The sequence below is a fragment of the Physella acuta genome, unplaced genomic scaffold (genome assembly GCF_028476545.2).
Source record: "Physella acuta isolate Inbredline_101_S28 unplaced genomic scaffold, ASM2847654v3 ptg002370l, whole genome shotgun sequence".
Lineage (NCBI taxonomy): Eukaryota > Metazoa > Mollusca > Gastropoda > Physidae > Physella > Physella acuta.
This window is the reverse complement of record NW_026733861.1, coordinates 1-72,089: the sequence shown is the minus strand read 5'-3', so window position 1 is coordinate 72,089 and position 72,089 is coordinate 1. Positions and strand designations below refer to the sequence as shown.

Here is a 72,089-nt window from a genome sequence, read left to right as displayed (position 1 = left end):
TACCCCTCACCACACCCTTACTCTTACAATAAGATGTTATGCATAGATTAACGAACAGTCTATGAACTGTAAACTGACCAGTTTCTGCACATTTTGTTCAAGACACTAGTCAGTAGTTGTTCATTTACCTGAACTACAGGGGCTGAACTACAGTCCCGCCAGACCCCGCAATGCGCGGGGGGGGGGGGGGGCAGGCCGTTTAGGGGCCCACGGCTGACCAAAATTAATATTTGTTTTTAATTTTGAATTTAATTTTTGCCTTAATATTTGGTTTGTAAAAGAAAAACACTGTAGGCAACTTCTTTGACTCTTTGCCCCCCCCCCTCCCTTTGATAGCTAAAAAGAGGACACGTAACTGTTTGACCGATCCTCCAAAGTGTACTGTGGCGGATGGGGCAGGGGATGGGGGCCAAAAAGGGGGTTAAAAAATTGTCGACAAATTTTTTACATATTTAAAACAGTTATTTACGAGCCGACCCGCTGCGTATCATACGCCGCTATTTAGTTTTTTTTTTTCTACTTTTCAGTAATTTATAATTTGTGAATTCGACAGTACCAATGCTGCCACTGAAAATATTTGCTTAAAAACACTAACCCCCCCCCCCCCCCCCACGTGAAACAGCCTCCTCTTAGTTACCTTCCTCTAAGTTTAAAATCGTTTCAAACTAAATTATCTGCCCCTAATAGCCGTCACCAAAACCCGTCTCTATGATGGTAAAATGTAAACAGAGTGAACACCGCTCACCAGATCATGTGGGGGTGGGGTGGGGGTGGTAGTGATAGAGATAGAGAGGAAGAGAGGGGACTGCAAAGGCGCGCTTGCAGCTTGTTTTCTAACTGATCCCAGAAGAGAATTATATAATATATAGTATATATATATATATATAATATATATATATATATATATATATATATAGATAGATAGTTGTATTTTTTAACCATCCTACAATCAAACACACGCTGTCGCCGGCAAAATTCTTTTTAAAAAAACAACAAAGGCCATAGCACGAAAAGCCGCTACATATGAAGTGGGCTTTCATGATGCGCGGTTTTTATTTGCGGCATTGGTAGGGGACCCGAAATCCATTGTACATTTTTCAATGTTAATATGTGTTTGTGATAGTGGTTGAATTTGTATCCTGTACTATCTTGTATCGTACAAGTAATTTAAAAAAAAATAATATAATACTAGAAACTTCAGTTTTATATACGTTTACTTGTTTTTGATTTTACAAGAAATATAGTAAACTTTTAAGGCCTATACTTCAAATTATCTCCCCTGAGTAAGTTTTACAATGGGCGATGCTGACGTACATAGATCAAGGCGTTTTGTTGTCCCTTTCAAGTTTTTTTCCAGAGCCGACCCCTATCCCATCCCTCTTTCTCAACCTCACAAGTAGCGAGGACATAAATGTATCGTTTATGAACTACTTCCTAACCGTACGATTCACCACTTCAGCACATTTTGTCAGACACTAGACAGCACTAGATCTAGTCAACACATATTAATTTACTTTCATAGTATTAGGCACATCTAATTCACAAAACAGGGCAGGTAAGATTATTTTTTATATAATTAATTATTTAGAAATTAATTAGAACGTTTAGAATTAATTGAACATTATTAATAGTCATTGAGGTGGGGGTGTGTGAGGGTCTGGCTTTTTGTTAATCCCCCCCCCTCCCCTAAATCAGAAGGTTATCCAACGCGTGACCTGGCCACATACACTTGTACATGTGAAAAACATTTTTCTCTCTATTATTATTATGCATTACTGCATTATTCACCCAATCGCCATGAAAACTTGGGAAGCTGTTGAGTACAACCCCGCAAAGGTTTCTGTCATAGGCCTAACATTTGTATATATTTGAGTGGGGACTCCTAACGGAAATATGTGATTTAGCCAGTGGCGTAGGCAGGGGGGGGGGGGGGGTAGGGGGGGTCATAACCCCCTATAGACCCTTCGGTATATATATATATATATATATATATATATATATATATATATATATATAAAGTATGAAGGGGGTGCAAATCGAAAGTTTGAAGGGGGGGGGGTGCAAATCAAAAGTTTGAAGGGGGGGGGGTGCAAATCAAAAGTCTGAGGGGGGGGGGGGGGTGCAAATCGAAAGTTTGTCCCCGGGTAAAAATTGAAACCCCCCTTGAGACGATCCTGGCTACGCCACTGGATTTAGCGCCCCGTGATCCTGCATAAGCGGATGAGGTTACTGCTTGAATACAACCGGCGTCAGTGTCATCCTGAGCGCATCACATATGAGCAAGTTGGCCCCCACAGACAGTCGTTTAAAAGTTCCCACAACACTAGGAATAAGTCTCGCTACAACACTCGATGACTAAATCTAATTAGGTGTCGCACCAATGTTTCTTCCAGGGTAGACTGTTTTCGGGGGAGGGGAGGGGGGAGCTCTGACGGAAGAAACAATGTGTCACACCCATCACCCGTGCAGTAATGTAACCGGTAGCTCCAAGAGCCCCGTGACTCCCCTGACACCTGGGCCGTCGCCGAGGGATTTACAGCATGCCTTGGCGTGTCTAGTTGGTAGTGTGGACAAACCCGCGCCCTAAGATCCAAGAAATGAACTGCCGACATTGTTAGGCCTAACATTTAATTCAACTTCTGGAAAACAGGGCACACGGTTAGTAACGTTTTGATGAAAGCCTCAGTTTGGTGTGTTGGACTAGATTTAGAAAGGGGCCAGCTCGTGTGTTGGAAAACCTCTGATTTATTCGTGTACCAGATGGAATTTTTTTTTTTTAATTTGAGAGCGAACCTTGTTTATATATATATATATATATATATATATATATATATATATATATATATATATATATATATATATATATATATATATATATATATATATATATATATATATATATATATATATATATATATATATATATATATATATATATATATATATATATATATATATATATATATATATATATATATATATATATATATATATATATATATATATATATATATATATATATATATATATATATATATATATACATATATATATATAATATATATCTATATATCTATATCTATATATATATATATAGGGGCCCAAAAAAAATTCTGCGGGGGGGGGGGGGGGGGGGGCTTTTTTTTCTAGTTCCGCCACTGATACACATGACATGTTGTTGTGATTAGATTTAATTGAATTTTTTTTTTTAAAAACCCGATCAGGCCAGAATTGAGTATCCTATGTTTGTATTGTGTGTTTATATATATATATATATATATATATATATATATATATATATATATATATATATATATGGGGGGGCCCAAAACATTTTTTTGCGGGGTGGCCCATTTTTTCTAGTTCCGCCACTGCTTTAAAGCTTAATTTTTTAGCACTTTTTATGTATCATATACACATTTTCTTTAAATTGTTTCATTTAATATCGAACAAGAAGCTCAAGTTGAAGGTTTGGGAATATTTATAAACCATACAAAACATTATTGTCATAATTTCTCCAAATGGCATCACCCGATTTCCCCCCAAAAGGGTATTTAACCAAGCTAGATTGATTTTCGTTGACGATAGTTGAGTTGCTTCCCTTTGTACAGCTTTGCTAGCTATCTTGACGATTAATAAATCAATTGAACCTACTTAATTAACTCTTAGTACAATTATTATGAAAACTATTTTTTCTGCTCCTAGAAGAAATATTACATTAAAATATGTTATTCAATACCAACTAAATATAAAAAACTGTATAATTTGAGTTTTAAAAGCTGAATACAGACACGCTGCCTAATTGAACATCTTTTAAAGTGCAGGGGTCTCCAAACTTTTCAGTCCGAGGGCCGCATTAACTATCAAATTTCAGTTCGGGGGCCAGTTTCTTCCAGAAATCTGAAATGTCTTTGATTTTTCTGGGCAAAGTTCCTCCGCCATTACCAACAAACGTTTTTTCCGTGGACAAAAAAGATCTCCGCGGGCCGGATGAGAGGACATCGCGGGCCGCATATATAGTTTTTTTTATATAGTAGTGTATTATTGTATATTTAAAGAAAATAATTTATTTACTCCTTTTTAGTGCATTATTGCATAAAAGGCTTTTATTAAAACTTTTTTTTTAAAATGCAGATATTAGTCATTCGTTTGAAACGAAGTTAACTCTAGGCCTGCACGGGCCACGACTAAAAATATAATCGTTAAAATCAGTCCAGTATCTTGCGATATGTAACATTCATTTATCTACAGAGGCGTAGCGACCCTTCCCGGCGCCCGGGGACAAACTTTTCGATGTGCACCCCCCCCCTCAAGATTTTGATTTGCACCCCCCTCAACCTTTCAATTTATTTTTCCAACCCATTTTGGCGCCCCTATGGTCGGCGCCCGGGGACATATGTCCCCCCCCCCGCCCCCCGCCCCTCGCTACGCTACTGTTTATCTATCTATATACGTCTATATTGTTCTCGTGGTCGACGATAGGTTGCGAAATCAGCACTGTGAAACCAGATCACCCCTCACGGCTCTCTGATCAAGCGATCGCTATCATTTTATCTTGTTATCTCCCCTTTATTTATTGAATATAGTAATTTTAAAACTAAATTGCCTATCCAACAAAAGCCTTTGATTAGATTAAAAATGAGATATTCTTGCATTGTCTTTAAGATCTATGACTGTCTAATTTTTAGCTCAATCGGACAATGGGAAGTTGGTTAATTAATATTCCAAGATTTACAAAGCCAAAAGTGATAATTTTCCTTGGGGGTCATCCATAAATGACGTCACGCTTTTTTTGGGACGATTTTTACCTACCCCCCTCCCTTCCGTCATACGTCGTCACAAAAAGCCAGACCCCCCTAAAATGACGTCACACCTCAACCCAGTGGCGTAGGCAGGGGGGGTCATAACCCCCCCCCCCATAGACCCCTCTGTATATATATATATATATATATATATATATATATATATATATATATATATATATATATATATATATATATATATATATATATATATATATATATATAAAGTATGAGGGTAGCACCCCTATTAGTGTTGTCCTTTCATTTATGACAATAATAAATTAATTATCCTTCATGTTATTTTTTTTTATATCAGGCCTAGGCCTAACGATTTTTACAAGCTTTTATTTAACTCACTTCCTCGTCAGTCGACAGTCTGTCTGTCTAGACGGAAACGCAGGAGTGAAAATTCGGACAGTTCTACTTGACCGACACGATTCACAGTTGGCACGTGGGTCAAGACATGAAGACAATGCAATCTGAAACTAAATTTGACTTAATTGGATGCCTAATTGATTTTTTATGAATTAATTAAAATTTGGACCGAATTAGTAGGCATGTCTAGCCAACCACACCACACGCGTCATCAATAGCTGCGCCATCACGACCACGTAATGGCTGCGTTCAAAAACCATTGCGCGCCTACTGAACGTGATATTCAGTAGGCGCGCAATGGTTTTTAGTCATGTAACTCTATTGTAGATAAAACATGTAAAGTACTGAAAAAAAAATTCATAAAAAACGTTTTAATAACAAGCTTTTATGTAATGATGCACTAAAAAGTAGAAAATAAATTATAGACTACTATTTAAATAACTATAAAGAAAAGCGTGGGTGTCTTCCTTAACATTAGTAAAGGTATCCAATAGATACTAAAGTGACCCACGCTTTTCTTTATAGTTATTTAAATAGTAGTCTATAATTTATTTTCTACTTTTTAGTGCATCATTACATAAAAGCTTGTTATTAAAACGTTTTTTATGAATTTTTTTTACAAGCTTTTATTTAACTCACTTCCTCTGTCTGTCGTCAGTCTAGACGGAAACGCAGGAGTGAAAATTCGGACAGTTCTACTTGACCGACACGATTCACAGTTGGCACGTGGGTCAAGACATGAAGACAATGCAATCTGAAACTAAATTTGACTTAATTGGATGCCTAATTGATTTTTTATGAATTAATTAAAATTTGGACCGAATTAGTAGGCATGTCTAGCCAACCACACCACACGCGTCATCAATAGCTGCGCCATCACGACCACGTAATGGCTGCGTTCAAAAACCATTGCGCGCCTACTGAACGTGATATTCAGTAGGCGCGCAATGGTTTTTAGTCATGTAACTCTATTGTAGATAAAACATGTAAATTACTGAAAAAAAAATTCATAAAAAACGTTTTAATAACAAGCTTTTATGTAATGATGCACTAAAAAGTAGAAAATAAATTATAGACTACTATTTAAATAACTATAAAGAAAAGCGTGGGTGTCTTCCTTAACATTAGTAAAGGTATCCAATAGATACTAAAGTGACCCACGCTTTTCATTATAGTTATTTAAATAGTAGTCTATAATTTATTTTCTACTTTTTAGTGCATCATTACATAAAAGCTTGTTATTAAAACGTTTTTTATGAATTTTTTTAGATTCTACTTTTAAAAAGTTTTACTGGAAAAAAAAAAAGAAAATCACCAACATCTTTATCTTTACCTGGCCACTTATTCCTCAGAAAACGCCATATTGTTTCCGTCAACTTGGAAAGTTATTGTGGTAGGGAGGTGTTTCTTTCCTTATCGTTAGTATTTTGTTTTAGAATAGTTTTTTTTTAACAATGAGTCAAGACGTTCCAGAAGAGTTTCGTCCTAGACTTTGCCATGTTGTAAAATGGCCAGAATTCCAGGGCTATGGTTTTAATCTTCACGCTGAAAAAGGGAAAGCTGGGCAGTTTATCGGAAAAGTTGACGAAAACTCTCCAGCTGAAAAAGCAGGGCTCAAGGAAGGTGACCGAATCGTTGAAGTAAACGGTATAAACATTGGAAATGAAAATCATCAGCAAGTTGTTACAAGAATTAAATCTGGTGGAGAGGAGACAACTCTCTTGGTGGTTGATACTGCATCTGACAATTGGTACAAGGAACAGAAAAAAGTTGTAAGAGGAGACTTGCCAGAAGTTCGAAAATTAACTGCACAGCGAGAACACAATCACAAAAAAGGTATGTACTAGAATCTATGTAGTTCTAGAGGTCTACTACATTTATGTAGCAATATGATGCTAGACAGAGATAATAAAATAAACAGTAGGCCTAACCAGGGAAGCTTTTGGACCTTTGGTTCTTGTTTCACTTTTGTCTGTACTGTAGGCCGTTCGATTCAACGCTTCCCGGTTTGTCATTTTCGTGGCATCTCACGGCTCATGCGCTTACTAAAATGGCGACCAGTTTCGCTTTCACTAAACGGTATAAAGATAAAACTGTTGATTATGATGCCATAGTTAATTTTAGAAAACGGAACTATCCGTTTCTATTTCAGTCTTTTATTTAAGAATTCCCATATGAACTTTTTTGACCTAATTTCTTTGTCTCGCAAGTGGTGCGTAAGTGAAAATAACTATGTATTCTTGTCTTTTAAATTAAATAACTCTGAAATATCGCTTGGACGGTAAACCAGCATATGTGAACCCTAAACTTTAAAGTATTAATCTAACACACATTACAATTAACTGGTAATAATATATGGGTTTTATGAGATGTGTTCGTGGGTAATGATCACCCCTCAATAATGCCATTTTATTATAATCTTTTTTGGTGAAAACGAGTCGCGGGAAAAAGTGTGCAGCGCAAGAATCCAATAATTTGGCTAGATTTATGACTGTTTTTTTATGTCATACCTAAAAATAGATTGTTTACGCTTTCTTCATTGATGATCGTTTTTATTATTTTTTAAAATAAAATTATGAATTATTAGTCCGATTGCAGGTTTTGTAACTTGGTATACTGACCCGTTATCAATTTTCAATAGCATGCTGATTGTGTATAAATATAGTCATAAAACACAGAATTATAAAGTTCCAATTGCGATGTGCCACACCCCCTCAAGAAAGCATCAGGGATGTGACTTTTCCGAATTTTAGCGGAAATCCGATTTTTCCGTTTTCGTTGGGATTTTCCTCCGCTGATTCAATTTTCGCCGAATTTTTCCGCCGACTTTCAATTTTTGTCGATTTTTTACGAAATTTTAAAAATTAGGAAAAAACACGGAAATGTCTTCTACGGAAAGGGCCGACATGCTCATTCCACTTATTCGTATTTAAATTTAAATCGACAACTACTGTACTTAGGTCAAACGGACACTGGAATATGCGCATTTCTTTTCGATTGGTCGATTGCGCTAGGTCTGACGGTGCTAGATCAAGATTAAATATAGATTAAGATTCGGAATTTCGGCGGACTTTCGAATTTTTCAAAGCACACTTTTTTTAGTTCAAATTTTCCGCTGATTTTTTCAGTTAACTATTTATCAAAAACACGGGAAAAAGGTAATCTAAAATAATGCAGTTATTCAAATGAAACATACATCTCTTAAGGCTGGTAATCTAGCTATCGATATAGCCTAATTTACCTATCGGTATTTTAACCCGCCTAAATCTAGAGTTTCTCTCTGATTCTATTTTATTTCGCAATCTCAAATTAATATTGAAATCCTTGCAAAAGGTGACTATGAGGACTAGACCAACCCGCCCCACCTCATAGCAACGGTGGCTCTTGTGACCTCACCTTGACCCCAAGTACGTGTTCGGTACTGCTTGTGGGGGAAAAATGACGTCACAGTCAATTTCAAATAGCTGTTCCTGCAATACGTATGCTTCGTAGGCCTACAGATTAAAAAAAAATACTAAACTCAACGTGACTACGATCGTGTCTTGTTTGTGGAAGAAAAAAAAAGTTCAGAGGTCTTCCATAAATAACGTCACACTCGTAAGATAGTGCAACGTCATATTTTTGTATTTTAAAAAAAAAGTAATGTTAGAAACAACTGTATTTTAGCCTCTATTAGAAAACTGTTGTAAAACATTGTAATAGAAATTGAATAAAATACCCTTTTTTGGTCGACCTCAGTCAATATTTTAGAAAAAAAACGATGTTTAAAAAAAATCAAATTAATTTCGAGGAGGGGGGGGGGAGCATTTGTTGGCTGAGGTGTGACGTCATTATAGGGGGGGGGGTCTGGCTTTTGTAGGAGAGAGGGGAGGTAAATATCGTAAAAAAAACGTGGATGACCCCTAACAATTTACATTTATTCCAAAAAAAAACAACATAAATATCGATATGGCTTGGCTATCAAAATGATTAACTTTTGATTAACACGTCAGACCCTTTCTAATTTTAGCTAACCTGGTCCATTTCATTTTTCCATCACATGAACCTAAAACTTTGAAATTATAACTAATCTTAATCTAGGCTCTTTACAGTTGAAGACGAATATTTTTACCAATCCTATCTTTGAAAGAATATTAGGCATTAGGCCCCCTATTTAAAAATTGAAAACATAGTACTTCTAGAATGTACACTAGATTAGTACAGTTTAAGTTAGCTTAATGAATGGTAAAATAAAACTTAATTGCTACTTTTGTTACATTGTAATTTTTAAAAAGTTGTTTATAAGGTAAACATTAAATTGCAATTAGACAAGACTTTCAATGTTATTTTAGAGTAACATAAACTTCTTGTATTTAAAATATTAACTTCATTAAACAATTAATTAGTAAAGTAACAGTATGAAGCTGCTTAACTGCGGTATGAAGCTGCTTAACGCGATAAAAATTAGATAAAACATATTGAGTTATTATCCAAAGAAAATTTCCTAATTTTTTTTCCTGGTCTGGTCACATCCCTGAAAGCATGTGTTTATTTAGCTGTTTATCACACTTTACTACAGTAATTAAAATTAATTTTCAATTTTTTCTTACTTATTTGGGTAAGATTAAGCACATTTTTACTACTAATTAAAAAAAACAATAGTAAATTCTGTTTTAATGAAGATCACAGGTCAAGTATTTTTTCCTTCAGTCAAGTTCAGTGGAAGGTGCCACAGGCTGACCTGACTTAGGATTTTTTTTTCAGTAATAATGACTTTGTACAGAAAGTAAAAATATGCTAAATTGGCTTAGTTTACTAGTGTGCTAGCTATTATTGATACATTTTTAATAGAAAAATCATTCTGAAATTCTCATCAAAAAGCCTATATACTGATATCATTCCAAGTCTTTGCTAAATTCTGCTAAATACAATTATTAAAGTAACTGAAATGGATGATTTGCTGGTCTGTTCCAGAAAATTTTGTGACTGTTTTTAATTAAAAATTATTGCATTTTTTCATGGACCATTTTCCTTCCTTATCAATACTAACTAGGCAACCTTAAATAAAAAGTGAATAAATTACTCTAATCAAACCGCTTCTAATTTTCTCAAATAATAACAATAAAAGAATTAGTAAAGAGAAGTCAGTGCTTTTTTAAAATCAAAACATCCAACATTTTAATAAAACACACATGCGGTTAGGCCTACATCAACTTCATGGTTAGAAAATCTCTATTTTTAGTTGTTTTTTTTTCACGCATTGTCGTATATGTTTTTTTTAAAGAGTCAAGTAAAACAGTTTGGTTCTTTTTATTATTTAAATACTGATTAGTCACAATGATGTAGCTTTAAAAAAAAATTAAATCAAAAGTAATTATAAAAATGATAAAATAATTGTGATCGAATAATCACAGGAAACCATTATTTTACTATTTTTGCCAGCCATGAAATGAAATGTCAAGTTTTTTTAAACTCAATTATTTCAGACCCCAACTCAGTTTGGGTCTCTATTATAAATGTTTTGAATGGGCCTATTCTTTGCAGTGAAAAAAGTTTAGGCCTGCTTGAGAAAAAAAACCAATTCAAAACTTAGTGAGACGGGCTAAAGATTATTACATGGTAGCAACAAAAGCTGTAAGAAATTAATTTCCCACTATGTACTAAACTAATTTTCATCATTAAAATAACTCCTGAGCTTCTATGCATTTTCACTAAAATCACTTGAATGAAGCCCTGCTAACTTTGAGTGCCATGTATTTAAATCGGACAAGCTGTAGAAAATCACAATTTTTATAAATTACTTCTCAAACTCCTGTCAACCCAAAAAAAAAAATACACAGCACTACAAAGGATTACACTAAAGTACAGATTTAAGAAATGTTTTTTAAAACAGCTTCAAGTAGACAACCAATTTACTTTTATAATTAAACTTGTTAAAATATCAAAAGTATACAAGTGTGGTTTTCAGTTGTTTACAAGTCTTCTAAAACAATAATTGAGGTTTAAAATCCCAGGTGACACGCTAGTTACACAAAGTCTATTGAAGTTTTTTTTTTGAAAATTTAATTCGAAAAAGATTGAGGTATGTATGTTATACAAATGTTCTATAATACCACAAAATCAACTATTGAAAAAGGGTTGTTAGTTTTCTAGTGTTAATCTAAATATTTATTAATAATAAAAGTAATAAATTGCCAATGTGAATGCCAACACTATATTCTGTCCTGAAACTACACTGTGTATTACAATAGACCCACTAATAACGTATGATAACTATTTCCCAAGCCCACTGCCTGACACTGGTAGCACCAATACTCCAATTGTAGTATTTTATTGGCTTGCAGTGTCATAAATTGAGGTTTATATGTTCCACCAGTATTTTATAGACCAAATGTCACAATACTGGATTCTTCTTAAAAAGCTGTGACAAGTTATTGGTGGTAAATTTACAAATGCTTTCCTAATCCAAATGGTAGACCCTATTCACATTTCAATATTTATTGTCTCAGTTATAATTTAATTATCACAACTGAAGATATTCAAACTCTTCTAAACTAAAAGTCAAACATCGTTATAAACTTGATTAGAACTATGAGGGTGGTTATGTTTAACAATTGGTAGTTTTCTTTTTATACTTAGACAGCCATTTTGAAGCTGTTGACAGATTCAAAGAAAACAACTACACTATCCGCATAGATTAGCTTACCATATTAAATTAAAATACCATGCCTTTCGACATGGAATAATGGATTATTAGCCAGATCTTGTTTGTAATAGGCATAATAGTTTGGGTCACTAGACTAGATTGTGAGATAGTTTATTAAATATAAGCAGTATAAAAGCATTAAACTATGTGCAAACTATTGCATTTCTTGGTATGCCTTTTTGTATTGAGGGTAGAGAATGAACTCACATTTTGAGGTATTTAAATTTTGTAAAGCAACTACTTCCTATTCAAAGTGTACAACAATGACCCTCTAATTACAGATACATTTATTCATTGTTAGGTCAGGTGTCACCCTGAGTTGACCATTCGCTTATGGTAGTTTCCACAGTGAAGGCATGACTAATTCCCATTGAATGTTGACTGTAGCAGTGTATGAATTAAACCATGGCTTACATGCTCAGGGTTATGTAGAGTTTTCATGCTTGACATAATTTGATGTTACACCTAAAGTGGGTGGGTTTTGTGGTTAAGTTGAGAAAATAAAAATATTGCCTTTTTCTAAATTATTATACATATACATTATATATATATATATATGTCTTTATCTGCACAATATTCATATCTCTTTCTCATAAAACAAATCCTTTAAAAATCCTGATAAAAATAACGCTGAAAAAAATTGTATTGGATATGTTCATGAATTATTGAAGTTAGGCCTCCATAGATTTGCAATAACAAGAAAGTCTTATTTAATTAAAACTTTGAGATAGTTAAAACACATAATTAAACTGCATTAATTACATTTTTATTATCTGTGTGGTTCTAGCATTTGTGACAGCACATGTGCTCTGTTTCATCTGTTTCAAAACATCTTTACTTGAACCATGTGTGTACTTGTGTTTCAGAAGAAGACTCCAATTCTAACCAAGAAAATGATGACCCTATTGCTTTCTCTGCTTCAAAACCAACCTTCTACAGTAATGGTGATGAGGACAGTTCATACAAACCTCGATACTGTCATCTGAAAATATGGCCACATTTCCAGGTAACAGTTAAAACAAACAGTTTGTATGATTAACTAGCCTGCTGTATAGGTATTTCATAGTTAAAAAAAATCAACTAAGCTTATCATACATAAGCCCCAGCCAGAACTTTGGGCTAGAATCTGCTGTCCCTTTTTTATAGTCTGATATTGTTTTAGTCATCTAGGTGTAGTGTTTATATGAAGTGGTTTTTTTTTTTCAGTTTTGATAAACTGTTCAGCTTGTTAAGTACAAATAATTGTCTAGATAACAGGTATTAAGGTGTGCTTAGGCTCAGGTAAAAGAATGTAGGCACTATGTCTTAATTCTGGCTTCTAGCCTGGTTTTGGAAGTGATCACATTGGCCTGTTTATTTAACACACAGGGTCTTTAGGAAACATATAAAGAACAGACCATAATACGATAAATAAACCGCCCCTTTTTAAAATTAGTATGAAATACATGCATTTAATTTTCTGCATTGTCTAGTATTTTTCAAGGTTTGATAATTAACACCCTATAATACAAGTGCTTTTTCAAGTTATAGTTTTATTTGTAATGGGGGTTATTCAAGGCTTTTCATACCAAGATTTGTCATATTGTGTTAGTTTAAGGCAACCATTATTTGCTTATTTAAAAATAAATTCTTATTCCAGTTGTGTTATGCAACTACCATAGGTTGTAATGATACAATTATTAACTCCAGACTGAGGATTTCCAGTGTTATAGGTTTATTTATCATTTGAAATTTTGGGAAAATATTGTTTAGGCAAAGAACAGATTCATTTATAAGGTTTTATTAGGTGTTATTTACATTTTTTGGCATAGTTCTTAGGGGCTAGGAATTTGACTTCTATAATTTTAACCTAAGGCTTTATACTTGTCAGGGGAAAGTATTCAGTATTCCTAAACTGACTTACTGCAACATTTCTCATTCATCTGTTATGTTCTCATTCAATCCCATTATCTACCTGTGTAATATTATTTCTTTATTCCAAATTTTCGAAAGGAATGTTACTGCTATGTCATTATTTAAAAACTAATTGCTTTTTTATTAAAATGTTATGTTTTTTTTTGTAAAAAAAAACCTGACCGATGTTTTTACCGCCGTTGAATTAAAGTTCCTATATTTTAATTTTTATGGAAATCTATTTTAATATCAAGATAACAACCTGTTATTTTGCAATTTGGCGATATGGATTAAATTATTAGATTTTAAAGATAAAATTTACCCATTGGCTATTACTTTTCAGGGCTATGGGTTTAATCTTCACGCAGAATTTAACCCCTGGCTATTACTTTTCAGGGCTATGGGTTTAATCTTCATGCAGAAAAAGACAAGCCTGGCCAGTACATTGGTCTGGTTGACGACAACTCTCCTGCCAGCTCGGCCGGGTTACGTGTCAATGACCGCATCATTGAGGTGAATGGGGTGAATGTTGAGAAAGAGACCCACACGGATGTCATAGCCAGAATTAAGGCTGTCCCTGGTGAAACTAAGCTGTTAGTTGTGGACCGGGAGACAGATAAGCACTACAAGGAGAAGGGGGTTACCGTTACATCAAGTATGGCTCAGACTGAACATCTAACATCTACTGATCATTCAGGTAAAGGTTCTACATATTTGACATATCCTTTAGATCCAGTGTTTCTTTCAGACTTTTTTTCTCGGGGGGGGGGGGGGGAGGCGAATCTCGAAGTATATATTTTGTATATAAATTCCATTTCGTTGGGGGGGCCATAAACTGGAATAAACTCTGTTAGGTCCCTTGGTGCTGAGACGTTTATTTATTTCTCAATCTTCATGTCTCTTAAACTTTAAAATTCTTTTCTTAGACTTAGTGTTTGTTGTGTTGTGTTTAATCCAGAAACAACTACCACCCTGTAATTTCAAAGTTATTAAATGAGAATTTTATTTCTTAATTCAGCTGGTTATTGTGTTAGCAATAATTTTAAAAATTATTTTCTCCTCTAGGACATGGCAGTAATGGTGTCAAAGCGCATGTACCAGTAGTAGTACCTGTAAGTGTGACAAGGATTAGTTTGCTTCATGAAATAGTATTTAAAACTGTGAAGATAGAGAAGAAATTTAAAAATAAATTTCTACTGGAACCATAGCTAAAATGATTGTAAAATTCTTAATGAACTGTTGAGTAATGCAGGAAATAGATTTTATGTAAAATATTTAATATAAAACCAAGCTAGATTTAAAAAAAAAAAGATTTTTGTGTAAACTTAAATGTCTATACTTTTAAGTGTTTTAAAAATATATTGTGTACGAACTATATTGCTGTTCAATATATAACAAAAAATTGAATCCATTTAATAGGAACCAGAGCCTGAGTTTACAGTGGCACCAAAAGAGAAGGTGCACAAAGAACCTGCACCAGCTACCAAGGCTGATGGCCTAGAGCTAAACCTATCAGTAGCAGAGATGAAGGAAAGGATCAAGTCCAAGAAAAAACAAGACCCACGTATGAACAAGTTATCTTTTGAAGAGAAATACAAGGAGTTCCAGCGAATGTAAACACCCATAAAAGGTTTTCACAAGAAATTTGACACCCACAGAGTGAAAATGTATGCTGTTTATCTTGTATTAGAATGCACATATAAAGAGAAGGTAGCTATGTATTTTGTGCATAATAGTGGCAACGTTAAAACGAAAACTGGGTAATGGTTGTGAAAAATTTAACAGTGTTAAAATATTTATTATTTTAAATTTAACTTTTTTGGGGTAGGCCTATATAGATCTAGTTGTTAGATTTTTTTCAATAGTAGCCATTGTATTTTTTTTACAGAACTCACAATGGTAATGTTCTAATCATTATGGCAGTATTTGTTTAATTTAAAGTTATTTTATTTTCTTCCATATTATTTGAGTGTTAATTTCAAATTTGATTACGACTATTTCTTAAAATAATAAAAAAAAATTGAGCTTAATTAAAAATAAATGGAATAGTTTTAAAGGGGTGGGTAGGGGTTTATACTGTCCCTTTGTACTGCTGAATCTATGAGGTTCCTTTTATTTAAAGAGTTTTTCTTTAGATGAAGCGCTTTCTGAAAAAAAAAACATTATTTTACATTATCATTTGTAAGCTGCTGTAGTTACTGTACATCCCTCATTCATACTTCATCATTATCTAAGTAGGTAAAATTTGTTACATTCATTTTTCATATCTAAAGATTTACAATTGTTTATAACTCATTATTAAATGATATATTTGTTATTGTATTGGTCTAGTTAACCATAATTTTTGGGTGTAGTTTTGATGAATGGCAGAAATAGATTAAACTATGAGCAGCATAATATAAATGGACAGCTATTCAAGTGAGGGACATAAGTATATATAAGCATTGCTGTGGTGAGTTTTGCTTGTAGTCATCTAGTTTTTTCAACCCGTTAGTGGATTTTTGTTTACTTACTGGAGCAGTGTACCCAAGATTTATTTTAAAATCAGTTTATCATGTTAGTAATGTAAATTCAGCCTCTTTATTAGCATCAGGATTACATGCAATTGCTGTGTTAGAAGAATCTTGTAGAAAACATGGATTTGACTAAAACTTTACCTGTTTCAGCATTAACTGACTTTGAAATCACCACCAAGTACAATAAAACATAGATTTGCGGTAAACAATTATTTTTCAAGGTGTACTTTTTAATAAGTTAAAGGCTGTTTGCATGAAAGTGATTTGGTCCTTCAGATTCCTAGAAATGTAGAAGAGATATTAGAACATAGGTGATCTCTTTTGAAACTCTTAAGTAAAAGTAATGCTTCTATGTTAATCTGTTAGTTATATAAATAAAACAGTTGGAGTAAAAGGATAACATTGTAAAATGAAAACCAGACTTTCATTCCTAATGTTTTGAAAATTTTAGACTTTATGTTAATTAGTGGTTATTTATTCATTGTCTGTATGTTAATATTTAACTTTTAGACTTAATAGCTGTATACCAATATTTTTTTTATATTTCCACATAACTCTATTATTCCTGTAGGATTTTTTTACTTTTTCATTTATTTTATTTTTAAATTAAATGCTGTTTTTAAATGTAGAGTTAAGTTTCTGTAAAATCACATTAATTATATTTTTTTTGAATATTTTGACTTTAATGTTTTGAAATGAGCTCAGTCTTGTTATTGCTATGATCATGTTAAACTGATTCCACTGACATTATGAAGGTGGGCACATTGTTTAGATGTGAAACAACTGTTTTTTTTTGTAAATATTTTTTTTTATTAACACATTCCTAAAGAAATGTTTTAGAGTTGAAGTATTTCATAATAACTTTGTTTACATAGCATCTTGCACCCTGCATGCATACATATGTGTGTACGTTTTTTTAAAAATTTTCTCTCTGAATATATTAATGGTGCCATTCACGATTACAGTTAATGCATGCAGTCTTTACAACAATACACTAATTATCTGGAGTTGAGGATAAAGAGTTTAGAAAGGTATTTTTATGATTGCTGGTTGGGCTAAAATTTGTTTTAGTTTATAAATATTAACCCTAAGAGGGTCACTAGTAGAATAACTTAGATGATATATGTATTGCCCTGCTTGAGATCATAGAAAAACCTATTTTAAAAATATTTGATACTTTACTTCTTTGTGGGTTTGAGGCACATTTTAAATTTCAATGGTTTTTTTTTTTAAACCCATTAACATTGAGATCTTGAAGAAGAGATAAAACATTTTTATTAATGACTATAACTTGTTTGATATGTGTTGTGGCCTGTGATTTATTGCAGTATTTTCTGGAATGTTCTTGTCATGCCAGTAACACAAACACATTGTTAACCCTCTCAGGACAGCTACAACAAAAAGTAATACATTTGTCATTCATTGAAACATACTCAGATTTTTTAAAATTGTAAGCTGTTTAAATATAGTGCTAGAAATCTGCTAAACAGAGTAACTAGAAGAAATGAAACAATTATTGTTATACTTCGATTTTTAAATTTTCAAATACTTTTTGCTCGAAATTGTACTTTTTATTCTACATGGCAAGCATTTATTTAAAACTTACACATTCTAGTTTTTAAAAATATTTCTTAATATAAATTATTTAACATGTATTTTTGAAATTTTGTAAGAAAAATTTGCAATGCATAGTGGTGTGTGCATTTTCTTTTTAAAAAAAAAAACAAACTTTTTGAATTTATATTTGGGATATTGTACCGATATAATTAATACAATGAATTTAGATGTGGTATTCTTATTCTGCTTGTAATCAGTGTATTCTAATGAACATGTGACGACAAATTAACAGATTAACCAACCAACACTTTTATACCCCCCCCCCCCCCCCCCCCCCCCCCATGTAGCCATGCTACTTTATTTAGCCATCTTTTTTTACAATGATTGGTGGTAGTATGTGGTAGGTTACAGATGTGCCTTGTATGTATCAATATAATATTGTATAATTAATTACCTATCATTTGGTCAAGCTTGTGTATATAGTATATGCCCAGACACATTCCTACCTGCTTGATCGCAATTTGTTTTTGTTTTTAAACAAATTATTTATTCTTAAGTAAACTGTTTGGTGTATCTGCCTGCTGGTTTGTGAGGCATGGGATCACATACACGGCAGTGAGCTAGTCTGTAAAGAAGGTAGTCTATCTTTCTAGTTGCCAGCTAGTCTGAAAAATGGAATCATAAGCTTTTTGCTGGCCAGAAAGTTGGAAAAATGGGATGTCAATCTTTCCAATTGCCAGCTAGTCTGAGAAATGGAATCATAAGCTTTTTGCTGGCCAGATAATCTGAGAAATGGAATGTCAATCTTTCCAGTTGCCAGATAGTCTGTGAAATCTCTGGCTGTGCAACCAACTAGGATGTTTAATCATTCTAGCAGCTATTCTGAACACCTCCTCAATTTGATTTGACTTGTGATATGTTATACTTGCTTGCTGGGTGGGAGCCTTACCTGCTTACAATACCGGCTGTAGTTTCATGTGTACTTAAATAATTTCTTCATAAATGTTACAAAACATACAATGATCTTTTTTTTTTTTTTTTACATTTTTTCTAACAATGCTTAACCAGATTTCAGCAGTCAGTTTTATGCTTTAAAAGTTTCTGCATTTAAAGTTAAACAAGTGTACAGTATTTATAAAGATAAGTTGTGGCTATTTAGTTTTTTTTTAAAATTGTCTTTTGGTCTTCACTAAATGGTAGAATTGACTTTCACAGTCTTGTAGTGTGTTGAGAAATGTTTTGTCAGAAATTTTTGAGCTATCATGTATTTTTAATATTGTTGTGACAAGGGGTTGTCCATAACTCGTATAACACTCTTAGAGGGGAGAGGTTTTTAACAATTTGTTGAGTACGCAGGGGTGGGTGTGTAGATTTCAAAATGTGCAGTATTTAAAAAAAAATTGGATTATGGTTATTTTAGATGGGCGGTGGATCTGTGTCAATTTAGTGTGGTCAAGTAGATTGGGGGGGGGGGGGGGGGAGGGGGAGGGGGGTTAAAATAAGGTATAACTTGAATAGTTTAAAATCATGAATGGAAGCCCCTAATAGTTTTATTAAACAGCAGGTCTTAAGCTCATTGGTACAACTCTTATGTTAGGTCATCATATGGTGATACGGTCGATGTTATATTTACTCATGAGTTTGTGATTATACCATCCCATTGTGAAGGGATGGACATTTTGTGAACTGTGAGATTGTGATCAAACTTTAAACACACAAACTCTAGATCAATGAGTCTTAACGTAAAACATTTCCTTACACAAGTTTGATTTTTTAAGGCCATTTGTATTTTTGTCTTTTAATTTTACCCACTTTTTGTATTATCTAGTTTGTGGTGGTTTAGTTGTCCAACTTTATTCAGTTAGTTTAATATTGCACTGATGAAATCTTAAGGTACATTGGTTTAGTAGATTGTCATGGTCTTTTTGCAATCACACAACCCACTTTTTTTTCAGTATTTGAAACATACTTCTATATTTAGGGATTAATGGTGTTACTGTTAACCAATTAGAATTTTAAAAAACTTGAATTGTTTTTAGATGAAACAAAGTTGTTTTTTACATTTTTTCACAAAATAAAAAAGACGGTTGAATGAATTGTACAATGACCATGAAAGTATACAGTTTTGTTTATGATTTTTTTTTCTCTTTACAACTGCTGGTCCCAATGTAATTTCTTTATAAATGTAATTTTTAAACATTCCTGTATAGGTTATGTTATAGAAGTATAGAAATATAATATTGTTTACATTTCTCATTTCAAATTGACAATTCTTGGACCAATGTTAAATTTTTTTTCAGCTCAATTTTTATAAACCCTTTAGATTTGACATCTAATTTATCTAAAACAAGTTTTATAATCTGGAAGTAGAAACCATTCTTTAATCAGATGTTTCGTTAATTACCTTAACGAGAATGTTTTAGTAGCTTCCCTGTAGTGTTGATTCATGTACTGGTCTTCTCCCCTTGATTGTCGCAAAGTATTTCTTGGTTTGTTGTTTACAGATGCCAACCTGCCCTGGAAACTTTGTTTTGCTTGCCTTTGTTTTACAATCATTCCACGATAAAGCACATTTTTATAACCAAGGTTACTATTACTTACCATTTTAGAAACTATTTAAATTGCTCTATTACAATATATTGTATAATACATAACTATTTTCATATTAAAGAAATGTAACTTGTGCGAGTTTTCTACTTTCTGAACAGAGTATGTGAGTGTAAGATTACATGATCAATTGATTTGAAAAGCTTCCTGTAATAAAAATAAAATATAGATCAAAATATGACCCATCCCGCCACTTATTAATTATGTTAAACATAATACCCACAGATGATATTTCATAAGACGGTCAACTCATTGCTTGTAATTCACACAAGTTTTAGTACAAACATTAACATGTCTTGTAGTAGCCAATAGCACATCGAATATGAACATCTCTTCTTATAGTAGTAACCTATAAAACAAAATATGAACATCGTCTTGTAAAATATGAGCATGGTCTTGTTGTAGTAGAAACACATAAAATATGAACATTGTCTTGTAATTACACATACAATATGAACATGGTGTTGTTGAAGTTGCCAATAACACATAAAATGTGAACATAGTCTTATTGTAACACATAAAATATGAATAGCTTTTACAATAGCCTCTAACACCTGATATATGAAATAAACATCACATTCTAATATCTATAACAATGATATTATGTCGATCCCATAATTCACAACTCATATAAAATATTAAGCAGCCTCGTTCTTATAGTAGTAACCTATAAAACAAAATATGAACATCGTCTTGTAAAATATGAGCATGGTCTTGTTGTAGTAGAAACACATAAAATATGAACATTGTCTTGTAATTACACATACAATATGAACATGGTGTTGTTGAAGTTGCCAATAACACATAAAATGTGAGCATAGTCTTATTGTAACATAAAATATGAATAGCTTGTACAATAGCCTCTAACACCTGATATATAAACATCACATTCTAATACCTATAACAATGATGTTACGCTGATCCCATAATTTACAACTCGTATAAAATATTAAGCAGCCTTGTTATAGATATTAGTTGTGGACATATTAGGATGAAATATTCAATATATGTTTCTATTGCCTTCTTCAAGTCTTTTTACGCCCCGTTTACATTGACAGCTATTGAAATGTCTCCAGACACATAGCAAGTTATTGCTTATCAGAATCACTACCTTAACCAATGCACCGAACTCTACGTCATAAAAGTTCGCCTTTTGGACCTAACGATCTCTAAGGGCAGATGAATATCATGTTTCCTGGCCATTTAAAAAGGATAATGTGGTCAGCACTAAACCCAGACACCGTTACTTTCCCTAACATGAGCTAGGTACCCATCATAGCTGAGTGGACTCAAAGAGGTCATGTAGAATCAAGACCGGACCGAGATCGAACTCAAGATTTCGGGTTAGCAGTCGAGCGTTCCACATACCCGACCACGCCGTCCCGTACCTAAGCCTTAAAGATTTGTTAAGTAGAGGGGAGGGGGTGTAAGTTATCTCAAGTGGTAATTAATTATCACTGACCCTTCCCCCCCCCCCCCCCTAATAGACATACACTACATCAAAACGATGTAATAGTCCTGCCTGCGTTTTTCTTTTTAAAGATGAATCAATCAATACCAAACACACTAGTTATAAAACTACTGTAATCGGTTAATTCGGGACTTGCCCAGATTTCCCCCCGCCTGTCTTCACATGCTGAAATAATAAAGCCAAACCAAAATAAAAAATGTTCAGCTATATTCATCCCACAGCTCACCCAAAAATCGTCATTAGTCGCTGCGTCCTGATAAGATTTGGTGATTTTGTTTTATAGTTCGATGATGGGAGACAATCAATTATTATTTGGCTTATTGATCAGGACAGTACTGACAAACGATCTATTTTTTGTTTTTATAAAAAAAGTGCGATCAAATTGGATATTTAAAAAATGGCTGGGCTAGGTAGAAAAATCTGGCCATTGTTAGTACCTTGACAAATGAGAAATGTCAGCAGAAGATTGTAGAGCGAACGATCCTGGCAATCATCGTATTACTCTTGTGTCTGGGAAGAAGGTGTTTCTCATTTTGATTGTTATCGCTCTCCTCCATTTTTTTTTATTACAGTGCGAGTGGGATGTAGTCATTCTAAAACATTCTAAAACAAGAGAATATGCTTTGTCGACGATTTAACCATCTAGTTTTATGCTTTTTAAAAAAAAAATCTGAATAATTAAACATTAAACGTTTTGAACTTAGGTCTTGGTCAGTAAGGGGAGGGGGGGGGGGGCGCCAAAAGGAGTAGGAAAAAAATAAAAGCTCATTTAAAGCTGAGGTATTGAATAATGAACAGTCAAAGTTAAAAAAACGGCTGCAAGGATTTACACACTGATTTAAATGTTTTCTACATCAATTGTGTGACAAAACAGCAACAACATTTACGAAACAGTGACTGATAAAAAGCGCCACAATCCTTTCCAAATAAGGGGGGGGGGATGAGGACGATGCTTTTCAACAACATAAATGACTATATATAAATAAATGAGAGGGGGCGCAAAACTGATAGTTCGCCCAGGGCGCCGTAATAGGTCGCTACTTCTCTGTGACGAGGGTATTGTTGTGAGACCAATAGAAACATAGCGAGGATATCATGACGAGGTAAGACGAAATATCCGGAGGGGGGAATACTATGACGAGGTAGGACGAAATATCCGGAGGGGGAATACTATTACGAGGTAAGACAAAATTTCCGGAGGGGGAATACTATGACAAAACAGACAAAATATCCGGAGGGGGAATACTATGACGAGGTAAGACAAAATATCCGGAGGGGAATACTATGACGAGGTAAGACAAAATATCCGGAGGGGAATACTATGACGAGGTAAGACAAAATATCCGGAGGGGGAATACTATGACGAGGTAAGACAAAATATCCGGAGGGGGAATACTATGACGAGTTAGGACAAAATATCCGGAGGGGGAATACTATGACGAGTTAGGACAAAATATCCGGAGGGGGAATACTATGACGAGTTAGGACAAAATATCCGTAGGGGGAATACTATGACGAGGTAAGACGAAATATCCGGAGGGGAATACTATGAGGAGACAAAATATCCGGAGGGGGAATATTATGACGAGGTAAGACGAAATATCCAGAGGGGGAATACTATGACGAGGTAAGACAAAATATCCGGAGGGGGAATACTATGACGAGGTAAGACAAAATATCCGGAGGGGGAATACTATGATAACACAGACAAAATACCCGGAGGGGAATACTATGACGAGACGGAAAAAATATCCGGTGGGTAAATACTGTGATGAGACGGGAAAAATACCCGGAGGGGGAATACTATGAGTCGGGAAAAAATATCCGAAGGGGGAATACTATGACGAGACGGGAAAAAATATCCGAGGGTAAATACTATGATGAGACAAAAATATCCGGAGGGGGAATACTGTAAGTAGACAAGATATCCGGAGGGGGAATACTGTAAGTAGACAAAATATCCGGAGGGGGAATACTGTAAGGAGACAAAATATCCGGAGGGGGAATACTGTAAGTAGACAAAATATCCGGAGGGGGAATACTGTAAGTAGACAAAATATCCGGAGGGGGAATACTGTAAGTAGACAAAATATCCGGAGGGGGAATACTGTAAGTAGACAAAATATCCGGAGGGGGAATACTGTAAGTAGACAAAATATCCGGAGGGGGAATACTGTAAGTAGACAAAATATCCGGAGGGGGAATACTGTAAGAAGACAAAATATCCGGAGGGGGGAATACTGTAAGGAGACAAAATATCCGGAGGGGGAATACTGTTAGGAGACAAAATATCCGTGACGACGTAAGACAAAACATCTGGAAGGGGCGGGGATGGGGTGGATACGTCGAGGCAGACAAAACATCCGGCACCCAGTCTACCGAGACGACAAATAGGAAAATAATGCCTCAGTACCAATCAGACAGACAAGTAAAAATATCTATTCATGTAGGTTATTTGTCAATGTAATTTCATTTCGTGTTGAATTAAAAAAATCAGCCGGTATCGCTTTTATGGCTATGGTTTAAGGTTACTGCCAGAAGTAAGGTCGTTGAGTGCTAAGCTCGAAGTAAGGGTACCGATACCAGAAAAAATAATTCGATACTGTCTTATAAGTACCGGTCCGAACTCCTTTCCATAACTGCTAAATCTGGGAGAAAAAAAAAAGATTTTTTTAACCGGAAGTGTTAGCGTACCCAGCATTCGTGCACCGTTCTGTTGTGATTGGGTGCCGGGGAACTAATTACTTACCGAAAACGTGACGTGAGACCGGAAATCGAGATCTCCTTGTCCATACGTTAACGCCCCTTGTTTTCATTATTTTCGGCGCGGTGACGGCGCGTTTCGTTCGTTGGTTGTGATTAACTGTTGAAATGGTCACTAATTTAATCCACTCGTCGCCGGCCAGGGGTTGTTTATTGGCCCACAATGGACCACGGTGACGTAATATGGTAACAAACAATAGGAGAAAAGGGGGGGGGGGGGGTTCAATATCTAACATCTCCAGACGTACGTAACTTAGGTCATCTTGAACTTACCTACTAACCGACTTATTTGGGAATTTTATTTTTAGAAAAAGATATATCAAATTTAAAAATAGTATAAATAACCCATAAAACGCCATCTTACAATTTGTAAACACGCTTTCCAATTCTTAAAGATAATTGAACGAAGCTTTTTTTGGTAATTATTCTATGATAAAATAACGTTAATTATAAACAGCTTCGGGTGAGAGGAATCACTAACGTTATTTATACACATTTTTGTTGGTCAAATTTGTATTAGTCTCGACGTGTCGCTTGAGTGGTTTGTACAATCAGTGTTTCTTCCAGACTTTCCAGACTTTTTTCTCCGGGTGGCATTTGACATTTTCGGGGGGGGGGGGGGGGACACGGTTAAAAGTATATATTTCTATATAAATTTCATTTCGTTGGGGGGGGGGGACTTTGAGCCCCCCCCCCCCCCTCCGAACAGATGCCTGGATGAACCTCTGTGTACAATTTGGTACACCAAAATTTGGAAAGCTTGATAATTATTGTTATTTTATGACTAGTATAAGCCCTTTTTAACGAACGATCTCTTTATAAAAGTTTGAAGAAAAGTACCCCCCTTGCTAACCCCCACCATTGTTTCGTTCGGGTGAAGTGTGTGCGTAGAACAAACGAATATATTCAATCAACTAGAAATTTAAAGGCAAAAAAAATTTCCACACATAAAATGACAGGTTTTTTTTTACGACACAGCCTTTTCTCCTGCATACCAGTTGACACGCCTGTCTCGCACACTACCGTGTCCTACACACTTCCCAGGGGAGACCACTCTCAAGCGCTCTCACTGTTTACACATTGTTTACATATTTAAACGACCATCGTCACACCCATCCTCCCCCTAGGGGTCATCCATAAATGACGTCACACTCGTAGGGGGGAGGGGGGTCCGTAATTTTGTGACGATGTGTGATGAGGGGGAGGGGGGGGGGGTTCAGATGTTGCGACGTCACATTTTTGCATTATAAAAAAACAATGTTAGAAAACGAATTTTAGACCTTATTTCGCGTTTTAGATAACTGTTTTAATAAATTGTAATAGTTTAGACAAGATTTTGGAAAAATATCGATGTTTTAAAAAAATTCAACTGCAATTTTGAGGGGGGTTGTAGGTTGAGGTGTGACGTCATTTTAGGGGGGGGGGTCTGACTTTTTGTGACGACGTGTGACGGAGGGGAGGGGGGGGGAGGTAAAAATCGTTTTAAAAAGCGTGACGTCATTTATGGATGACCCCCTAAAATATTAACACTTTACATCTATGAGCATCATTAGAGGGGGTAGGTAGACTACCTATTAGCCTCATCTGGATATCTGAATATCTGGAAATCTTACTATCAAACCATCTCACTAGCTCTGCAGATTCAACTTTCCTGTACTCGCCCAAGGTACATGTGGCAGATGAAAAAGAGTTCATCTTTTAAGTGACCTCAGCATATGAAGAGTTGGTGTGGTCAGCACTATGCCAAGCCGCCTTTATTTTCCCCATCAGAACTGGGTAGACTCAGGGACGTTCTATTGACTTGAACCTGGATTTGAACTCGAAACTTTTTGGTTAATAGTCTGGCGCTCTACTGCTAGGTCAAGCCATGCCTAGATCCAACTTCAGAAGTCTTATTTTTTCTTTATTGTTGATCTTACTCAGTAAATTACACGTGTAGTTATTGCCCAGTAGACCTTACACACTAGACGTTACCGGCAATGTTCTATCTAAGCTGTGAGGTTGCTCGGGGGGGGGGGGGGGGGTGAAATGGATTGGTACCGTTGTTTTGAACTGCCACGCAGTCATTTTGTAATATAAAAAAAAATACACGTTGCACACTAGGTTTTTCCCCTTAGAGCAGAGGTCGGCAACCTTTTGAAGCGGAAGAGCCAAAAGTTACAATTTTCAAAATTTCCATGGTTTTAAAGAGCCACTGACATTTTTTTTAATTTCAAATATTTTATTTTTTTATTAAGATTATTAGTATTTGTTCAAGGAGCTGGAGAGCCGCATCTTGATAACAAAAGAGCCGCATGCGGCTCGCGAGCCGCAGGTTGCCGTCCCATGCCTTAGAGGGAATATTGGTTACCTGTAGACTTATTTTGTTGATCATTTAGAAGTTGAGGATCGTTTCTACCTCACTCGATAGACCTTACCAGTTGACCTTACAGACCTTACCTGTAGATCTAACACTTTAGTATAGACTCTGATGAGCTTATGTGCTAGAGACCTTTCAAGTAGACCTTTCCTGTATATTTTACCATGTCGACCTTTTCTATAGACATTGCACTGTAGACTTTACGTGTAGTAGCGTAGCGAGGGGGGGGGGGGGACGACAGACATTTGTCCCCGGGCGCCGACTTCAGGGGGCGCCAAAATGGGTTGGAAAAATAAATTGAAAGGTTGAATCGAAAGTTTGAGCGGGGGGGGGGGGGGGGGTGCAAATCGAAATCTTGACGGGGGGGGGGGGTGCAGATCGAAGAGTTTGTCCCCGGTCGCCGGGAAGGGTCACTACGCCTCTGTTTACGGTGTTAGATCCTTACATCTGGGACTTTACCCTTGCAGTTAATTAACTAACCAGGTTAATTAAAAGTTTTTTTTTAGCGTTTAGGACTTTAGGACTAAATAATTCACCAACAAGTATTAATGTATTACTTAAATTAAATTATAAATAAAGCCATTTTAAAAGTTTTAACCTCATTTGATGGACTGTGTTGAACGCTAGAGCTCATGATTTGTAAACTGACTGTCCCAAGTTCCAATCCCAATCTCATTTTATGAAGTACACTACATCATGGCTTGTTTCATTTTTAAGTCTACACAAAACATATTAAATCTACTTCACCTGCTCATTATTTTCAATGGGAGATCACTCCCTAAAAGGGAAATAATTTTTTGCCTTTCGGTTAGTAACAAAACGACGCAAGCGACAAACGATTCTTTTCGGCTTTTCCCGATAACTGTTAATAGCCGATTTCATGCGCTTTTGGATTTTCCCGCTACCATTTAATAGTCGATCTTTATCTAGCCATGGGGTGGATCGTAAACCAATTCGAGTGTTTGATCAATGGCGTTAGCAAACACGGACTGATTTAATGAATGAAGACTTGATTGCCTTGGTGTCGTCTCATTCATGTCACGTGGTGTCTTGTTGCCGCGGTGTTCAAGGTTTTTAGTAGTCGTTTTTTTTTTTTACTTGCAATTTTAAAAAAAAAATGTATCGTCTGTAAAGTTAAATGTGTGTCTGGAGGAGTTTAAGGAAAAAATGGGTCGTCTGTAAATGACGTAACCAGTTTGTGTTTGGGGGTCGGGTGTGTGGGGGAGGGGGTGGGTGGGGGCTCGTAATCAGAATTTATTGACGATGAAGGGATGTGGTTAATTATGTAATGCAGTTTTTTTGGTGTTGTTCGTAGACAAAAAATGTATCAAACCATTTAAATTTATATTACAGTTATGATCAGGTCATGACCGGGTCTTGGCCTATTTGTCAACGAAATATTTTAATTACACTTTCAATAGCCGACAGGGCATCACATCTTTTTTGTTCTTCCTACCCCTTTCATTTAGGGGAGAATATTGCTTTTATACCGGTGTCAGATAATGTAATCTTTAAAAAAAAGGGGTGTTAGGTTACTGGTAGTTAACTAAATACACACTTGGCTGGCTAATGTCAATGCTAACCCTGTCCCTAACCCTAACCCCAACCCTGGTCCAACCATACGCCTAACCCTAATTTCTTACAATAAAATTAGTCGAGATTACAATAATAGTAACAACCCAACACCCTCTTTTTAAAGAAGATTCCATTATCGGACACCGGTATCTATAATCATCCCCTGAATCTATTCCATAGGACGTACCTGTGTCCATCCACAAAAGCGTATGGGCATGGAGCTGGTTATAATACTGTTACTGTTATAATACTGTTACATTACTTGATTCTTATCACTTGGTATTCGCAGGAGACTTCTTTAAGTTAACTTCAATACTTTGTTCTATAAACATCACAGCTCTGATCTCATGTATTGTCTTCTCAGGCTTCCGTCTTAGCGAACTCACTTGACATAACACACTACACATCAACACGACATGGTACACAGTCGCCACAAATAGACTCGACATTCAAGGGACATCACCAAGATAAATATAACACAGAGACTCGACATTCAAGGGACATCACCAAGATAAATATAATACGATACATATAATACTACCAAAACATAACGCAACAAATATATTTAAAAATACTGATGTACTCTACTTCCTCTGCGCAATCGAGCATCAGGTCCGTAGGAACACGTTTATTTTTTTTAAAGCTGTTTACGATTGTGATATGGATCAAGTTTAAGTCTTAAAACCAGATTAGGTTAAGCGCTATTGTTCAAGTAAACTATATGGGACGCCTGCAGATCTGGAGACCACAGTCCAGTTCATCAACGAAGTTGGACTTGTTTAAATCCTCCAACATAAACTCAACGAAGAACGCTATATTACCGTACAACAGTGTTCACCAGGGATTGTGGCCAGACTTACCAAACCAGACCCCGTGATAGAAGAGCTCTCAGCAATCACGAACCAGTGTATTCAGTGTTGTGGCACCTATGTACTGCATCACCCTACCTGCTGGCACCACAACCCCCCGAGGTCAGATGATACGTAAGAAAGTTCCAGTGGAATGGGTCAACTTTAAAATAGATATGCCAGGCTGGTACAAAGAGGAGAAGTGATCCAACCAAGCAGTTGTTGGATTCAGAGTTATCCTAGTTATCAGAGGCGTAGCGAGGGGGAGGGTGGGGCGGGGGGGGGGGGGGAGACATACGTCCCCGGGCGCCGACCTTAGGGGGGGGGGCGCCAAATTGAAAGAATGAGGGGGGTGCAAATGAAAAGTTCGAGGGGGGGGGGGTTGCAAATCGAAAGTTTGAGGGGGGGGGGGGGGTGCAAATGAAAAGTTCGAGGGGTGGGTGCAAATCGAAAATATTTTTCCTTTTTTTTGGTAATATTTTTTGCTGGATGTTGTTTCAATGGTTAATAAAGTGGTTTTAACTGAAAGGTATAACAGGCCAAAAAAAAAAACGCAGAAGAAAAAGAAAGTTTAAGTAAAGAAAGCGTTAATACGCGCTTGCCTGAGATCACAAATCAAGATTTCAATCTCCTTGTGACTTTGAACCTTACTTGAGAACCACTGCAATAGACGACACCACACTACGCTACAACAAACACAAAAACGTAGGACCCGCATCGTTTATTTCAAATAAACTGTTTATTTCAATCAAGCAAGACAAATTATTTTAGAGTCTACCTCTTCAACACCTGGAGTCCTATTTTCACAATACGCGTTTCAACATTTTTTGTTTGTTTGTAAAACCGTACTTTCGAATTGTTCTTTGTGTGGAATACAATGAAGCAGTTGATGGTTGTAGGCAGCTTCCAAATATGATGTCACATTTAAAAAAAATATTTAGACCTCAGCATAACCATTTAGTTTTCTTTGACCTTTCATTAAGTCGTTTCTATAGGTGCCTGTGTGAAAACATAGACGACAGCAAGGGAGATCACTATTAATGACTTCCTCGTGAATTGAGACGTAAAATCAGTCTTTTTTAATACTCTTTAATTTCATAAAATCTTATTAATTATAGATAACATTTTAATCGCGATCGATTATATATATATATATATATATATATATATATATATATATATATATATATATATATATATATATATATATATGTAAATATTCATATATATATAATCTATTCATATATTTCTATATATTTTAAATAATATTAATATTTTTTTCTCAGAAGGGGAATAGGAGTAGCACTGAATCTGTAATGAGGGCGGCAACGACTTAAAATATTTTCTAATTTGCTTACATATTTACAAGTAGCATTGCCTTTTGTAGTCCCCATCCAAATCAGAGGCGTAGCGACCTATTTTGGCGCCCGGGGCGGACTATCTATTTTGTGCACGCACCCTCCCTATTTCTATATATAGTTACTCCTGTCTGTGAAAAAGCGCCCCCCCCCCCCCCACTCCTCCGTTTGAAAAATTTCCTGACGCTTCTTACCAAGTGTTACTATCCCCTAACATTTTCTATTTCGGTATCACACAACTTTTATATCAGTCTGTGAAGCCTTTGTTTCCCTTTATATTTTCGTAACTTTGACTTCAGTTTAAAATGAGCTTTTAAATTAATTTTTCTACCCCCTTTTAACGACGCTTTAAGGTCGGCGCCCTGGGCGGCCGCCCTCCCCTAGCTACGCCACTGATCCAAAATTAGCTGCATACATTTGTTTTTTATAAATGATTTTATTTCCGAAAAACGAAAATTGGGATCACCGATTTTTATAATTAAAGTTGGCTACGGATTTACACGTTTTATTTTATATAATGTAGTCAAAGTAAAGTTGTTTTTTAACTATTATATTTGATTATGGTAGCTTAACATATTGTTCAGGCTTTATTCCACCCCCTTTCCCCACCAACTTTATTCATCAAACTTTTACGAACGTTCAAATACATCTTCCTCTAAAAGGGAAATACTATTTATGACATCATACATTGGAAGCTACCTTGAGAATATACATTAAAAAAAACAGTAACGAAATAATTCATTAAACAAATTACACGTTTTAAAATAGTATTCTTTCCTTTATTTGCTTAATTAACTGAAAATGTTAATAATAATATTTTTTTTTCTTTCAAAATTCCACTCATTCTGTTCATAATCAACGTCAGCTGTATTTAATTTGTTACAATATTTGTAAAAAATGTACACATGATTTTACGAACTTGGATCGCCCATAAATAATGCCACACTCCTGGGGGGGGGGGGGGGGGGGAGAGGTTGGACATTTGTGATCCTATGTGAGCAGGTAGTGGGGGGGGGGGGGGAGCTCAGAGTGTGTAACTGTAACGACACGCTGTTGTTTAATTTTTTTTTTCAAATGTCGTAAAATGAATTTTAGTCATTCTTTTGCGTTTTATAAAAGACACATTTCGTAAATTGCAATTAAAAATTGATCAACATACCCAATGCTTATAGAGCTCCGTACACATTTTTAGAATGAAATCGATGTTTAAACATAAAATTATAATTCTGAAATGTGATTAATAGGTTGAGGTATGACGTCATTTATAGCGGGAAAGAGGGGGGGGGTCTGTTTGTTTACGTTTGACAATAGGGAAAGGGGTGGGTGGGGGGGGGGGTTAGGAAAAAAAATCTTTTTTTAAAGCCTGACATTGTTTATGGACGACTCTTTATTCACCATTAATACTCAACTTTCCATATTTTTAAACATTTACTGGTTAGTTTGCAATAGCATTGAAAACCAAACCATTTCGTTTTGTTCATTATAATTATTTTTTGGAACATGTATACATAGATCTATATTTAGAAAAAAAAATAATTAAAAAAAAAACTGAACTGGTCAAACAAAACAAGTGTGATGGCTGGCTACTAACAGGAAACGTTGAAAACTAGCAGACGTGAACTCTGAAACTATCGTCAGCTTGACACCACTGTCCGGCTTTCAAAGTCCTGGACTGGACACTCGACTGGCCAACAGAGACAAAATTTTATCTCCTTCATTCTGAAATTTATAAAAAAAATAATATTAACAATATTAATCAATAATAATCAAAGGCAATATCTTTCTTTTTCTGTTATGAGCTTTTTTTTTTTTTTTTTTTTTTTTTTTTTCCTAGCCTGAAGTTGTAGTGTTATTATCTCGTGACGATATTGTAGTCACGTGATGGCTATTTTTAGAATTAAAAAAAAGGCATTCTTTGTATTGTGAGAATACGATTTGGAAATAATACTCAGTGTAGAAGCGTATTAATTTTACAAACGTATTTCTATTTCTTAAAAGTAAAAAAAATATTTTTATACGGCTGGTATTGAGACGAGGCCATTTCTTTAATGCCGTTTTTTAAAATACATACTTCAAAGTTTAATTTTTGAAGGCTATAGCATTCGATTCGACCACTAAAGGGAGGATGTGGTTGAGTAGTAGAGCGCTAACCGGAAAGTCTCGAGTTCGGATCTCGGGTCCCTGAGTCAGAGGCGTAGCGACCCTTCCCGGCGCCCGGGGACAAACTTTTCGATTTGCACCCCCCCTCAAACTTTCGATTTGCACCCCCCCCCCCCCTCGAGATTTCGATTTGCACCCCCCCTCAAACTTTCGATTTGCACCACCCCCTCAAACTTTCGATTTGCACCCCCCTCAACCTTTCAATTTATTTTTCCAACCCACTTTGGCGCCCCCTAAGGTCGGCGCCCGGGGACATATGTCCCCCCCCCCCTCGCTATGCTACTGCCCTGAGTCCACCCAGCCCTGATGGGTACCTGACTCAAGTTAGGAAAAAGCGACCGGGCATTGTGCTGACCACATTATTTCATCCATGAAATACGAGAATTTTAATTCACTTTTTCGATGCACCGTAAGGTTTTAAAAGTTACTTTCTGAGTGCTTTTAAATTACTTTAAGGAACACCATTACCTACAATTATTTTATCCGTGTAATTAGGCTATATTAGATCACCAGATGAATAAAAGAAATATTAATGGACAAAAGAAGAAAATATTTCCTGCGCATTTAGTTAAAAAACGAAGCACCTATTCATTGTGTCTACTTATTCATTACAACTGTTCTCCTGAAGCTTACTCCACCAGAGGTAAGCATAATTTCCAGTGTTCAGATTTACAAAAGTAATATTTCTTTGTGTCAACTTCTTTTATTACACTAATTAAATTATCTGCAATTTTAAAAAATAAGTATTGCCTGGTTTCACTTTACTAGGGTTTTTATAAAAATGATTTATTTTTGCGAAAAATTAATTTCAATCTTTATGAGTGAAATATCGGTTGTATTTAATTAAGCATACTTTACTTGACAAGTTTTTTATTTTTGAAATATTTTGAATCTACATATTTGCTTGAAAATCAAGACCCCGAAAGTAAGCAAATGACATTTACACCAACACAAATAATATACCCTTATTTTTATAATACAGACAACGCAAAGATTGCCAATTGTTTAAAACCGTGTCTGTTCTTGAATCACCGAACAATATTTTTTTTTGTGTTTGAAGATCAAGATTCTAAGATTTTTTTGCCGTTACATCTCATTCTCTTACTACCTTACCAATTTCAAACTTTAAAAAAAGTAGTCTCCCTTTGAATTTTTTTTTTGTACGCGTAGTCTCCCATGAAAAAACCTGATCCACAAAAATACATAACTGGGTAAGGGACGTAACAATTTTACGTCACCGCCCCCCCCCCCCACCTCTAGGAGGCCCATTTTCTAGAGATAGAATAACACAGCCGCCATCACTAGTATTATCTGGCCATAATAACTTAATAGTTGCCAGAGAAACTCTACCAGAAGTGAAGCTCCTGCTCGAATTAACTCTGTTGCGTGAGCTGCCCTCGATATGTTTGACAAGCCCCCCCCCCCCTCGTTCAATGGGATAAATTTAACAGATTCCATTCCTATAACATAGGGTCGTATTTAACAATATAAACGCCCTCGACGCGTGTTCAAGAAACGAATACGACATTAACATGGACAAATACGAGATCGACATGGACAAATACGAGACAAAAATCTGGCACGCTCAGAACCACCAGCCTGGCAATTACTGCGCGGATGTGACGTCACGGTGGAGAAGTGAATTAAAGCCGCGACGCAGGACGGGAAGAGGACACTGGGGATATCTTAAGGGGATCTTGGGGGAGGGGAGGAGAGGTAGGGGGGGAAGGGGGTGGGTGGGGTTTGATATTGTTATGTTATATTTTTATGTAGACACAACCCCGACCCATAAGGCACGATTTAGACATCTACACTGTTACATAACTATGCGAAGGCGCGGCCTAAGCGGTAGAGCGCTAGAATCCTAACACGAAAAGTCTTGAGTTCAAATCCGGGTCCTAATCAGAAGAACTTCTCTGAGTCTATCCAGTACTAATGGGTACCTAACTCATATTAGCGAAAGTAAAGGCGGCTGGGCAAAGTGCTGACCACACCTTCCCTTCAAGAAACATGTGAACTCTACTTCTTCTGCCTAATGGATCGATAGGTTTAAAGGATACCATCATACATGCTTGATTGACCATCATACAAGTTTGACTGACTATCACACAGGTTTGACTGACCATTATACAAGTTTGACTGACCATCATACAAGTTTGAATGACCTCCTTAAAAGTCTGACTGACCATCATACACGTTTGCCTGACCAACATACAAGTTTGACTGACCATCAAACCTTTTCATTATTGCGGTATCTAACAGCTTTAATACAACTTGAAACATACTTTACAACTCAAATTTCGAATAAGTGTTAAACATAGAACAAACTGTGATAGATAGAAAAATGACTAAAAAAATTATCATGTTGAAATGACCAGGTGTGTAATTAGCTAAGACCACTATGTTGAAGTAACAAAGAATGTGATTCGCTAAGATTACGAGTAAAATGAGATACGTGTATGTCGTGTTGCTAGATGGAAAATTCTTCAAACAAGCGCCACCTGACAATAGAACCACCACTCTATCAAGAGGTTTAAGACCGGGATATTACTTTGCTTCAAAGGGGTATCTTAATCTGCACATTTTATCGGGTTATTGTTTTGTTTTATAATTCGAACATTTATTTTGATTTTAAAACTATATTGAAGGCAGATTAATTTTTTTTCTCTACATTTTATATTGATTTTAATCCGTTTTTTTGTTGTTACACTTTACATGTGTGTTTTGTTAAATTTGTTGTGCATACCCTTTGAAGCTGGTAGACCAGTCACGACTGATGAAGCCTGTATGATATTTTTAAAGCAAAAATCGCTGTCTTTGATAACAAAGGTGCATTGTGTCGGAAAATGGGCGGGGGCGGAATAATCATTTAGTTAATTAAAATTCTAAATAAGTATTGAAAAAAACAGCATTGATGAATTGTAAAATTCTAAATTCTAAATATTAAATAATATATAATTATCTTGGATTTTAATTATATTATCTATGTAAATCTTCCAGTCATGCATGACTAAAAAAGATTATATAAGTGCTATATCAGCGAAGTTTATGAAATTATTTATCACTTCGATTATTTTTTTAAATATCAATACTAATTAGAAGTTTTGAAATTTCAGGAAGGATTTAATAGAATAAAACTTTCTGTAACTGAAAATATATTAAAATTCAAGAAAAAAATTTATTAGTTCCAAATTCCAAAGCTTCTTAACTGTGTCATCGCAACATTTCTCATTCATCAATTCTTTTCTCATTCTTTTCAATAATAACTATTATAATAACGTTTTTATTTTGTACTATGTCTTTAATATTTACCCGTCACGAGATCGGGTCTCTCACCTTGCAGTAACTAAGGGTGTCATTCCCCCCTCCAATAATTTAGTATTTTCGATTTGGTGTCACCTCGCTCCCTCCACTATTTTGTTTGAATTTTTAATCTTTTCCCATTCATACTCAAGACACATAGGGCAGATGAAGTATAGTTCATATGTTTTAATGACCTCGGGATAGTGTGGTCAGCACTATACCCAGCCGCCTATACTTTCCCTAACATGAGCCAGGTACACATCAGGGCTGAGTGGACTCAGTGACGTTCTTCAGTCATGATTCCGAACCAATATACGAACTGGGAGTCTAGCAGTCAAACGCTCTATAAATCGACCACGCCGTCCTCACTTTGTTATCTTAACTGGATAAAAAATTTTTTTTGACAATAAATGTTACGAATTTTTTGTCGCACCATCCCCCCCCCCCCCCGTCCTCCCCGTACTTGGCTTCTGACGCCATTGCAATAATGTAACCTTAACCAAACTAAGTAAGTAAGTAACCACCTTAACCACCGCCATCAAACCATATAAATACTTTAAACCGGAGTATATAATAACAATATTACATTAACACCGTAATGTAGTTCGAGCCTTAATCGGCTCTCTGTAATAGCTTAACACTAAAGCCCATAGACAAAACTAAACAAACTCAACATGCCATACAATAGCGTTGAGGACTTCGGCCTGTGTTGTTTACATACACAGTTTGAAAATTCATCTCAGCGATATACAAAATCAGTGTTTACATTGTTTAACAAACTTTGTTTCTCTACAATCCAATCGAATAGAAAATCTTTAATTTTATTGTGTACTTAGAGTTATCGGTCTTGGGACATTTTTTTTCTGCTGGTACCTGTACAGGCGTATCAGATTCCCCACCCCCTCCCCCTCCCCCGCGCGTGGGAAGGTTATCACGTGGGTCGTTTCTTGATGGTATCACAAAGTCAGGTGTTGACACGGGACATGGGTCAGGACCCGGGGAGTCAACAGTGCTTGATTGTGTTGGCAGGACCCAGAGAGTCAACAGTGCTTGATTGTGTTGGTAGGACATGGGTCAGGACCCGGGGAGTCAACAGTGCTTGATTGTGTTGGCAGGACCCAGAGAGTCAACAGTGCTTGATTGTGTTGGCAGGACCCAGAGAGTCAACAGTGCTTGATTGTGTTGGCAGGACCCAGAGAGTCAACAGTGCTTGATTGTTTTGGCAGAACAAATCGCAGCTGTAGTTCTTGGGTGGGTGCACTTGATACAACCCTCCCTACCCCAATTATACCCCGACCCCCTTATATTCAACCCCCCCTCCTTCTCCCCCACTCGCTAAATCACTGTGAGGTAGATCGTCATGTTTCTAGAAAAGGTCAACACTGTGAAATGAGGTTTAGGGTCAAGAGGATACCCATAACGAAGCCACGTTTTTTAAAGCTATTTTTACGCCCCCCCCCCCCCCCAATGAAGTCACACTTAAACATACCAACCCACCAACCAGTCTTAATTGATTAAAAAAATAGCAACGATTCCTTTCTTCAACATTTACTAAGCTTGGTCTACAGTAAGTATATTGATCGATTTTCAATTACAATTTATAAAAATAATCAAAGTGGCAGAGGACGGGAATTTATAAAATCAACTGTGGTGCCCTAACGACCTCCCCCCCCCCCCACAAAGGGTAAGGGGACAACAATAATGATGTTGATAAAACTAGTATTAAAAAAACGCGAAATTAAGTCTAAAATGTCGTTTTAAACACTTTTAATTATTACAATTAAAAAGTGTTTCCTTACACTTGTTACCCCCCCTCCCTTTCCCACGTCAGAACAGTGCGCATACCGTTAATTGCTTGTCTCATAAACTCTACTCTACCTACCTTAAAGGAGAATCAGGTCCAAAATAGTGCTTTACTTTTACTTAACTGATTAGACCCTTAGTTTACTGGTTACCGTTTGATTTGTGTTTCCCAGTGCAAGACAATTTAATATGCTTTAGACTTCTCAGTGTTTTGAGTAGATAAAGGGCAGATAAATCTATTTAAAGACGATATACCTCTGTATAGTGCGTTAGGTTTATAAAACATGAGCTTATTATAAGGGAAATGGTGGCATTTAATAAATTGTGCGTAGCTTAGACACATGTGTGCAGTTTGTGATAACCATGTGCGTAGGGAAATTGAATTGTGTATAAAACGTATGAAATTGTGCGTAATAAAGTGTAGCACTATAAGTCAGGTTTCTAGTATTGCTGCTAAATGGAAATGAGCGTAAAGTGAATGGTATTGTGCGTAAGGAGCATGGTATTGTGCGAAAGGTGTATAATATTGTGCGAAAGGTGTATAATATTGTGCGAAAGGTGTATAATATTGCGCGAAAGGTGTATAATATTGTGCGAAAGGTGTATAATATTGTGCGAAAGGTGTATAATATTGTGCGTAAGGTGTATGGTATTGTGCGTAAAGTGTATAGTATTGTGCGTAAGGTGCATGGTATTGTGCGTAAAGTGTATAGTATTATGCGTAAGGTGCATGGTATTGTGCGTAAGGTGTACTGTGTAGTAAGGAAAGTGTAGTAGCGACCGAGATGTGGGAAACTCTCTCGGGGTTTGCCACACTGAGGCCTGCCTGGCTAATGGAAGTGAACCTTCTGAGCCGGTTTCCGTATAAGGAAGGAAGGAAGTAAGGAAAGTGTATGTCATTGTGAGCAAGGTGTATTGTATTGTGTGTATGTTATTGTGCGTAAGTAGCATGGTATTGAGCGTAAAGAAGGTGTATAGTATTGTGCGTAAGGTGCATGGTATTGTGCGTAAAGAAGGTGTATAGTATTGTGCGTAAGGTGCATGGTATTGTGCGTAAAGAAGGTGTATAGTATTGTGCGTAAGGAGCATGGTATTGTGCGTAAAGAAGGTGTATAGTATTGTGCGTAAGGTGCATGGTATTGTGCGTAAGGAGCATGGTATTGTGCGTGTGGTAGGTGTATAGTATTGTGCGTAAGGTGTATAGTATTGTGCGTAAAGAAGGTGTATAGTATTGTGCGTAAGGTGCATGGTATTGTGCGTAAGGAGCATGGTATTGTGCGTGTGGTAGGTGTATAGTAGTGTGCGTAAGGTGTATAGTATTGTGCGTAAGGTGCATGGTATTGTGCGTAAGGAGCATGGCATTGTGCGTTGCGTGATTGATTTTATCATGACATCGACCCGTAAAACATAACCAAACAGTAAACGATTACACTTTCACCATAGCACATATACCCTCAGCAACAAACCCCCACCCACACACAAAAAAAAAGGTAAAATGCGAACCGTTCACTAACCAAATGTACACACACGCACTATTCACACTAGCCCACTGTTGATAGTAAACTTGTCACGAAATAGTAACTAGATTACCGTTTTTTTTCTCGATTATCTCCCATTGTTTTTTTGTCTGCAGTTGTTTCCCTTATTTCTATTTTTAACATAGAGACCACATGATTTACTGCGCCAGATAAGCCGAGCTGTAGTAGGGGCCAGCTACGCTGAATATGATGACGACATTTTTATTTGTAAAATCGTTAATGCCGAAACGTGCTTTGGTTTAGTTTAGTTTATTTATTTATGTTTAGTAAATATGAAATGTGCGACTGTAGAAAAAACAAAACAGCTTCAATTGAATAACTTTTTTGTTATTACCATTTAGTGATTGTATTTTTTAAATTTTTTGAGTGAGCGGTACATAATGTAGGAAACTACGTGTGTCTTTCTGGGGGTGTGATGAGTGTTTGTGTGTGTGTGTGTGTGTGTGTGTGTGTGTAGGAGCGGGGGCCGGATCAGAAATGAGTTAAGGGTGCCATCTTAAGCTGATACACTTAATTATATACACATTTTCCCTATTTGTGCCCAAGACACATGGGGCAGATGATGTAGAGTTAATCTGAATAAGTGTACTCGGCATATGAAGGGATAGTGTTGGTCAGCACCATGCCCAGCCGCCTTTGTTACCCTAAAGTAAATCAGGTACTCATTAGAGCTGGGTGGACTCAGGGACTTCCTACAGACTTCAGCCCGGGAGCCAAACTCGAGACCTTCGAGTTATCAGTTTAGCGCTCTACCACTAGGCCACGAAGACCCCCCCTACCTTTATACCCTTCCCCAATATCTTTTCAGTGACAAAACCGTGGCTTAAAAGTTATTTTAGAACTAGAATTTTGTATTGTTACTAATTCTTCTTTGTTCTTTAATAGGACCGTGTCGAAATTTATTTATTTATTTATTTTTTTTTTGCTGGCCTTACTAATTATTCCTAAAATTAATCAGAGCAAGCGCTATTCATGTTTATAACCCAAGTTTTACCTCTAGCCTTAACCCTAAAAGTAACCCTAACAATAATCACTTCCATTACCTTCATGAGACAAAAGAAAAACAAATCGCAGTTTGAATTCGTAGAAGTCACTGAGATCACCCAGCTTTGATTAGTACCTGACTTAACTCAGAGAAATTAAAGGAGGCTGGGCTTATCCTTTCATATGTCGAGGTCACAGAAACAGGTGAACTCTACTTCACTTGCCCCACGAACTGTCAAGTTTAAAAGTGTCCATTACTGGACTTTAACTGTCATAGGGACTACATAGATTAATCGGGGAACAGATTTTGCTGTAGTTTCACGCAGTGTATGTTTTTTTTATATAAACTATACAGCATGGAATAAATGAATGTCTGGAGTTCATAAACCGTGTGTCTGTTGGCGTGTTAGGCAGTAGGTAGCAGACGATGATCCGTGGTCAAGGATAAAGTGGGGGTAGTGTGGGGATGGTGTGGGGATAGTGTGGGGGTAGTGTGGGGATGGTGTGGGGATGGTGTGGGGATGGTGTGGGGATGGTGTAGGGATGGTGTGGGTATAATGTAGGGATGGTGTGTGGATAGTGTGGGGATGGTGTGGGGATATTGTGGGGATGGTGTGGGTATAGTGTGGGTATAGTGTGGGTATAGTGTGGAGATGGTGTGGATATAGTGTGGGGATGGTGTGGGGATGGTGTGGGGATAGTGTGGGTATAGTGTGGGGATGGTGTGGGGATTGTGTGGGAATAGTGTGGTCAGCAGTTGACTTTTGAGCGCTTTGTAGATCTAAGCCAAAGTTCGGGACTAAGGAAAAATAAGTGAGAAGCGTCATACAATATCAAGGATGGTAGGGTGGAGGGGGGGGGGGGCTAGAAATGGTAGAGGGTTTGAGTGTATTTGGGGGAGGGGGTGGGAAGTTTAACATTGGTCATATAAGATTTGTGTTGGAGAAAATATATTGATCGTGGGGCAAGCGTGTTGTGACATTCAAATGTCATGTAGCAAGCGTGTTGTGACATTCAAATGTCATGTAGCAAGCATGTAGTGTCATTCAAATGTCATGTAGCAAGCGTGTTGTGACATTCAAATGTCATGTAGCAAGCGTGTTGTGACATTCAAATGTCATGTAGCAAGCGTGTTGTGACATTCAAATGTCATGTAGCAAGCGTGTTGTGACATTCAAATGTCATGTAGCAAGCGTGTTGTGACATTCAAATGTCATGTAGCAAGCGTGTTGTGACATTCAAATGTCATGCAACACACGTGTTGTGGCATTCACATTTCATGGAAATGTCAACAATTCTATTATGATAATGACATTTCATACATTCTGGTTTCGGACATTGAAATGTTATACAGCAAGCATGATGGAACATAACAAGGAACATGCTACAAGCATGATATTACTGTGTCAAATATAACATATGAAAAGGTATAGGATATATATATAGCAGGGGTCGGCAACCTTTTGAGGCGGAAGAGCCAAAAGTTACAATTTTCAAAATTTCCCTGGTTTTAAAGAGCCACTAACGTTTTTTTAATTTCAAATATTTTATTTTTTTATTAAGATTATTAGTAATTGTTCAAGGAGCTGGAGAGCCGCATCTTGATATCAAAAGAGCTGCATGCGGCTCGCGAGCCGCAGGTTGCCGACCCCTGATATATAGGAATCACCATTTCATTTGAAACAACCAGTTTTATTTGCACGTTTGAAAATAAATAAATAATTCAATATGGGATATTTAGAGTTAATGATGTAACGAGTATAAATGTTAATTAAAAGCTCTTATTTTGTAACAAATCTAAAATGTCTCATTGTTTTTAAAGAATTCTTAAGTTTCTTAAAAAAAATAAAATTGTAGAAGTTTGAAATGTAATTATAACTTTAGAAACCATGTAAGAAAAATATATTGAATGCAAATGATATACTATGTAAGCAGATGCAAAGTGTATGAGAAAATAGCAAAAATACGAGTGCAAAGACAAAATATAAATATAAAAACGAGTTATTCCCCTCGGTTTATAAAAAAATAGCATTAGCAATCCCGAACAGATTTAAGGAGCATTCGATCCAACACATTTTTTTAAACACCACATCTATGTTGAGGGAAAGATAATATAAAAAAAAATTAATATATTCTGAGTGTTACAAATGAAGGGATATTTATTTGCGCATGCGTGGCTGTTCTGTGTTGCGGTTAGGATGGCTTGACTCTATTTATTTCTGACCGTCTGCCATTTTGAATTTTGAAAATGCGCTGTTTTATTGGAGTGTTATAGTTACAGACAATATAAATGGGATCATTTCGTATGCAAGTATTTTACTCGCATAGCGGAAGAGTTTTGAATTTTTTTTTTAGCGTCGGACGTAAGTTGTGAAGGTTATGATTTTTTTGGGTTTTAAAATTTTTTTTCACTGTTTCGAACTTGGGGCAGACGACTTTTCTGTGACCTCGGCACTATGCCTTTACTTTCCATAACCTGTTCGACAGATCAAGGCCGGGATCTGAACTCGAGACTTTCAGTTTGGCAATCGTGTGCTCTAGGGGAGTGCGGGTGGGGCGGCCGCCCAGGGCGCCAATCCTAAGGGGGCGCTATAAGGGGTAGAAAAATTAATTTTATATTTTAAGCTGAAGTATTGAATTATACACAGTCAAAGTTACGAATACAAACGATTTACACTAAATTACACACTGATTTAACAATTTTGTGACACTGACATAGAAAATGTTAAGGGATAGTAACTGATAGTAACTAGGGGGGGGGGCTCTTTTTCACAATCAGAAATAACTATGTATAGAAATGGGACGGAGGGGGCGCAAAATTGTTAGTCCACCGGGATCGCCGGAATAGGTCGCGACGGCTCTGATAACAAACAGTTCAAGACAGCGGCACATTTTAACTATCTGAAACTAAGTTGGCGAGTACTATAGATTGGATTATTGCACCACACATAAATCAAATGCGTGTGCATTTTATAAATCGCAACACTGCTGTTTTAATCTAGTGATAGTTTCTATACTTAGAGGTATCTAAGTTTAACAGCTGGTTAAATTGAACTTTTGAATTTCAGACTTAAGTTTTGAAAATTGTGGTTATTTCTGTAAAACATATCAATCAATTAGCTTTATATTTATGAAGTCTTGAAGTTTAAATGTTATCTTGCTAAAAATTATTATATACTTTTTTTTTTTACTATGCGTTAAAAACGAAAAACGGTTTTAGAAGTTTAACTTTCGAATTTAAAAAAGTCTTATTTTTTAGTTGTATTTTTTTTTTGCGTGTAATACACGTAAAGAAAGTTGGTGGATATTTTTAAAGTTTCAACGTTCATTTTTTTTCTTCATGTTTTATTATATACTTTTATGCGTTAAAAGTAAATGCGGCTTTAAAAACATAACGTTCAAATTTAGAAATAGTTTTAATTTAAAAAAAAGTGTGGTAAAGAAGGCAATGGTATGAAGGTAATTGAAAAAACCGAATTTCGAAGCTACTCTTGTGATGTTTGCTGATCCCCTGAAGCTCTTAAACTTTTCAGCTTAAAGCGTCGGCGAACTGCTTAGGCGACATTTCCGTTAGAGGGGTTTCATGTCTTGGAGTGGTCAACTAGGGTTTTATCACGCGCCAAGAAGATTCTTGGACAAATTTTCGCTAGACTCGGGTTAAGTGGATTATAATCGGGGGGTAAGGTGTGTGTGTGTGTGGGGGGGGGGGGGGGGGGGGGGTCGTAGCTAAATATAGATCAGGCTGCGTCATAGTATGTTGACTTATTTTTAGAAGAGTGGTTTTAACTTAAGACGAAAAAAAAAAAACTTTCGTTGGGTTCTTTAAGTTAGAATATGTCTAGTAAAGTGGTGGGGTGGGTAGTGGTTACAGAAGGATAGGGTGGCTGAGGGAAGGGGGGGAGGTCACGGTACCCTAAAGCATTTTAACAGAAGACCAAGTAAAGCTTTAACATCAGTGACTAATATGGCATATAAAATGCTAACATTTAAAAGTACCCCCCCCCCACACACAGACACACAAGTTAGAAAATCGTCATGGTGTACCGCCCCCCTCCCTTCTCCAAATATCTCTTTCCGGGGAGGTCATTCTGTCAGTAGGAAAAAGTTCTGTAATTTTAGTCAGTAAAAGTTTAGAAAGTTTTTTTTCTAGGGAGAAGGGGGACAATCATTGCTGTCCTACTAATTACTGCCCATTGATTTTTACTGAATACATTCTTTAAGATACATCGGACAAACACACAGCGCTTGTGATCAAACACCAGTTGATAGACCACCTGTGATCAAAGACCCTTTGCTGAGAAAACACATGTGGTCAAACCCCCTATGGTCAAACCCCCTATGATCAAACCACCTATGGTCAAAGCACCGCTATGGTCAAAGGCCCGCTGTGGTCAAACCCCCTATGGTCAAAGCCCCTATGGTCAAAGCTCCGCTGTGGTCAAACCCCCTATGGTCAAACCCCCTATGGTCAAAGCACCTGTGGTCAAAGGTCCGCGCACCGAGCCGACCCGCGGCGTATCAGTTGTTTTATTTTTTACTTTTCAGTAATTCATAATTTGTGAATTCGACAGTACCAATGCTGCCACTGAAAGTATTTGCTTTAAAACACTACCCCCCCCCTTTCCCCCAACCCCAACCCCTACCCTATACCCCCCTCCCCGTGAAAGCAGCCTCCTCTTAGTTACCTCCTCTAAGTTTAAAATCGTTTCAAACTAAATTATCTGCCCCTAATAGCCGTCACTAAACCCGGTTTGTAAACATTTAGAGTGAACCATCGCTCACCAGACCATGTGGGGGGGGGGGGGGGTGGTGGTAGTGATAGAGAGGAAGAGAGGGGACTGCAAGGCGCGTTTTGCAGCTTGTTTTCTAACGTCTCCCAGAAGAGAATTATATATATAGATAAACGGTAGGGTGGGCATACTGGGATATTGGTTTGTGTTGCGCGGTGCAGCCGACAGGCTGTTTCCGAACTGGAAACTGGGTCGTCTAGTATAGACAGAACTAGCGTATAACTAGACACATTACGAAAACAACAGCGCCCTTACTCCTATATTCAATGCTCGCGAATGCTGTGCCATCCTTTTGCGTCTGTCCCCATTCGTCTGCTGTTGTAACTGCTGCAAAAACTCCAGGAATCTGGAAGTGTTGTCTAACTCTTGGTTTCTGTACAAGACATTGTAAATATATATATATATATATATATATATATATATATATATATATATATATATATATATATATATATATATATATATATATATATATATATATATATATATATATATATATATATATATATATATAAGTATATCTATAAAAGGTAGCAATATTATGTATAGTATATATATATATGTGTGTGTGTGTGTATAGGCCCCTACTCAATAGGATATTTCTTGCTGAAACAACAGATTTGTAAAGTAAATGGACAGGAAGTGTCGTTATGATACGTGCCTTGATTATACCGAGGGAAGTCACGCGTAAAAACTCGGTCAGTTATTCTGGCCGTCCAAAGTCTGAGACATGCTCTCGGCCAGTTTTATTCTGGCCGTCCAAAGCCTGAGACGATGCTCTGTAATCGAGCGTGAATGGTCTGGCGCTAACGCTGATCACGCTTGACTGAATGTGTGGGCGGTTCAAAGATTTCAATCGGCCTAAACCGAGTTTTATGGAGCAGGTAACGAAGTTGTGGGAATCTCAAGATTGCTGTAACCCTGATCTGTTTCTGATTACATAACACCACATCAGTCCCTTAAACCAGGGGTCTCCAAACTACGGCCCGCGGGCCGGATGCGGCCCGCGGTCCTCTCATTCGGCCCGCGGAGATCATTTTGTCCACGGAAAAAACCGTTTATTTGTGATGGCTGAGCAACTTTGCCAAGAAAAATCAAAGATATGCCTGGAAGAAACTGGCCCCCGAACTGAAATTTGATAGTTAATGCACCCTCGGACTGAAAAGTTTGGAGACCCCTGCCTTAAACCATCAGTATGTTCTTTAGGTTTCAAAGGTGGGGGGGGGGGATTTAATGATTACTATGAGAATTGTTTTTTTCTGGTAACATAAACCCACATCAGTCCCATAAACCACCGATTTGTTATTTGGGTTTCAAAGATTGGGGAATCTAATGAGTACTATAACACTTGTTTTTTTCTGATTAAATAACACCACGTCAGTCCCATGGTCTACCAGTGTCTTATTTATTAAAATTTGTGACTTGAAATAACTACTAACTTTTAAAACAATATATATGAAAATATAAAGGTATTTTCTTATAATTCAAGTTAAGAATTACCAATGTCTTATTTATTAAAATGTTTCACTTATAACAACCACTAACTTATAAAACAATATATATGAAAAGAAAAAATGTATTTCTAATAATTCAAGTTGAGAAAGAAACGTAGAGAATAATAATAGTACGTTCTACTTATGTAGACTGCTATAACTGGTATTTTTAAACTCCAAATCTGTATTTTTATAAGTTTAATTACGCGCCCCACCCCCTTAAAAATTGTAGTATAGTCTAACCTAGTGGCACAGCGCGGTGACAAAATTGCGCGACGTTTTCGAGTATTGCGCGGATTTGTATGTGAAACATGAACTTACCTGGCGGAGAGGAAACTTTTCAAGACTGCTGCATCTAATTGTGAGGACTCGGGTAAAGAGGGCTGAACATTTGTTGACTGGGGGATGGCTCTTTTTGCGGAAACGCCTCGACATCTTGGGGCGAAAACATATTTCCTACAGGAAAAGAATTTTTTTTTTTTTTGAAACTTGTGTCAAAAACATATTTTCTAAAGGAAAACAAAAATATTTTTTTTATCAAACTTGTGTCAAAAACATATTTTCTAAAGGAAAACAAAAATTTTTTTTTATCAAACTTGTGTCAAAAACATATTTTCAAACAGGAAGACACATACATTTCACAAACTTGTGTCAAAAAACTTTTCCCAATAGGGAAACAAAAAAATTATTTACTAAACTTGTATTGAAAACATTTCGTACAGGAAAACAAAGAATAATTATTAACAAAAGAAATGAAAATAATATTTTCCTACAGGAACTCAAGAAATTATTTACCAGAATGGTATAAAAACCAAATTTCCTACAGAAAAACAAAATTATATATACAAAACTTGTACACAAAACATATTTCCTACAAGATAGTACATAAATTATTTAGTAAAACTTGTTTCTCATTTGAGCAATTTCATTTTTTAAATTGATTTTTTATTTGTTTAGCGATTTTGCAACATTTCGTTGAAAGTAAAACACACTCTATTAACTACACTTCTTATAAGTTGCAAAAAGTATACATTTTGCTTAAGAAAATGTTAATACATTTTTAGATTAAATTGTGTTTACAAAAATATTGTAAATGATTTAACGAATTATCTTTAAACTCGTCTAAAATTTAGAATAGTTTCTTTAAGAATACAACTGTATAAATACATTTATTTATTCTTTAAGTTTGGTAATTGAATGCAATTGTAAAAAAAATTGAAAATGAAACTTTTAGTGGAAAAAAATGTAACAAACTATTTTTTTTTGTGAATTTGGAAGAAAAATGATGTTTTAATAAGGCTATTATGTATCAATCTTTTGTCTTTTTAAAATTTCACACCAGAAATTTACTTCTTCAAAAATAGAATCGTTATAAATCGATTTATAGCAAAAAAAAACCCACTTCCCACAAGTTTTTATATTTTTAAATTAACACACAAAGCAACAACAACTATTTTTAACAAATAATATACTAGCTAAAAAAAGATTCCAAACTAAACTGAAAACCCAACTATTTCTTGACACCTTTAACTGTCATCGCATTTTCTTGATATATATATATATATATATATATATATATATATATATATATATATATATATATATATATATATATATATATATATATATATGTATTTATATGTATGTATATATAAAATATACATAAAAGAGACATAAAGATAAACCCAAGGAGAAGAACATTTACAATGGACGTGTGTACCTAACCAAAGATGAATGAGCCAATGAGTTGTCTTTCTATTAAGGATGGAATAGGCTTTTTTTTTATTTTAAAGTTAAAAAAATAAATGTTCACTTTAATTTTTTTTGTATATCAATGAAAACTATATACTGAAATAATTTAAAAAATTGAAAATAAAACATTTTTTTTCTCTAAAAAAAAAAATCAACACAACGAGGTTATTCCCCTTTATGTAGCCATTCTTGCTCAGTGGAGGTTAAAAAATGTGGTTTATAAATCGAGACGCAGCGAGAGAAAAAAATGTGTATTCAGATCGAGACGAATTCTGCTAACATCACAAAGTGGGATATAGATGATCACGTTAGACGGGTTCACCAGCTTAGATAATCCCACAGCAAGGGGCAAGTAACACGTGGAACTCTGGGTATTGCAGGGGATTCTCTCCCTTGGGTCAATCGGTTAAAACGTGTTGCGTGGGAGTGGAGTGAGATATAGTATATATATATATATATATATATATATATATATATATATATATATATATATATATATATATATATATATATATACACATATGTATATGTATATGAATAAATAAATAAATAAATATATATATATATATATATATATATATATATATATATATATATATATATATATATATATATATATATACGTTTGAATGTTATGCCCTTATAAACGTGTATAGCCTATATAAGTAAATAAATGTGTATATATATATATATATATATATATATATATATATATATATATATACAGAGAGAGAGAGAGAGAGAGAGAGAGAGAGAGAGAGAGAGAGAGAGAGAGAGAGAAAGAGAGAGGGGTACTTTTCTATTATGGTATGTAAACATGTCTTGGTATCAAGGCTATATATATACTGTTGATTTATTTTGTCAAAAACGATACAAAAAATAAATAGGCAATTGTCTTTGACATAATTTGTTTTTTGAATACATTTTTCTCCCTCATTCCCCACTGTTCTTGTGAATAAAGTAACTACAACTGAAGGGGTAAAAATGGGTAGACATAAAAAAAAAGTGACCAACATTTACCGAGTTATCTCAACATGACGCGGCTGTCTGATAACTAGACCATGATGTTTTGAATATAACCACATGACCCCGCAACCACCCCCTCACCGACATCCACCTATTCTTTTAAACGTACCCTCACTAACTCGTCAACGTGACCCCCGGGCTTCTTAAAACTCCGACCTCGTGACTCTCCCGTCCCCGGGACTAGAATTGAATATTGACGTCTCCGTCTAGACGCCCGAGCCCGCGTGGGTCGGGATCCTATAGACGGTGGCGCCACCTCCAAAATAGAGTCTTATTTAGCTACTGACTCCAGACACAATATGCCCCAATGACAAGATCGTAATCTCCCGCAGAAAGAAACTGCCGTTTCCTATACATAACAATTGCCGAAACAATATACAGTTAACTGACAGGGCTTGATCTATGCGATTCTATATTCGGCTTTATCTAGTATACAAATATACGGTTTCGTGTTATAGAAAGCGAATGAGTCACGGTTGATAATTTATTCAAGATTTCCGAATTTAGAATAAGTTTTTCTTCTTCTTTTCGTTCTTGAGGGATTCCTCCAACACAATAAAGTATACGTGTCAGCTGGTTATGCGCCATACAGAACTTTGACTCCGATTTCAGCCTGCTTTTCTTTTTGGATTTTCTTCCGTAGCCTTTGTCCAACCAAGAACAAACTACATGACAGCAGTTGTTTGCTTTTGGAGTTGTCTCTCCTAGATGAGTGGCTTTTACGGGGATTCGAACTCGGGACTTTTCCGGTGAGCTTAACCAACACGACAACGCCGACCCCCCCCCCCCCCCCCTAATATATTGTTGAAACAGATAATAAGAAAATATAATCAAGGTATCGCCGAAAAAGGTATTTCAATCGAATTGTCGATCCTTTTAAAGCAAGTAAAGACAGTACAGAAATATAATATTAATGTTGTGCTACGATACTTTGATACTAGAATAAAAATTCTGTAGTACATACTAATTGACGTAAAATTATGAAAAGTTTTCAATATTACTTTCAACACTAAAAGCTTTCTTGCAGCTTTTCATTCAATAGTATGTTTAGTTTTTATTCAAAAGTACTATCAATCCTAGCATTTTACTTTCAACTTAAATTTTAGCTAGTAGAACTTTTAGCACTACATTAATATTTTCTTTATACATTACTTTCAATAATAACATTTTACAACATTACTTTCAACACAAGCTACTAACTTCAACACTACTTTGAATACGAACAGTCAGTGGCGTAGCGAGGTCGGGTGTCACCCGGTGCGGCACTTAATGGTGTCACCCCCCAGAGGCGTAGAGACCCTTCCCGGGGACAAACTTTCAAACTTTCGATTTCCACCCCCCCCCCCCCCTCCTCAAATTTTCGATTTGCACCCCCCCCCTTAAACTTTCGATTTGCACCACTCCCCTTCAAGTTTTTCTCTATATATTTTGCTATTTTTTGGCTTGGTGTCACCCCCCTAAATGGTGTCACCTGGTGCGGTCCGCACCCCCCGCCCCCCCCCCCCTCGCTACGCCTCTGCGAACAGTTTATTTTTGGTACCCTATTGCACGATAATTTGAGTACCTTTTCAGTTGGTAGAAGAAATGTCAAATATAAGTATAGTATCCAGTTCTATCCAGATTTTTAGTTTTCTCTCAACTGAGCGATTTCCGGTATTAAGAAGTGATACCCAGTCCATTTCCAATTTCTCATAATCCGATAACTTGAATATACGATAATTATATATCATATTTTAAATTCTCATAAAACAGCGAATTCTAAGAGCATTGTATCTGTATGTTTTTCTCAAAAAAATAAAAATTAAAATTAAAATTAAAATTGTGGTGTGTGTGTGTGTGTATGGGGGGGGGGGGTGTTGACGATGTATGACGGTGGAGGAAGGTATCGGGGGTAAAAATCGTCAAAAAAAGCTTGACATCATTTATGGATGACCGTTTAAGTAGAAATTTTAATATAGAGCAGGGGTCGGCAACCTTTTGAGACGGAAGAGCCAAAATTTACAATTTACACAAATTCCAAGTCTTTAAAGAGCCGCCAACATTTTTATTTCAATATTAGATATATATATATATATATATATATATATATATATATATATATATATATATATATATATATATATATATATATATATATATATATATATATATATATATATATATATATATATATATATATATATATATATATATATATATATATATATATATATATTAAGCAATGTATGTGTGTTTGTGTGTCTGCTTTTCTTTTACGCATTATTATACCAATTCATCCGACCGCCATGAAACTTTGGGAAGTTGTTGCGAATTCTCCTGGGGAGGTTTCTGCGAAAACAGTTTTTCAAATTCGCAGGAGTGGCGCCCAGGCACGACGCGGTTTGTTTTTCCTCTATATACGGTATATAAAAAATAGAAGTCGATTGCGGATTCACACCCTTCATCCGATCATCATGAAACTTAAAGGAGTTGATTAAAACACTACAGTAGAGGTTGGTGCAAAAAAATCATATTTTAAAATTTTTCTCTACATACTTATAGGTGTCGCCCGGGTGGTGAATTTTTGTCCATACACGTTTTGGCGCCCTGAGTTCCAGAGCAGCTACATTAGTACTTGGCACCCGTAAATCGGGCGTTCTACATAACGGGTAAGGGGTACTACTATATTTAGCGGCAAAACTACAACAGGCACAACCGCCGGCGCCTCGTAATTTGCGCGACAAAAAGTGTCCCTTGCTCACCTGCGAGCACCATGGCGCCTACGTTTTTTTTAATTAAAAAAAGCGCTATACACTATAGACACGATGGGCAATAATACGTTCATTTTAAACAGCGCAATAAAGAAAAAAGAAAACAAGGAAGTACATTGAAATAGGGAGTATCTAAATATTCTAATAGAATATAGTGTTTATTGTTTATATTTATTATATCGTTCATTACCGAGTGTTGCAGACTAATACTTTTATGAGTGTTAAAAATAAAATAAAATAATTTTTAATATTTGTGCATGGAGCAGAAGAGCCGCAACTTGACATCAAAAGAGCCGCATGCGGCTCGCGAGCCGCAGGTTGCCGACCCCTGATATAGAGTCTAAGCCACCTTAATTTATAAGAAAATGTGACTTCATTACTTTTAGCTTGTCATTTGATCAATATATTTAAGTTTTACATTAAAACGTGTAATTGTCTCCAGTGCTATAAGCTTATTCTGTAATAATTAACAGAATACAGTAAATAACAGAATACAGTAAAACCTTTATGAACATGCACTGGTATGAAAGCATCACATTACGTGAGAAAAAAAAATCTATTGAATATTTTTTTTTAAATAAAGAATGGGCACAACGATTATATGTATAAAAAAAGAAATGGGAATTCATATTGATCTAAAAATAGAGATATTAAACAAAAATATTTGATTTCAGCGAGGGAACCACATGTGTTGGAACTAAGAATTAAGGGAGATAATAAAAACTACCAGCACGCAAATACAATCAGAAATCCAACATAGCATGGAGAAAAAAATGCCGTTAATTCCATATTTGATGCGAAACTAATAACGGGAGGTTTAATAAATGTTCACGGTTTTCTATTTTTTTTGCAATAAATTTTGGGTATTATACCCTATTTATAGCGTCATTTTATTATCATTTAAAGCTGCGAATACACAGATTTACCTCCCATGACAATAATACACATTCTCAAGGGGGGCTATCAATACAAAGGCAAATCTGTATACATGATTACATAAGATTACAAACATGTTCTGTAGAGAGTGGATTCCTCCTCCTTCACATCAGGGCTTAGACCAACTCTAGCGCCCCCCCCCCCATGTTAATCAACCCCAACCCATCAGGCTTAGACCAACTCTAGCGCCCCCCCCCCCCCCTATATTACTCAACCCCAACCCAACAAGCTTAGACCAACTGATAATATAATACAGTTTCAATTTCTTTTGCAATAAATGACATGTAATTAAATGTGACATTTAATTAAACAATGAGAGGACAGGCATAATGAGTTAACACCCACATTCCCACATGTGAAGACCAGTTTTAAAATACAAAGTTATAACGATTTCTATTGCCCATCAAACATCTATCAATACAAAATAGAATTTAAAAAAAAGAAAAATAAAAACATTGCCGCACCAGAAAGCGAAATTTTTGACAACTTCCGATTCTCATCAAAGATGACAGCTTTTCGTGTTGGTTAATTAGAAACTTGTATTCCATGACGTCACACGTTGCCCGATTTTCACTTAGGCCCCGACAAGGTTCGTTTTTTTTTGTTAGCGATTCAATAAAAATGTTATCTGTTATGCCTCGTCAGTTCAAATATAGATTGTGATTTGTATCGTCCTAGTTGATCTGTAAGGACCTTGACACACACAGACATTGTCTATTTGGATGTTCCTTGCATAAACTGGCTCAGAGATGCCCACCTTCATATTATTTATATATATATATATATATATATATATATATATATATATATATATATATATATATATATATATATATGTAACCGAGTCTATCTGCTTGTAGTGCCAAATGTTAACGAGTGTATTTACTCATTCTACACAACATCGACCACAATATAGATACTCGAAGATGCAGGTTTACCATTGATCCTTTTATTACATGAATCAAAAAGACATGCTTCACAATAATATAATGAATCAACTGACCCCACTGTCCTCACTAGTCTTCACATAACCGAATGCCCATGTCTATCGTCCCTATTAACACAATACGTCTACACCGTTCAGTAACCAACTTGATACTGCCACTCTCCTCAACACGTCTCTACAGTTCGGCTTTCCCTTCTCAACTGTCGCCTTCCTATCTTATCTCTCCTCGTATTCGTAATCGTATTCGGTTCTATCATAGTTATGTTCAATCCGAATATCTCGCCTTCCGATTACTACGCAGTTGTCTCATCAGTCCGATTAATAGAACACCTGCACTGTTACATCAGCCAAGTCGTGTCAAAGTTGACAGCGCTTGTCGTATCCTTCCCAAAATACGCCGTGGCTTTATGATCGTTATCAGTTGCATCAGACTGTAATACGTTGTTAACCATAGTATGGTAACTACCCTAGTTACATCCACCCCCGCCTTTTTTTGTGTGTTTTCAACCACAAACAACGCTTGGCAGGTGCACTCCTTCAAAGTCAAAAGCACCGCCGTAAAAAAAAAATTATTGTTCCACTCACTGTCAATGTCGTCACATTCGTAAAAGATTGACAGTTATCACTATTTCACATGTCAAATGTGTCTTCATCATATTCCTCAGACACAAAGCAGTTCTAGAATTCACATCCACCTTTTATCGTTTGGTGCCTTCACCAGTTCACTTTTATAACTTTTTGAACAGTCTGTTCTCATACCAGCGCGACCATGAAAGAATTGATGGTTGCTGACGAAAAATTTCGTATTCTTTCTGTTTCTCACACTTCTCCGCGGACCACTTATCTGATGGTCTACTGTCTCTCTGCTTCTGGGAGGAACGGGATCCTCTTTGTTGCCGTTATCCTCCACTTGTGTATCGCTGTTGTGCTGTTGATGGTGACATGGTTCCGGGATGGGTATGAGAATTTCCGTTGTGGTTTCCGGTTCCCTAATTGTCTTAGGTTTCCTTGTGTGTAACTGCTCTTCTTGACTATGACAATATTTCTTTAATTGAGCAATATTCGCCCACCGATCCGGTTTGGTGTGATTGATGGGTCTTATCTTAAAGGGGCCACCTGCTACTTTAGGCATCTCCACGACTTGCCATATCTCCTGTCCCCAGAGGTCGTGGATTTTGTTTCTGCCTAACGGGTGGCTACGCAGTAATACCCTGTCGTTCAGTTTGAGTGGCGGGTCCTTTGTCTGTACCGGCGGTTCCCTTCGCCGTGCTTCATGTTCTAGTCTTTCCTGTACCACCCTGTACATTTCCCTAATTCGTCTCATATGTTCATTCACATATTCTAGTGCGGTGTATGAGCCAGTCATACTCTCCTTTTTTCCTAGGAACAAGTCAAGAGGGAGTCGAGCCTCCCGTCCGAACAGTAACATGTGTGGCGAAAAGCCGGTTGTGGCATGGGGGGTGCAGTTGTATAGATATACCAACTCTGGGAGAAAATCAGGCCAACGTTTTTTCTGTTCAGGTTCTAGAGTACGCAGCAAATCATGCATGCTGCGGTTGAACCGCTCGCACTGTCCGTTTCCTTTCGGATTAAATGTGGTTGTTCTAGATTTGTTGATCCCGTAGTGGCTGCACAGTCGGTTAATTACTTCTGACTCGAAGGCCCTTCCTTGGTCAGAGTGTAATTGTCTTGGTATGCCATATTTGATGAACCAATGTTCTATTAAGACCTTTGCCACTGTTTTGGCAGTCTGATCTCGTGTGGGCACCGCAACAGTCCATTTGGTGAATACATCAGTCATTACCAACACATGTTCCGTCCCATCCGATGATTGCTCCAACGACGTAAAGTCCATAGCCACAATCTCTAGTGGTTTTGTCGCCAGTAAGTGTCCTGATGGCTGTCTCATTTTAACAACTGGCATTTTCGCATGCTGACACCTCACACAAGCCTCACAATGGCGTTTGACCTCCATCTCCATATTGGGCCAGTAACACCGCCGTCGTAAAATTTTGTGCGTCCTGTCCTGACCCTGGTGTCCTGCCCTGTCATGTGCCAACTTTAGCACTTCTTCTCGTAATTGTCCAGGCACCACCACCTGGTGTATTGTCCCATCAATTTGGTCATGAATTCTCCGCATGAGAACACCATCCTTTATACTGAGACGGTCCCACTGACTCAGTAGTTTCTTTGTTTCTCGACCAAACTGTTCTCTTTCCCTTTTTCCTGGGAATTTTTGTTCCTGGACGTATTTCAATAGCGGCTGTAAGCCACTATCCGATCTCTGGGCATCTCTTATCTCTTTATGATTAAGGCAATTAAAATCACTAATGTCCATATGACGGGGCTCTGTGGATTTGTGCTCCACCACAGTCTGCCCGTTTTGCATCGCTTGCACCCCGTGAGGGATATCTGTTGACGCTCTGACCTCACATATTCCTGTCAGCGTTTCTTCCTCATCGCCCGGTCTCTCGTAAGGATTCCTTGATAAGGCGTCCGCATTGCCATTGGACCGCCCCGGGCGATATTTTATCTCCAGGTCAAAGAGTGCCAATTCTGCTGCCCATCGCTGTTCGATGGATCCCAACTTTGCTGTCTGTAGGTGACTGAGGGGGTTATTGTCAGTGTATACCACACATTTAGCACCTAATAAATAGTCCCTGAATTTTTCAGTCACAGCCCATTTTAATGTCAAAAGTTCTAGTTTCATGGCGCTGTAATTTGTCATGTTCTTCTCTGATTCCTTCAGAGCTCGACTGGCATACGCAATAACCCTGAAACCTTGCTCCTGTTGTTGTGATAGCACAGCTCCCAGACCTTTAGAGCTGGCGTCAATTTCTAGCCGAAATGGTTTGTCAAAGTCTGCGTATCCTAATATCGGCGCCTCTGTCAAAGCCTTTTTCAGTAGCTTAAACGAGTTCAGGCATTCCTCAGTCCATACTTCACCTATCAGTTGTGTTCTGCCTTTCTTTTTCTCCTTACTGTGTTTCTTTGTCATTTTGTTTACCAAGTCATGCAACGGTGCGGCAATTTTTGCAAAACCAGGTACAAATTTTCTATAATAGGAAGCAAAGCCCAAGAATGATCTGACCTCTACCGTAGTTGTTGGCTGTTTCCATTCCTTAACAGCTGCAATTTTATCTGGGTCAGTGGCGATGCCATCCGACGAAATCACATAACCCAAAAAACGTACCGATGTCAGACCGAAGACGCATTTGTCTGGGTTCAGCCTTACTCCTATCTCCCTAAGACGGAGAAACACTTGTTCTAATCTTTCTAGATGGTCCTCCCAAGTTTTTGAGTAAACTAGTATATCATCCAAGTACACCAACATTATTTGAAATAGAAAGTCACTCATAGCACTTTGCATTACTCGCTGGAATGTAGCAGGCGCATTAGTTAGACCAAACGGCATACGGGTCCACTCGTACAGTCCCAGTGGAGAAATAAATGCAGTTTTATGTTGATCGTTGGGGTGCATGGCCACTTGGTGGTAGCCGCTAGCCAAATCCAAGGTAGAAAAAAATCTTGCTCCCCCCAACGCATCAAGACATTCATCAATACGAGGCAAGGGGAATGCATCCCTTCTTGTGATATTGTTCAATTTCCGGTAATCACAACACAGTCTTATCTCCCCTGACTTCTTTTTTACCACTACTATCGGTGCCGCATACGGGCTTGTGCTGGTTGTAATAATTCCCTTCTTTAGTAGATCATTCAGGTGTGCTTTCACCGCAGAGTAGTGACTTGGTGGTAATCTTCGATAAGGTTGCGCCACCGGCTTGTCTTGTAGTAAGGGTATCTGGTGTTTTATTACTTCCGTGTAACCCAAATCACCCTCGTACGAGGCAAATATATCCCTGTACTTATTCAGCAATTCATTTAGTTTTGGGTCCTCAGTTTCCGGGAATGTATATGATTGGCCATCCTCTTTCTTCACCTCGGCCGTCACATTGACCGACCTAATTGTTACTTCATTACTGCTGGTATTGATCAGTTCGATGCACTGTGCCGACTTTTGTACCTCGACGTTCTGTGGTACTCCTACCAGAGTGTTAGGCGGTATAAAAATTTCCTCATCCAAAACATTTGCCACTAATCCTTGAACTAGTCCATTTTCCGCTGATGTGTATGTCCGCAGTAACACGACGCCTGCCCTCAGTGCGGCGCCACATGGTTCTATCATCACATCACCATTCACGCTTCTATCACCAATTTGTAATGTGATTGCCTTGACCGTGTTTGCCGGGACTGATATCCTTCCTCTGGTCTTGGCAAACCTGGCCAACTTGGATCCCCGACCTGGTGTGGTCGATCCGACAATATTTGTAAGAAATTCTGGCAACTGGCCAAGAATATTCATGCCCAACAGGCAAGGTATATTTGACACATTTGTCTCTAGGTTGTGTTTCGTAACGAACACCCCAACCTGCTTCAACCTATGTCCCGCCACCACGACATCCGCCAGAAAATAACCACAGTATGGAATGGTTAGTCCATTAGCTGCCGTCAGGCGCATGCATGTGTCAGACCTTAACCTATGGTCTTTTCCTTTCATCCATTTGGTGTAAAAATTTTCCGTAATTGTCGTCACCTGGGAGCCTGTATCCACAATTGCCTTCACCGCGATGTCCCCGATCGTAATCATCATTTCGGGACAGACTCCCATCATTTTGTTTCTTGGGCCATAACCTCGCCCCTCTGTAGCCTGACCCTGCCTTACAGAGGACGACCTTTTCCCTTGACAGTACCGTGCCATATGTCCGGGTTGTGAGCAGGACAGGCAAATTGGTCTACCGTCTGCCGTCCACCGGAGCGATGGACCGGCAGGTCGCGGCCGTCCAACCTGTCTCTGTTTTGTCCCGTTTTTGCCCTGATTCTCAGCTGTTGACCTGCTTTCTAACCTCTCCAATCGTTGGTCAACCTTATCCAGGTGGGCCAACAGTTGAGCCATCATGGTTTCCATCGTGCCGGTCCCTGTGGGTGGGGATTGTTTCTGTTCCGGCACAGAGACTTTGTCTACCGAACAGTTCGATTGGTCCTCATCCTCGGACCTGCGGATCGCTGAGTTCCTGACCTGAAGGAAGGTCACCTGCGGGTCTTTGTAGACCTCTTCTTTCAACTCTCTCCTTAAGATCGGGGTTGCTAGCCCCTCGATGAAATGGTCCCTCAGTAGGCGCACATCAATGTCAGGTGTTTTGCCCTTTACCGAATCAAAGGCCCTGTTCATTCGGTGTGAATACTCCATCACACTCTCCGCCATTCTCTGCTTTAAGCCTACGAACCCCGATAGCAGTTGCGATCCCGACCGTCTCTCCCCAAAGGTCTCCATAATTAGATCCAGCACCTTATCTGGATCTGATTGGATGGTTTTATCGTGGCATTTGACCTCTGCCCTAACCGTCTCTCCTATACTGCCCATCAGCAGTCTTAATCTTTCCTCTGGTGACATGTATCTCGAGGCCCAGGCCGCTTTGACCTCTTCACTGAACCTGTTGGTTAAAGTTGGATCACCGTCCCCGTAAAATTTGTTAATGTGGGACTCTCTGGGCAGGACCACAATATGGGTCTGCTTCTCGTCCAGAGTAGACATTCTAACTTTTATTCCTTGAGTAAAAAAAAAAAAGACCTTTCCTACCGTGTATGTATGAAAAATTTTCCTCGTTCCTCAATTTTCACTGTTCCTGAATGTCCGAATTCACACACACACGAAACACAGTTATGAACTAGGTTGACTATGGGTGCCCTAGCGGCTGGTCTAATTGAATCATCCTGCCTGCAGCGCCAAATGTGACCGAGTCTAGTTGCATCTTCTGCTCGACAACGCCAAATGTAACCGAGTCTATCTGCTTGTAGTGCCAAATGTTAACGAGTGTATTTACTCATTCTACACAACATCGACCACAATATAGATACTCGGGTGTCCGGTCAAAAACCCCCTGGACAAAAACCCCCTGGACAAAACCCCCCCGACATAAACCCCCTGGACATAAACCCCCCGCGACATGAACCCCCTGGACAAAAACCCCCCGCGATATAAACCCCCTGGACAAAAACCCCCCGCGATATAAACCCCCTGGACAAAAACCCCCCAATTGAGGTTTATATAGGGAAAAACCAAAGATGATGAGAACCAAAATTAATATATAAATTAAAAAAAAACATTACAAAAAAACTGTTTTATTTTTATTATAACTTTTAAAAGACAGATTGTGAGCGATGCCTCGCAAATACTCAATAATGGTGGACTCATTAACATTTTTAACAACAGTTAAAATTCGAGAGCTGCTATCAATATTTTTTTTATTGTTTTAGTAAACGGTGACCTGAATTAATCTGTGTACAATAACCCTCTTGGAGAGATTGTTCCTTTTTAATAAAGTCAATAAATTTCCAAATATTTGGGAGGCAGCATCCCATATTCAACTGGAAACTTCTGTGCTAGCCTTCAACTGAGTTGGTTATTTTTGGCATATGGTCTTCTGCACGTGTGTGCATGCTTCACATATCAAGTAGAAACATAGGCTGTCTCCGACCTCGACGTTGTGGTCTGCCAATATAGTAGTCCTCAAAGTAGTCTGCAATTGCCATTGCTTCTTGGGGGAAAATTTCCAATAATTTTTCAAAGGCATAACTTATGTGTTCAATGGGAACAAAAACCAACGCAGGTAGCATTCTGAGCTTGAGAGCAAATTCACTATTAACTTGGTAGAGTTGTTGAGTGCCAGAGTCCTGTATTTGTACCATCCAAAAACCAGTGCTGATTATCATCCAATAACCTAAGGTTGTCCTTTGTACCCGATCTTTGATCAAATACAACTAAGGTCACTCCTTGATTTCGAATAGCATTATTTTTAGGTAGAAACTATTTTCTTAGTCGTAAAAAATTAAATTCATTTAATGTATTTTTTACATTTTTTTGGTTCACATCATCGTTATTATTTCTTTATATAAACCTCAGTTCGGGGGTTATTATCCGGGGGGTTTATGTCGCGGGGGGTTTTGGTCCTGGGGGTTTATGTCGCGGGGGGTTTTTGTCCAGGGGGTTTTTGTCGCGGGGGGTTTTTGTCCAGGGGGTTTATGTCGGGGGGTTTTTGTCCAGGGGGTTTATGTCCAGGGGGTTTTTGACCGGGAGCCGATACTCGAAGATGCAGGTTTACCATTGATCCTTTTATTACATGAATCAAAAAGACATGCTTCACAATAATATAATGAATCAACTGACCCCACTGTCCTCACTAGTCTTCACATAACCGAATGCCCATGTCTATCGTCCCTATTAACACAATACGTCTACACCGTTCAGTAACCAACTTGATACTGCCACTCTCCTCAACACGTCTCTACAGTTCGGCTTTCCCTTCTCAACTGTCGCCTTCCTATCTTATCTCTCCTCGTATTCGTAATCGTATTCGGTTCTATCATAGTTATGTTCAATCCGAATATCTCGCCTATTACTACGCAGTTGTCTCATCAGTCCGATTAATAGAACACCTGCACTGTTACATCAGCCAAGTCGTGTCAAAGTTGACAGCGCTTGTCGTATCCTTCCCAAAATACGCCGTGGCTTTATGATCGTTATCAGTTGCATCAGACTGTAATACGTTGTTAACCATAGTATGGTAGCTACCCTAGTTACATCTATATATATATATATATATATATATATATATATAGATCCCTATCCATCTTGTATCCAACTTTCTATCCAGCTCCATAACTGTAATCTTAACCCTACATCAAACTATTTGTCTATCTTAAACCTTATTTCTATTCCTATTCCAAACCCTATATCTAACCATATATCTTACCCTAACTCCAAATGACCAGAGGGGAGGGGATAATTGACAGGGGGTAACGACTTACTGCAGCTTTTTGCTGGAAGGGGGGTATTGTATGAGAAGTTATGAACAAGAGGGGGAGGCGGGGGTGGTCACTGATCCGGGCAGTAGTGTTGTGGATGGACGACCTGTGAGTAGCTGACAGGGGGTAATGTCATATATATATATATATATATATATATATATATATATATATATATATATATATATATATATATATATATATATATATATATATATATATATATAATTTAAGCTAACTCTACTTTTTCTGACCAATGTTTCTTTGACAAGAACGTGAAAAAGAGTTTAAGTCTAGACATTCTACCCTGATCAACATCCATCACTTTCCCCACAGATCGAACTGATGTCCTAATCAATCACCAGGTGGACAATTTACCTGTGATTACCTGCATGTCGGTGTCACCGGGGTATTGATGAGCATGTTTGATGTCACGTGGTAAGGTTTGGAAGAGTGGAACTTGTATTTCTGGATGTCTGTTTAAAAAAAATATTTCCTCGTTGTGTACGTGTACGTGAACGTGTACATGTACGTGTACGTGTACGTGTACGTGTACGTGTACGTGTACGTGTTTGTGTATGTGTATGTGTATGTGTATGTGTATGTGTATGTGTATGTGTATGTGTATGTGTATGTGTATGTGTATGTGTATGTGTATGTGTATGTGTATGTGTATGTGTATGTGTATGTGTATGTGTATGTGTATGTGTATGTGTATGTGTATGTGTATGTGTATGTGTATGTGTATGTGTATGTGTATGTGTGTGTATGTGTGTGTATGTGTGTGTATGTGTGTGTATGTGTGTGTATGTGTGTGTATGTGTGTGTATGTGTGTGTATGTGTGTGTATGTGTGTGTATGTGTGTGTATGTGTGTGTATGTGTAAATGTATGTATATGTTTGTCTGAGCTTGTATGTGCGTGTATATTCTTGTATGAGATTGTATGTGCGTGTATGTGTATATATAGGAATATGTTTGTATATCCTTGTATGTGTGTGTAAGTGCGTGTATGTCTGTGACAGTTTGCAAGCGTGAACGTGCACGCTCCGATTACTCTTACCAGTACGAGCATGTATTTTTTGCGAAACTAAAAATACTTTTTAAATGACTAACATTCATACGGTATTTGCCAACTGAGAAAAAACATCAAATAAAGAAACATTTAGTATGAATTCCTGTAAAACATTTAACCCATCATGGTATGATAGATTTTTCTGGCAAAATAATTTTTTTTTTTAAAGTTTGCTATCACCTTTATTTTCTGACACTAAAAAGATGAATGCTGCTGCTATCATACTCTTATCTCTATTGCTTCTTACAAGAGGGAAATTACTAAATTACTAAATATAAATAAAAGTACTATTAAGAGGATGAAGAGACTATTTAATTTATCAAAACTGCTAGATAACCAACAGCCGACTAGCCATTTATGGAGGCTAATTAAAAAACCTAATATATAAAAAACACCTATAGTGCAACTGAAATAGGGACTGGTTAAAATCGAAAGCGGAAGAACAGTCGGAAAAATGCAGTCTTAAACACCTAGGGGCAAGCACTCTGAACAGACAAATGAAACATTGTTTAATAGTACTATCATTACATTCGCCGTGTAAAGTACAATGACACTTTCTGGCATTTAAATATTACACAAACTGCTTCAAACAACGAAATCACCGCCGTAACAATGTACACATATAGAGTCTAATTCTTACATTAAAAAAGCATAACGAGAAACACAGTGTTTCTTCCAGACTTTTTTCTCCGGTGGGGGCGGACTAAAATTTCCGGTGGGTGGGGGTGGACACTGTTAAAAGTATATATTTTCTATATAAATTCAATTTCGTTCGGGGGGACGGGACGGTAGACTTTTATCGGGAGGGGGGAGGGGGGCAGAGAGCCGCCCCCCCCCCCCCCAGAAGAGCTGCCTTAAAAAGAAACTCTGGAAACACATCTAGATTTTAGTTTTTACATAATAAAATTAATACATTTAGACACATAGAATCTAGATCTTACATAATAAAAACCATAAGAATAAACACAAATAGAGTTTAATTCTCTCAAAATAAAAAGCATATCGCCAACTAATAATTACACAATATAGACAGTCGCGGTAAAATATGTCAAATAGGCCTAGTTACACATTACACGATAATACAAAGTCTTCAGAACCTACAAAACATGTAGTACTATGGCACTCATATCAATAGCGTCACAATGCGGGGGTAGGGGTTGCAATCCGCACAGGGGGACACCATTTAGGGGTTGGGGGGGGGGGGGTGATACAACATTAAATTAAAACGTAAAATTACAAATTTTTAATCCAGTTAAGATAATAAAATAGTAGGAAGTGGGGTGACATCAAAACGAAATTTCAAAATAGTGTGAGGGAAGTGGGTGACACCATTCTTTACCACACCAGATGACACCTGACACCTCCAATACACCTTTTGCACTGCTACAGTACCCCGACAGTGACACGAAACAAATCACTTACTTGCAGTCGATACTGCGGCTCCTCTTTGGTAAAATAAATCCATTGACCTCCAACGTAACGAGTGTTATTATAAATATCTTCAACAGGTTTATGGGGCACATCTTCTGAAAGATAAGCAAATAGAGGTTACGTTAGATACAGATAAGCATGAACAAACAAGATGTACATCAGAGGCGTAGCGAGGGCGGGGGGTGCGGACCGCTCCGGGCGTCACGATTTATGGGGGTGAACCAAAAACGGCAAAACAAAATTGCAAAATGTACAGAAGAAAAATGCTTTTTTTTTGGCAGTTCCATTAATGATTAATTAAATTTTAAATAATCTATTAAGCACAAATGTACAATTATTACAAGAGAAAGCAATGCTACATCCAACTGTATTATTAACAGACTAAAGATAAACATCATTACTCTGGAGTCTGCAGTGATTAAAGCTTATATACATACATGTACGCGTATCTGGCAATGTTTAATTTTAATTTAGAGGCGTATATAATATGTAGGCATATATATATATATATATATATATATATATATATATATATAAAAGTATATATTTTCTATATAAATTCCATAAGAGATGCCTGGAAGAAACTCTGCTTAAAAGGTTTAATGGGTAATTTACTTAAAATTACATAAGTACTTTACTTAAGGTTGAATAAGTTCTTTACTTAAGGTAAATCTAAGTGACTGATCTCAAAATAACACTCGCAGATCCCAAAATCTAACAATACATACCAAAAATCTAAATGATCGATCCCAAAATCCTACAAACTGACCCCAAAACCCCACTGACCTATCAAAAAAAATTCACTGACGGATCCCCTGGCCTATAACTCAGTCCAGCCAGGGTGCTCTAAATAAATATGCATGTACATTATATGACACATCTATCTGCCTCGCGCTCAAGGTTTTCAATCATGATTTTATTATGATATTTTGATGAGAAAAACTGCTGAGTAATGATGACATTTTTTGGGGAGGGCGGGTCAGGTGAGGAGCGGAATGACGTCACATTGACGTCACATTTCAGATGACGACAAATTATTCCCGTGTAGCGAAAAACGGTGTGTGTGTATGTGTGTGTGTGTGTGTGTTGGGTAGGGGGGGGGGAAGGATTGAACGATGACATCTTTATTTACATTATATTTACATGCATACAATTTATCGATTAATTTATCGATTACTATTGGAAATCAATCAAACTCAATCTTATACATCATTCAATCTTCAACCTTGTTACTTTTATATGTTTAACATTTATTTTTTGACACACGTATTGATGTTACATTGTATCAGTGATTAAGGCCGATGTATAAAATATGTTTAAATATTTTAACTTCTAGTAAAAAAAAATCCTATTTAATAAAAAGTAACATGGTTTTTCAATCAATAGATAAAATCGATTAGAGGTAACTTGATGCTACATTTTTAAAAAAAACCAGCTTAAAGAGATGTAAGAAATAAAAATAGAGACGTTTAAAAAAAACAAAAACGAAACAAACATAAAACAAACCATATGAACATATTGTCTAATGGTTTTTGTGTGTTTGTTTTTTGATTGACTTAACCCTTTGTTTCGGACTAATTTTATTAGCTTGCTTAAGCGCAGTCGAACCGTGAATGCAGAAACATGACATAAAACTACAATTATGACTGCAGGATGTCTCGTATTTATTGTTCGGGTATATGAGTAGACTCAGCGGTAACGAGTACCCGGATGAAGTTCTTGAAGATATTTTAGTCTAGTTGAACTCCGATATTTTACGTACATTTGACCATGTTGCTTTTTTACAAGCTTTTATTTAACTCACTTCCTCTGTCTGTCGACACTCTGTCGTCAGTCTAGACGGAAACGCAGGAGTGAAAATTCGGACAGTTCTACTTGACCGATACGATTCACAGTTGGCACGTGGGTCAAGACATGAAGACAATGCAATTTGAATCTAAATTTGACTTAATTGGATGCCTAATTATTTTTTTATGAATTAATTACAATTTGGACCGAATTAGTAGGCATGTCTAGCCAACCACACCACACGCGTCATCAATAGCTGCGCCATCACGACCACGTAATGGCTGCGTTCAAAAACCATTGCGCGCCTACTGAACTTGATATTCAGTAGGCGCGCAATGGTTTTTAGTCATGTAACTCTATTGTAGATAAAACATGTAAAGTACTGAAAAAAAATTCATAAAAAACGTTTTAATAACAAGCTTTTATGTAATGATGCACTAAAAAGTAGAAAATAAATTATAGCGTGGGTGTCTTCCTTAACATTAGTAAAGGTATCCAATAGATACTAAAGTGACCCACGCTTTTCTTTATAGTTATTTAAATAGTAGTCTATAATTTATTTTCTACTTTTTAGTGCATCATTACATAAAAGCTTGTTATTAAAACGTTTTTTATGAATTTTTTTATATTAATTTTTACAAGCTTTTATTTAACTCACTTCCTCTGTCTGTCGTAAGTCGTCAGTCGTCAGTCTAGACGGAAACGCAGGAGTGAAAATTCGGACAGTTCTACTTGACCGACACGATTCACAGTTGGCACGTGGGTCAAGACATGAAGACAATGCAATCTGAAACTAAATTTGACTTAATTGGATGCCTAATTGATTTTTTATGAATTAATTAAAATTTGGACCGAATTAGTAGGCATGTCTAGCCAACCACACCACACGCGTCATCAATAGCTGCGCCATCACGACCACGTAATGGCTGCGTTCAAAAACCATTGCGCGCCTACTGAACGTGATATTCAGTAGGCGCGCAATGGTTTTTAGTCATGTAACTCTATTGTAGATAAAACATGTAAAGTACTGAAAAAAAAATTCATAAAAAACGTTTTAATAACAAGCTTTTATGTAATGATGCACTAAAAAGTAGAAAATAAATTATAGACTACTATTTAAATAACTATAAAGAAAAGCGTGGGTGTCTTCCTTAACATTAGTAAAGGTATCCAATAGATACTAAAGTGACCCACGCTTTTCTTTATAGTTATTTAAATAGTAGTCTATAATTTATTTTCTACTTTTTAGTGCATCATTACATAAAAGCTTGTTATTAAAACGTTTTTTATGAATTTTTTTTATGTGATTTCGACCCTAGTGTATTATGTGAATAGCGTGGTCGGGTAGTAGAGTGAACGAAGAGTACCCGAAAGTCTCGAGTTCGGATCCCGGGCTTTAGTCCGCATGACGTTATCGAATCCACCCAGCTCTGATAACTATATAGGCATCTTGATTTATTCTTTTCTTGCAATTTTGTATAATCTACATCTGTCAAAAAGAGCTATTGCTTTTAAATTTTGTTAATATTTTCAAAACAAATGTGACCCTTATTGCGAAACAAAGAAAAATATAACGATAGATACAAAATTTTGAAGATAAAAAAAAAACTCTTTTTAAAAGTACGTGTTGTTAAAATTATGACAATTTATCGAACCGTTAAACGGATATGATTTTGTACCCAGTTGGCCAGTTTTTTTTAGTTTTATTGACAAGCCATCGACGTCTTGCCGAGTTGGTATCAACATTAGCTCGCGCCTTTGATGATACCAGCCGCCGACAAAGGTCAAGGGTGGATCAGCCCGGGCTGATTCCATTGGTTGAGAGGCGATGTGCTGAACAAACATTGAGGTGCCGCATCGAGGCTCGTCGGCGCTTTGTCGGCTAGAGTAGTCGGTCCTGATGTTCTTGTCTGGTACCAGATTTAAGATGTTAGGGATGTTTGTGTTTAAGAAAAAATTTGGAATTTTTTTTGGCTGTCAACGTTATTCATCAAAGTGAAGACATTAACGGATAAAACTATAGAGATAAAATTATAGATGCATTGTTTAAAGCTGTTGCACTGTGTGATATTATGAATGCTACTCGTTTAGGTTTAAAGAGGAGATTGTTACATAATTTTGTATGGTAAAAATACATTATAACACATACATACGCACACAAACACTAACCACACATATAAATTACAGATGCATACTTAAGATTATGGTACGGCGTTGTCGAACGGCAGAGCATACGACTGCAAACAAGAAAGTTTCGAGGTTAAATCCGGGTTCGAGTCCGAAAAACGTCTTTGAGTCCACCCAGCTCTGATGGGTTTCTAACTCACGTTAGGGAAAGTAAAGGCGCTTGGCAAAGTACTGACCACGCTATCCCTTCATATGCCGAGGTCATAAGAACAAGTGAACAGATACGTACTTACAGACACACCCACACACATGCACTCACACGCATACACACACATAAACTATATATATATATATATATATATATATATATATATATATATATATATATATATATATATATATATATATATATATATATGCATTTATAAGTAAGATTTAAAAGTAAGCAGAAAAAATGCTTAAAGACAGCATGGATAGATTGCAACATGCAAAAGGCAGTTTATTAAAAGCAAATGCGTGTAGGAGTATAGCATAGATCCGATTCTCCTTTCAAAAGCCTGATTAATAAAAAACAAAATAGATGGATTTCTTTCGCTATACAGGCCGTGTAGTCAAACAATGGAGATAACTCGTGCCTAAATATCAAGGTTCAACAACTCCACAAGAAACTACTTTTTTAAAAAATAAAAAAAAAAACCTCGACCAATCGAATAGAAGGATTTCTAATTTAAAACCAAATTTCAATTGTAGAAACGCAAGGCAAGTGGCCAATCAAATCCTCTCTCTCACTGTGTGAAGAGGGCGGAGATGATTATAATAACGAATATAGTACCCAGCAAGGACGAGAATTATCGAGGGATGGGTATCCACTTGGGCTGAGTGCCTCGATCATATCGAACGTGATTGTTTCTTTAAATTTAAGACGTTTTGGGAGAATTCTCTTCGACCTAAACGTCACGCTTTTTATTATTATTATTATGATTATTTTGTTTGATTTTCTTCAAATGTGTATCAGTGAGTACTGTGTAGAAACTAAACTCACCCGATTCTCAAATTTATTCGATAGTACAAATAGCTACAAGAATGAGCTCGTGTTTTTAACATTTAAGAGTTATATGTAAGCATTTCTATGCTTAAAAATGTATAAAAACGTTTTAAAGCCAAGCGTGGGTTGCTATATTATGTATTGAATACCATTACTAGAATTTATTCGACCCACGTTTTTAATTGTAGGGTATTAAATAGTAGTTCATTATTATAATATTAATGAAATAATTAATTTTTCAATTTTTTAGTGCTTTTCAACATAAAAGCTTGTTATTAAAACGTTTTTAATGCATTTTTTTCAGTACTTTAAAATTTTTTAATACGATATAGTTGAATGACTAAAAACTATTACTCACCGAATGAACAAGAAAAATATGCACACAAGAACACGGTAAATAGTATAAATATAGGAAATTGTAATTAATCCATTAAAAATTAATGGAGCATCCAAATATTTATCATATTTGATGTCATATTGCATTATTATCGGGTCTTGACTTACGAGCCAAGTTTCAGAGAAATTGGTCAGTTAGAAGTGGTCGAAATTTCGGAAGAAAAGAAAATTGTAATGGTCGGACATGTCACATTAACCAACGACCTATCCAAAAAAAATAATGCAAATTGTCGGTAGGGATAAGACGGGTAAGACAAAAAACAACATCAGTGGATGGAACACATTAAAAAATTGGACTGGGCTGACTGTTGCAGAACTACTCACTGCAGCAGAAGACAGAGACAGATGGCGGAAAATTATGATAAAAAACATCTATGGTGCTCATCGACCACTAGGGGTAAGGGAGATAAATGATTGATGGAATCAAACTCAGCTACACAGCTCGGCCCAGGAATCAACTCGTTTTAACACGGGAACGGTGTCGGTTACATAAAATGTGTTAAGAATATTTTCTAGTATGAACGATAATGTGCCCTGTAACTTATGCCTTTTGGTGATGTAAAAAATCAAAAGCTGAAACTATGGCATGCAGGGGCGTAGCTAGGGAAATAACAAAGGCCTCATGTCAAGATAGATTTTGGCGACCATTTTGTGTCATTTAAAAAGAATTATTAAATAGCATATATATATATATATATATATATATATATATATATATATATATATATATATATATATATATATATATATATATATATATATATATATATATATCAAAACTAGCATGACGCTCCATTGTAAGGAATCGACCAATCATAAAAGCTGTACCACAGACTAACATAAATAGCCGCACCTTCTGTATCCCGGGACCTGACTGGCTGGCCTATGAACGTCATTAACGATCCGCGTTTCATTCTGAACTTAATGACGTATAATTGACGTCAATTAAATAAAGACACACGCCGCCACACTTAAGGTCTTGTAAAACATTCATCGGAAAAAAACTACGAGATAATTACATCGATGGGTTTTTTAGTTTCCCTGGCGTTGTTTTGTGTTTTTTGTTTTGTATAAGTCAATAATTTTTAACTGCTAGTTGTTGGGGGGTTAGCGATCGATGTTTTGTACATTTTTTTTTTATTAGTCGCGAGTAATTTTTCGATCCATTCCACCTTATGCTGTCACCTTAAAGTTCAAAGGTAATTAGATTATGGTTAAGTATTTTGTAGGTAGTGGTTTAGATATTAGATACTGACTATTTGTGATTTGTGATGTTGGGACGGAGTGGTCTACCGGTAGACTGCTAACACGTAAGTCTAGAGTTCGAATCCGGGTTCAAGTCAGTAGACCGTCCCTGAGTCCACCCAACTCTGATGGGTACCTAACTCACGTTAGGGAAAGTAAAGGCGGCTGGACATAGTGCTGACCACACTCAGAGGCGTAGCGAGGGGGGGGCGGGGGGGGACATATGTCCCCGGGCGCCGACCTTAGGGGGGGCGCCAAATTGAAAGTTTGAGGGGGGGGGGTGCAAATGAAAAGTTCGAGGGGGGGGGGGGGGTGCAAATCGAAAATTTGCTCCCGGGGGGGGGGGGGGGGGCGCCAAATTGAAAGTATGTCCCCGGGCGCCGGGAAGGGTCGCTACGCCTCTGGACCACACTATCTCTTCATATGTCGAGGTCACAGAAACAAGTTACCTCTACTTCACTTGCCCCATAGACCGTCAGATTTGAAAGGGAAACTTTACTTTTTTTTAATTTGTGATTTGAGATTTCTATGTATAGAGGATTGAAATAAAACATAAAAAAAATTTAAATGTGATTTAAATTTGATACTTTTTGACATTTTAAAAGTTTAAAAAAAAAATTAGAAGAATAGAGAAGTTAGTATTGACAGGGGTATGGCTTTGTAAGGTGAGACAGCGTATGATTGCTAACTCCGGAAGTCTTGGGTTCAGATCCCCCAGAAAGATAACGCTCATTAACTGGGGTCAGCAAACTTTTTAGGAGACAAAACACTAAACCAAACAACTGCTGCCTTGCAGATTGTTCTTTGGCGGACAAGAGCTGTGGAAGCAAA

General features: G+C 36.8%; 2 protein-coding genes across 2 annotated transcripts; one reads left to right on the top strand and one right to left on the bottom strand.

The window, feature by feature from the left end:
• The first annotated feature begins 6,523 nt into the window (after positions 1-6,523).
• Positions 6,524-18,149, top strand: LOC131933119 (Na(+)/H(+) exchange regulatory cofactor NHE-RF2-like). The gene is made up of 5 exons (XM_059289930.1): positions 6,524-7,013; positions 12,729-12,868; positions 14,152-14,452; positions 14,821-14,867; positions 15,175-18,149. The coding sequence occupies exons 1-5, from the start codon at positions 6,632-6,634 to the stop codon at positions 15,370-15,372; spliced, it is 1,068 nt and encodes a 355-aa protein (XP_059145913.1). The 5' UTR covers positions 6,524-6,631; the 3' UTR covers positions 15,373-18,149.
• A 14,005-nt stretch (positions 18,150-32,154) lies between these two features.
• Positions 32,155-64,752, bottom strand: LOC131933118 (abdominal ganglion neuropeptide L11-like; the record flags this gene model as incomplete). The annotated part of the gene is made up of 4 exons (XM_059289929.1): positions 32,155-32,528; positions 45,643-45,760; positions 47,202-47,336; positions 64,649-64,752. Coding segments are annotated over 4 exons (417 nt in total), but the record flags the coding sequence as incomplete, so codon positions are not given.
• Between the last annotated feature and the right edge of the window lie 7,337 nt (positions 64,753-72,089).

Coding starts and splice junctions, on each gene's coding strand:
- LOC131933119 (XM_059289930.1), top strand. CDS start 6,632: ATGAGTCAAGACGTTCCAGAAGAGTTTCGTCCTAGACTTTGCCATGTT. Junction 12,869..14,151: donor AAATATGGCCACATTTCCAG/GTAACAGTTAAA, acceptor ATTACTTTTCAG/GGCTATGGGTTTAATCTTCA. Junction 14,453..14,820: donor AACATCTACTGATCATTCAG/GTAAAGGTTCTA, acceptor TTTCTCCTCTAG/GACATGGCAGTAATGGTGTC.